The sequence below is a fragment of the Anomaloglossus baeobatrachus genome, chromosome 11 (genome assembly GCF_048569485.1).
Source record: "Anomaloglossus baeobatrachus isolate aAnoBae1 chromosome 11, aAnoBae1.hap1, whole genome shotgun sequence".
Classification (NCBI taxonomy): domain Eukaryota; kingdom Metazoa; phylum Chordata; class Amphibia; order Anura; family Aromobatidae; genus Anomaloglossus; species Anomaloglossus baeobatrachus.
In genome coordinates, this window is record NC_134363.1 from 8,917,698 (window position 1) to 8,989,366 (window position 71,669).

General features: G+C 49.7%; 2 protein-coding genes across 4 annotated transcripts in view; both read left to right on the forward strand.

The window, feature by feature from the left end:
• LOC142255949 (dispanin subfamily A member 2b-like) overlaps positions 1-17,191 on the forward strand; it is a 21,933-nt gene extending 4,742 nt beyond the window's left edge. The window contains exons 2-3 of one of the 2 annotated variants that reach the window (XM_075327410.1): positions 10,689-10,846; positions 16,704-17,191. In XM_075327410.1, coding sequence (XP_075183525.1) covers positions 10,745-10,846; positions 16,704-16,847 — 246 coding nt within the window. In that variant the 5' untranslated portion in view covers positions 10,689-10,744 and the 3' untranslated portion in view covers positions 16,848-17,191. The remainder of the gene's footprint in view (positions 1-10,688; positions 10,847-16,703) is intronic. The other variant, XR_012727458.1, reaches the window with a different exon arrangement.
• An 11,271-nt stretch (positions 17,192-28,462) lies between these two features.
• Positions 28,463-39,460, forward strand: LOC142255947 (dispanin subfamily A member 2b-like). Of its 2 annotated transcripts, none has more exons than XM_075327409.1 (3): positions 28,463-28,770; positions 33,446-33,769; positions 38,977-39,460. In XM_075327409.1, exons 2-3 carry the CDS (start codon positions 33,668-33,670, stop codon positions 39,118-39,120), a joined length of 246 nt encoding a protein of 81 aa, XP_075183524.1. In that variant the 5' UTR covers positions 28,463-28,770; positions 33,446-33,667; the 3' UTR covers positions 39,121-39,460. The 2 variants fall into 2 exon arrangements, with proteins under 2 accessions (XP_075183524.1, XP_075183523.1); XM_075327408.1 differs by having other exon boundaries at positions 33,612-33,769.
• Positions 39,461-71,669: the final 32,209 nt, after the last annotated feature.

The window sequence follows — 71,669 nt, forward strand, 5'->3', positions numbered from 1 at the left end:
CGTGTCTTTAGACTGTTCTGGGGCATGACTTTAGACTGTTCTGGGGCTTGTTTTTAGACTGTTCTGGGGTATATCTTTAGGTTGTCCTGGTTCATATCTTTTGGTTCCTCTCGGGCGTGTCTTTAGGATGTTCTGGGACGTGTCTTTGGGCTACTCTGGGGCGTGTCTTTAGGCAGTTCTGGGGCATGTCTTTAGGCTGCTCTGGGGCATGTCTTTAGGCTGTTCTGGGATGTCTTTGGACTACTCTGGGGCGTGTCTTTAGGCAGTTCTGGGGCGTGTCTTTGGGCTGTTCTGGGGCATATCTTTAGGCTGCTCTGGGGCATGTCTTTAGGCTGTTCTGGGACATGTCTTTGGACTTGTCTAGGCCATGTCTTTAGGCAGTTCTGGGGCATGTCTTTATGCAGTTCTGGGGCGTGTCTTTGGGCTGCTCTTGGGTATGTCTTTAGGTTTCTCTGGTGCATGTCTTTAGGCTGTTCTGGGATGTCTCTTTGGACTTGTCTGGGCCATGTCTTTAGGCTGTTCTAGGGCATCTATTTGAGCTGTTCTGGGGTGTGTCTTTATGTTACTTTGGGGAATGTCTTTAGGCTATTCTGGGTGTCCTTAGGTTGCTCTGAAGCATGTTTTTAGACTGCACTGGGACATAGATTTGGGTGGCTCTTGGGTATGTTTTTAGGTTGCTCTGGGGTGTGTCTTTAGACTGTTCTGGGCCTTTTCACTGGGTTCCTCTGGAGCATGTCTTTAGGTTTCTCTGGGGCGTATCTTTAGGTTGTTCTTGAACGTATCTTTGGGCTGTTCTGGGGTGTGTCTTTCGGCTGTTCTGGGGCATGTCTTTAGGTTGCTCTGGGGAGTGTCTTTAGGATGTTCTGGTGAGTGTCTTTAGATTGCTGTGGAAATATATAAATGCTTTAATGATGAAAAACAGAAAAATCCAAACCAGTACTTGTCCTAACCTTTCCACCAGAGATTGGGTCTTTCTCAAAGGATTTTTATCTGCATATATTAAAATATATAATTTGTGTAAAAAATTAAACAAAGTCCATGTGTACAAAACTCGGTGCCAAAGCGATACATAATGTGTGTATACATTAAATGAAATCAAATAGATACATAAAAGCAATAAAGCGTCTCAAATGTTTCCACTGGAAATACAGAAACAATGAACAACAAAAAGGAGGAATCAAGATATTCAGCGAGAATATAATGGCAATACAAAAGAAAAAAGGGAAAAACATTAGGTACAGACCTAGTGAAAAAAAACAGAGGTTTTAGAAAAACACGGATAATGGTATCGGGTTGTACACGCCTATACATGTGACACACAATGGATATTAGTGCATAGGTTTAGGAGGCCGGGGTACTGAATGTATACTATATACGGGTCCCGTGCCTTAAATGTAAGTGTGAATGATATAAACCAAATAAATTAATAGGATGTGGAACGTATGAGGTGTGGATGACACGCCAGCAATTGTGCAGACAGTCTCTATCTCGCGCATGCGCTGTAGTTACATAGCGCCAGGGTAAAATGTATGGTCTGTGCTATGGTGTAGTGGATCTGCGCATGCGCGGTGTGATTTTATTGCTAAATGCGGTGTCCCTGCGCTCTAACAACAACAGGAGGTGATTACCAGTGCAGGAGGCGAGCAGGATGTGGAGGGTTTTGAGGGGAAATTTTAACCCCGCACATTACAGTTATTCACCAAAAAAACCTTCCTCTATTAAAGTCAATGGAGCTGGGAGCCACAGTGCAGCCAGAGCTTCAGAAGAATCTTGGCATGTTATAATGCAGCCAGGGAAAGAGACAGAGACAGACAGGGAAAAAGACAGAAAGACACACATATATATATATTTATATATATATATATATATATATACACACAAAGTGACAGACAGGGAAAGAGACAGACGGAAAGAGACAGACAGACACAGATAGATTCGGACAAAGAGACAGACAGACGAAGAGACAGACAGGGAAAGAGACAGACAGGGAAAGACAAGGAAAGAGACAGAGACAGACAGGGAAAGAGTCAGACAGACAAAGAGACAGACAGGGAAAGAGACAGACAGGGAAAGAGACAGACAGGGAAAGAGACAGACAGGGAAGGAGACAGACAGACACAGATAGATTCGGACAAAGAGACAGACAGACGAAGAGACAGACAGGGAAAGAGACAGAGAGGGAAAGACAAGGAAAGAGACAGAGACAGACAGGGAAAGAGTCAGACAGACAAAGAGACAGACAGGGAAAGAGACAGACAGGGAAAGAGACAGACAGGGAAAGAGACAGACAGAAAAAGAGACAGACAGAGAAACATACAGGGAAAGAGACAGACAGACAGAGAGACAGACAGGGAAGGAGACAGACGGGAAAGAGACAGACAGAGAGACAGACAGGGAAAGAGACAGACAGATAAAGAGACAGACAGGGAAAGAGACAGACAGATAAAGAGACAGACAGGGAAAGAGACAGACAGGGAAAGAGACAGACAGGGAAAGAGACTGACAGGGAAAGAGACAGACAGGGAAAGAGACAGACAAAGAAACAGACAGAGAGAAAGAGACAGACAGAGAGAGAGAAACAGAGGCAACGCCGGATACTATAGCTAGTATCTATAAATAATAGTTATATAAAATAAAATAAAGATATATGGGAGCAAACAAGCAACATCTACACCCCACGGAAATACAAGTCTTAAAAAAGGGACTTTCTTTTTGCCGCACCCCCAGGTTCAACGCCTTTAAGGTACCTTTTAACAGACCAGGTAAACTACCTAAGGACATTTCATCTCCACCCATAGTTGATAAATTTACATTAAAGTCTCTTGACCTTAGGATCCTTAGTTCATTTAATCCTCTGAGGATTATACATAAATATGTACAGAAACCACCTGGCAGACCGATTGCTGCGTTCATTGAATCTCTTTTGTCACCATTTCCATTACATTAGAAGGAATGCTTACCCCTCTTATCCTCAGATACCTACTTAAAGGATACAAATGACTTTTTGACACCTTTGAGATCGTTATCACACATTACTCTAGGGAGTTTTTTGGTTACATTGTATGTTAACACTAGAAGTCCCAGAGAGGGGTCATTTGACATTTCTACCATTGAAACCCTATGGAGCTCGAAATTCCTAGGACTTCTAGTGTTAATAGCCTCTATACCATCATAGATCATCAATGGGGTGTAGACTGTCCAATGGTTTTTGGACAAGAATGGTCAGTTTAATGAGAATCAAAAAAACCTTTTGTACTGACCTCTTACCAATAGTATTAGAAAAAAAAATCTTTTGGAGGATCAGTTTTTTTATACAATAAAAGGGTACAGCTATGGGTTCAAATGTGGCCCCACTAGGGATGAGCGAGTAGTGAAATACTCGGACTCTCTACACTTGTAACGAGTAGGTCCTATAATACTCGAGTACTTGTTACGAGTAGCGAGTCCAATGCCAGTCAATGGTAAATGTGAGTAATTGTCTGCTGAACCCTACAAAGCAGTCTGGTGGCTGAGAAAAAGGCTGAAATGGATGCGTGATTGTTTAAAAGCTGGGCCGTAAAAAGCTACCGGCTTTTTTAAGCAATCAGCTGATGCACGCTCCCCTCCCAGGTCCTTTGCTCCCTGGTGCTGCGCACCCCGCTGCCCTGTGCTTCACTCCCCGCTCCCTGGTGCTTCGCTCCCTGCTGCCCTGTGCTTCGCTCCCCTCTCCCTGGTGCTGCGCTTCCCACCCAGTCCTAACTTAGGATCGGGCGGGGAGGCGGCCGGGGAGCAAAGCACTGGGCAGTGGGGAGCGAAGCACAAAGCAGCGGGGAGTGCAGCACCAGGGAGAGAAGGACCCGGGTGGGAGTGTGCATCAGCTGATTGCTGAAAAAAGTCGGCGTTTTTTTCTCATCGACTTGTATTAGCGATGGATTATGATGGAGGGCCTCACATATCATCCGTCGTTTCACAGATCCATCGAAAATTGTTTGTCTGGGGGACGGAGACAACGGACAAAATAACGTCTTTTGTCTATAGCGAAAAAACAGACAGCGATGGATTTGTTGCCGTCCATCGTTTGGTTGAATGGAAACCTATGGGTGCAGGATCCATTGTTCTCCATCAAATGACGGAACCCGGCGATGGATTCCGTTTTTTTAACTGAGCATGCTCCAATTTTGTATCAAATTAGCCAGCCCCCAATTAGGAAAGGTATATAAACCTACCAGATAGGGCTTCACTCATCAATGTTCCAGCAAGCAAGCTAGCCAGCGGGAGTCCAGCCAGCAAGAGTCCAGCAAGCGAGAGTCCAGCCAGCGAGAGTCCAGCCAGCGAGAGTCCAGCCAGCGAGAGTCCAGCCAGCGGGAGTCCAGCCAGTGGGAGTCCAGCCAGCGAGAGTCCAGCCAGCGAGAGTCCAGCCAGCGAGAGTCCAGCCAGCGGGAGTCCAGCCAGTGGGAGTCCAGCCAGCGAGAGTCCAGCCAGCGGGAGTCCAGCCAGCGAAAGTCCAGCCAGCGGGAGTCCAGCCAGCGAGAGTCCAGCCAGCGAGAGTCCAGCCAGCGGGAGTCCAGCCAGCGAGAGTCCAGCCAGCGAGAGTCCAGCCAGCAGGAGTCCAGCCAGCGGGAGTCAAGCCAGCGGGAGTCCAGCCAGCGAGAGTCCAGCCAGCGAGAGTCCAGCCAGCGGGAGTCCAGCCACCGAGAGTACAGCCACCGAGAGTACAGCCACCGGGAGTCCAGCCAGCAAGAGTCCAGCAAGCGAGAGTCCAGCCAGCGAGAGTCCAGCCAGCGGGAGTCCAGCCAGCGAGAGTCCAGCCAGCGGGAGTCCAGCCAGCGGGAGTCAAGCCAGCGGGAGTCCAGCCAGCGAGAGTCCAGCCAGCGAGAGTCCAGCCAGCGGGAGTCCAGCCACCGAGAGTACAGCCACCGAGAGTACAGCCACCGGGAGTCCAGCCAGCGGGAGTCCAGCCAGCGGGAGTCAAGCCAGCGGGAGTCCAGCCAGCGGGAGTCCAGCCAGCGGGAGTCAAGCCAGCGAGAGTCCAGCCAGCGAGAGTCCAGCCAGCGAGAGTCCAGCCAGCGGGAGTCCAGCCACCGAGAGTCCAGCCACCGAAAGTCCAGCCAGCGGGAGTCCAGCCAGCGGGAGTCCAGCCAGCGGGAGCCCAGCCAGTGAGAGTCCAGCCAGCGAGAGTCCAGCCAGCGGGAGTCCAGCCAGCGAGAGTCCAGCCAGCGAGAGTCCAGCCAGCGGGAGTCCAGCCAGCGAGAGTCCAGCCAGCGGGAGTCCAGCCAGCGAGAGTCCAGCCAGTGAGAGTCCAGCCAGCGAGAGTCCAGCAAGAGTCCAGCCAGCGGAAGTCCAGCCAGCGGGAGTGCAGCCAGCGGGAGTCCAGCCAGCGAGAGTCCAGCCAGCGGAAGTCCAGCCAGTGGGAGTCCAGCCAGCGAGAGTCCAGCCAGCGAGAGTCCAGCCAGCATGAGTCCAGCCAGCGAGAGTCCAGCCAGCGAGAGTCCAGCCAGCGGGAGTCCAGCCTGCGAGAGTCCAGCCAGCGAGAGTCCAGCCAGCGGAAGTCCAGCCAGCGGGAGTCCAGCCAGTGGGAGTCCAGCCAGTGAGAGTCCAGCCAGCGAGAGTCCAGCCAGCGAGAGTCCAGCCAGCGGGAGTCCAGCCAGCGAGAGTCCAGCCAGTGAGAGTCCAGCCAGCGAGAGTCCAGCCAGCGAGAGTCCAGCCAGCTGGAGTCCAGCCAGCGAGAGTCCAGCCAGCGGGAGTCCAGCCAGCGAGAGTCCAGCCAGTGAGAGTCCAGCCAGCGAGAGTCCAGCCAGCGGGAGTCCAGCCAGCGAGAGTCCAGCCAGCGGGAGTCCAGCCAGCGGGAGTCCAGCCAGCGGGAGTCCAGCCAGCGGGAGTCAAGCCAGCGGGAGTCCAGCCAGCGGGAGTCCAGCCAGTGAGAGTCCAGCCAGCGGAAGTCCAGCCAGCGGGAGTCAAGCCAGCGGGAGTCCAGCCAGCGGGAGTCCAGCCAGCGAGAGTCCAGCCAGCGGGAGTCCAGCCACCGAGAGTACAGCCACCGAAAGTCCAGCTAGGGGGAGTCCAGCCAGCAAGAGTCCAGCCAGTGGGAGTCCAGCCAGCATGAGTCCAGCCAGCGAGAGTCCAGCCAGCGGGAGTCCAGCCACCGAGAGTACAGCCACCGAAAGTCCAGCTAGGGGGAGTCCAGCCAGCGAGAGTCCAGCCAGCGAGAGTCCAGCCAGCAAGAGTCCAGCCAGCGGAAGTCCAGCCAGCGGGAGTCCAGCCAGCGGGAGTCCAGCCAGCGAGAGTCCAGCCAGCGAGAGTCCAGCCAGCGGGAGTCCAGCAAGCGGGAAGGATGGGGTGTAAAAACACTGTGTATATACAGTACAGACCAAAAGTTTGGACACACCTTCTCATTCAATGAGTTTTCTTTATTTTCATGACTCTGAAAATTGTAGATTCACATTGAAGGCATCAAAACTATGAATTATCACATGTGGAATGAAATACTTAAAAAAGTGTGAAACAACTGAAAATATGTCTTATATTCTAGGTTCTTCACAGTTGCCGCCTTTTGCTTTGATTACTGCTTTGCACACTCTTGGCATTCTCTTGATGAGCTTCAAGAGGTAGTCACCGGAAATGGTCTTCCAACAGTCTTGAAGGAGTTCCCAGAGATGCTTAGCACTTGTTGGCCCTTTTGCCTTCACTCTGTGGTCCAGCTCACCCCAAACCATCTCGATTGGGTTCAGGTCTGGTGACTGTGGAGGCCAGGTCATCTGGCGTATCCCCCATCACTCTCCTCCTTAGTCACATAGCCCTTACACAGCCTGGAGGTGTGTTTGGGGTCATTGTCCTGTTGAAAAATAAATGATTGTCCAACTAAACGTAAACCGGATGGAATAGCACGCCGCTGCAAGATGCTGTGGTAGCCATGCTGGTTCAGTATGCCTTCAATTTTGAATAAATCCCCAACAGTGTCACCAGCAAAGCCCCCCCCACACCATCACACCTCCTCCACCATGCTTCACGGTGGGAACCAGACATGTAGAGTCCATCCGTTCACCTTTTTTTACAAAGACACGGTGGTTGGATCCAAACATCTCAAATTTGGAGTCATCAGACCAAAGCACAGATTTCCACTGGTCTAATGTCCATTCCTTGTGTTCTTTAGCCCAAACAAGTCTCTTCTGCTTGTTGCCTGTTCTTAGCAGTGGTTTCCTAGCAGCTATTTTACCATGAAGGCTGCTGCACAAAGTCTCCTCTTAACAGTTGTTCTAGAGATGAGAATGTGTGTCCAAACTTTTGGTCTGCACTGTAGGTTTTAAGTAGCCAATAACATTTGGGAGCCTCCCATTGGACGTTTTTAAAAAATGGATCCGTCAAAAAACAGAAGAAATGGATCAAAAAACTAATGCAACATCCATTTTTTCGCCGGATCCGCTAGTCGGGGTGTGTCTTTAGGTTGTTCTGGAGCATGTCTTTTGGTTGCTCTGGGGAGTATCTTTTGGCTGCTCTTGGGTATGTCTTTAGGTTGCTCTGGGAGGTATCTTTGGGCTGCTCTGGGGCATGTCTTTGGGCTGTTCTGGGGTGTGTCTTTAAGTTGTTCTGGGGCATGTCTTTAGGTTGTTTTGGGGCGTGTCTTTAGGTTGCTCTGGGGCATGCCTTTAGATTGCTCTGGGGCATGTTTTTAGGTTGCTCTGGGGCATGCCTTTAGGTTGCTCTGGGGCATGCCTTTAGGTTGCTCTGGGGCATGGCTTTAGGTTGCTTTGGGGCATGTTTTTAGGTTGCTCTGGGGCATGTTTTTGGGCTGCTCTGGGGCATGCCTTTAGGTTGCTCTGGGGCATGTCTTTAGGTTGCTCTGGGGAGTGTCTTTAGGTTGCTCTGGGGCATGTCTTTAGGTTGCTCTGGGGAGTGTCTTTGAGCTGCTCTTGGACCTTTCTTTTGGGCTGTTCTGGGGCATGCCTTTAGGTTGCTCTGGGGCATGCCTTTAGGTTGCTCTGGGGCATGGCTTTAGGTTGCTTTGGGGCATGTTTTTAGGTTGCTCTGGGGCATGCTTTTAGGTTGCTCTGGGGAGTGTCTTTTGGCTGTTCTGGGGAGTGTCTTTTGGCTGTTCTGGGGAGTGTCTTTTGGCTGTTCTGGGGAGTGTCTTTAGACTGCTCTAGGGCATGTTTTTAGGTTACTCTGGGACATATGTTTAGGTTGCTCTGGGGCGTGTCTTTAGGTTGCTCTGGGGCATGGCTTTAGGTTGCTTTGGGGCATGTTTTTAGGTTGCTCTGGGCAGTGTCTTTTGGCTGTTCTGGGGAGTGTCTTTAGACTGCTCTAGGGCATGTTTTTAGGTTACTCTGGGACATATGTTTAGGTTGCTCTGGGGCGTGTCTTTAGGTTGCTCTGGGACATATGTTTAGGTTGCTCTGGGGCGTGTCTTTAGGTTGCTCTGGGGCGTGTCTTTGGGCTGTTCTAGGGAGTGTCTTTAGGATGCTCTAGGGCGTGTCTTTTGGCTAGTCGACACAATTACCCTGCGATTCATGCCTCCTTATTACAGCCCACTAAAACAACACTAAATAAAAAGGCCCTCACCTCTACAACCATATGATGAAATTGCAATATATAAAATGGAATAGTCAGGGGAGCAGCGAGACTAAACTAAAAACAAACACTGCCCCTTTTTTCTTGGTGGCAGGTTCTCTTTATGTACAACTATGAGGAGACGCTCTCGGTAATCGGCGACTGACACATCCGTCCCGTCTCCACTAACGTTTGGATGACTATAGAAGATCGCTGATGCACCAAGGCGTCCCCTGATTTAGGGATTGTGCTCATCTCACATGATCCCTGCGCTCTCAGATCCTGCCCCTATATCGAGCCGTAGACCGGTGATTGGGGCACTAGACAGTATTGGGGTCCGAGGTGGTGAGAAAACGACCAGTGCCAGGAAGGGTCCCATTTTGCCGTCAGTTTTATGTCCATTGTCGTAGGTGACGTTGATGCATTACAATGGACAGCGTTGTCCTCTTCGTCCTCGGTTGTTACTGGACTTTCAAACACCTTAACATCTTCTCAGGCGTCCCCCTTTTTGCTGATCTCTGGGTGTCGTCACGTCTTATTGAAGGGACCGATGTTACAATATTTCCTGTGTCTTTATTACAAGTGATTGGATATTTTGTAATTATTTTAACTGTTAATATTTTGCAACAAACCCTCGGTCTTACTCCTGACATTACCAAATCTCACCTTGACCGGAAGGAAATCGGTTTATAGACATCAGTGAGGGCTCATCTTACCCTCCGTATATTGGGACGCTCCATTCATACTGGAGGCAATTGCTTATATAGTAATTCCTTCAATTATTTTGGTCACTTTACTGATGCTAAATGTTGCAGATAAGGAAGAAAAAGGAAATCAAGTTTCCAGTGAAACAATCAGCAGCGTAAGAGGGCTGATTACAGCCTGAGTAGGAACAGTGGAGCATCGCACCAGGGACAGTGGAGTATTGGACCAGGGACAGTGGAGCATGGGACCAGTCACAGTGGAGCATGGGAATAGGCACAGTGGAGTATGGGACCAGGTACAGTGGAACATGGAACCAGGCACAGTGGAGCATTGGACCAGGGACAGTGGAGCATTCAACCAAGGACAGTAGAGCATGGGACCAGGGACAGTGGAGCATTGTACCAGGGACAGTGGAGCATTGTACCAGGCACAGTGGAGCTTGGGACCAGGTACAGTAGAGCATGGGACCAGGGACACTGCAGCATCGTCGAGGGATAGTGGAGCATTGGACCAGGGATAGTGGAGCATTGGACCAGGGACAGTGGAGCATTGAACCAAGCACAGTGGAGCATGGGACCAGGGACAGTGGAGAATTGGACCAGGGACAGTGGAGCATTGGACCAGGGATAGTGGAGAATTGGACCAGGGACAGTGGAGGATAAGACCAGGGACACTAGAGCATGGGACCAGGAACAGTGGAGCATGGGACCATTGACACTGGAGCATTGGACCAGAGACAGTGGGGCATTGAACCAAGGACACTGGAGCATCGGACCAGGGACAGTGGGGCATTGGACCAGGGACAGTGGAGTATCGGACCAGGTACGGTGGAGCGTGAGACCAGGGACAGTGGAGCATTGGACCAGGGACACTGGAGCATTGGACCAGGGACAGTGGAGCAGGGACACTGGAGCGTTGGACCAGGGACACTGGAGCGTTGGACCAGGGACAGTGGAGCATTTGACCAGGGCAGTGGAGCATTGGACCAGGGAAAGTGGAGCATCGGACCAGGGACAGTGGAGCATCGGACCAGGGACACTGGAGCATTGGACCAGGGACAGTGGGGCATTGGACCAGGGACAGTGGAGCATTGGACCAGGGACAGTGGAGCATCGGACCAGGACAGTGGAGCATTGGACCAGGGACAGTGGGGCATTGGACCAGGGACACTGGAGCATCAGACCAGGGACAGTGGGGCATTGGACCAGGGACAGTGGGGCATTGGACCAGGGACATTTAGAGAATTGCTGAACATTCGATTCCCTCACATACTAAGAGGAAGTGAATTTTTTCAGATATTTGCAGAGGACGTCACTAATTTGTCCTAAAACTTGTAACTTTGGAGAAGTAACATCAGCGTGGTGTCCAAAAGATGCACAGTATGACTCTGCCCTCATGTCACAGACTCCGCCCTCATGTCACAGACTCCGCCCTTGTGGTTAAAATCTTCTCACCTCAAGGTCTGGGCATCACTGCACGGCTGGAGAGATTGCGGTGACAGCTCCTTGTGACAACCATGGCAAGCAGCGGACAGAAGGATTACCTGGGGTGGTCCATCTTCAGCACGCTGTGCTGCTGTCTCCCCATCGGGGTGGCCGCCCTCATCTTTTCAATAAAGGTAAGAGGGATCCAGCATTTGTGTTTTGTGCAGTTTATTTTTTGTTGCATTTTTTAAAATTTGCAGCAGGTCAGCGCAGATTTCACACTTTGCAATCTGAAGTCTGAAATCTGCAGCAAAAATCAGCAGCAAAATCAGCAACAAAATCTGCAGCAAAATCTGCAGCAAAATCTGCAGCAAAATCAGCAGCAAAATCTGCAGCAAAATCTGCAGCAAAATCAGCAGCAAAATCTGCAGCAAAATCAGCAGCCAAATCTGCAGTCAAATCTGCACAACGTCCCTTGGAGGGACCGGAACCTGCGACACTTCAGTATTCAGCTGCCAGGATACTAGAACACCAATTAGCATAACAATTGCGCCATTTCAAAAAGGTACAAATTATGAATTAGCCAAAAATATCTGAATAATGAAAAACTTGTAGAGCCAGAGCGAAACATGGCAAAATTAAAAAATGGCAGAAAGATATTATTAATTTGGCACAAAATATAAATGCAGAAAATACGTACTGAAACAATATCCATTCACGAAAACCAGACTCCTCCATCATACACAGATAGAGAAGTGTGATTCCTCACTGAACAGAACACGTATCCTCCAGAATCCAGAGGTGCCAGCATTTCATTGCTCCATGCAACACTCGGCATTGTGCTTGGTGATGTATGGCTCGGCATTGTGCTTGGTGATGTACGGCTCAGCATTGTGCTTGGTGATGTATGGCTCGGCATTGTGCTTGGTGATGTACGGCTCGGCATTGTGCTTGGTGATGTACGGCTCAGCATTGTGCTTGGTGGTGTATGGCTCGGCATTGTGCTTAGTGATGTACGGCTCAGCATTGTGCTTGGTGATGTACGGCTCGGCATTGTGCTTGGTGATGTATGGCTCGGCGTTGTGCTTGGTGATGTACGGCTCGGCATTGTGCTTGGTGATGTACGGCTCGGCATTGTGCTTGGTGATGTACGGCTCAGCATTGTGCTTGGTGGTGTATGGCTCGGCATTGTGCTTAGTGATGTACGGCTCAGCATTGTGCTTGGTGATGTACGGCTCGGCATTGTGCTTGGTGATGTATGGCTCGGCGTTGTGCTTGGTGATGTATGGCTCGGCATTGTGCTTGGTGATGTACGGCTCAGCATTGTGCTTGGTGATGTACGGCTCGGCATTGTGCTTGGTGATGTACGGCTCGGCATTGTGCTTGGCGATGTATGGCTCAGCATTGTGCTTGGTGATGTACGGCTCGGCATTGTGCTTGGTGATGTATGGCTCGGCATTGTGCTTGGTGATGTACGGCTCGGCATTGTGCTTGGTGATGTATGGCTCAGCATTGTGCTTGGTGATGTACGGCTCAGCATTGTGCTTGGTGATGTACGGCTCGGCATTGTGCTTGGTGATGTACGGCTCAGCATTGTGCTTGGTGATGTATAGCTCGGCATTGTGCTTGGTGATGTATGTCTCAGCATTGTGCTTGGTGATGTACGGCTCGGCATTGTGCTTGGTGATGTACGGCTCGGCATTGTGCTTGGTGATGTATGGCTCAGCATTGTGCTTGGTGATGTACGGCTCGGCATTGTGCTTGGTGATGTATGGCTCGGCATTGTGCTTGGTGATGTACGGCTCGGCATTGTGCTTGGTGATGTATGGCTCAGCATTGTGCTTGGTGATGTACGGCTCAGCATTGTGCTTGGTGATGTATGGCTCAGCATTGTGCTTGGTGATGTATGGCTCGGCATTGTGCTTGGTGATGTACGGCTCAGCATTGCGCTTGGTGATGTACGGCTCAGCATTGTGCTTGGTGATGTACGGCTCAGCATTGTGCTTGGTGATGTATGGCTCAGCATTGTGGTTGGTGATGTATGGCTCAGCATTGTGTTTGGTGATGTACGGCTCAGCATTGTGCTTGGTGATGTACGGCTCAGCATTGTGCTTGGTGATGTACGGCTTGGCATTGTGCTTGGTGATGTACGGCTCGGCATTGTGCTTGGTGATGTACGGCTCAGCATTGTGCTTGGTGATGTATGGCTCGGCATTGTGCTTGGTGATGTATGGCTCGGCATTGTGCTTGGTGATGTACGGCTCGGCATTGTGCTTGGTGATGTACGGCTCAGCATTGTGCTTGGTGATGTACGGCTCGGCATTGTGCTTGGTGATGTATGGCTCAGCATTGTGCTTGGTGATGTACGGCTCAGCATTGTGCTTGGTGATGTACAGCTCAGCATTGTGCTTGGTGATGTACGGCTCAGCATTGTGCTTGGTGATGTATGGCTCAGCATTGTGCTTGGTGATGTACGGCTCAGCATTGTGCTTGGTGATGTATGGCTTGGCATTGTGCTTGGTGATGTACAGCTCAGCATTGTGCTTGGTGATGTGCGGCTCGGCATTGTGCTTGGTGATGTACGGCTCGGCATTGTGCTTGGTGATGTATGGCTCGGCATTGTGCTTGGTGATGTACGGCTCGGCATTGTGCTTGGTGATGTATGGCTCGGCATTGTGCTTGGTGATGTACGGCTCGGCATTGTGCTTGGTGATGTACGGCTCGGCATTGTGCTTGGTGATGTATGGCTCGGCATTGTGCTTGGTGATGTACGGCTCAGCATTGTGCTTGGTGATGTACGGCTCGGCATTGTGCTTGGTGATGTATGGCTCGGCATTGTGCTTGGTGATGTACGGCTCGGCATTGTGCTTGGTGATGTATGGCTCAGCATTGTGCTTGGTGATGTACGGCTCGGCATTGTGCTTGGTGATGTACGGCTCGGCATTGTGCTTGGTGATGTACGGCTCGGCATTGTGCTTGGTGATGTACGGCTCGGCATTGTGCTTGGTGATGTACGGCTCGGCATTGTGCTTGGTGATGTACGGCTCAGCATTGTGCTTGGTGATGTACGGCTAGGCATTGTGCTTGGTGATGTATGGCTCGGCATTGTGCTTGGTGATGTACGGCTCGGCATTGTGTTTGGTGATGTATGGCTCGGCATTGTGCTTGGTGATGTATGGCTCGGCATTGTGCTTGGTGATGTACGGCTCGGCATTGTGCTTGGTGATGTACGGCTCGGCATTGTGCTTGGTGATGTACGGCTCGGCATTGTGCTTGGTGATGTACGGCTCGGCATTGTGCTTGGTGATGTACGGCTCAGCATTGTGCTTGGTGATGTACGGCTAGGCATTGTGCTTGGTGATGTATGGCTCGGCATTGTGCTTGGTGATGTACGGCTCGGCATTGTGTTTGGTGATGTATGGCTCGGCATTGTGCTTGGTGATGTATGGCTCGGCATTGTGCTTGGTGATGTATGGCTCAGCATTGTGCTTGGTGATGTATGGCTCGGCATTGTGCTTGGTGATGTATGGCTCAGCATTGTGCTTGGTGATGTACGGCTCAGCATTGTGCTTGGTGATGTATGGCTCGGCATTGTGCTTGGTGATGTATGGCTCAGCATTGTGCATGGTGGTGTACGGCTCTGCATTGTGCTTGGTGATGTACGGCTCGGCATTGTGCTTGGTGATGTATGGCTCGGCATTGTGCTTGGTGATGTATGGCTCGGCATTGTGCTTGGTGATGTACGGCTCGGCATTGTGCTTGGTGATGTATGGCTCAGCATTGAGCATTGTTCAGATAATTCTGAAATGATAAATAATTGCAGTGATTGTATCTGTATCAGCAGGACGTCCCTGGTATATGCGGTGCTTATAGACAGTCCTCAGTATATCCGGTGCCTGTAGACGATCTCCTGTATATCTGGTCCCTGTAGACGGTCCCTGGTATATGCGGTGCCTGTAGACGGTCCCCTGTATATCCGGTCCCTGTAGACGGTTCCTGGTATATCCGGTCCCTGTAGACGGTCCCTGGTATATGCGGTCCCTGTAGACAGTCCCCTGTATATCCAGTCCCTGTAGACAATCTCCTGTATATCCAGTGCCTGTAGACGATCTCCTGTATATCTGGTCCCTGTAAACGATCGCCTGTATATCCGGTGCCTGTAGACGGTCCCTGGTATATCCGTTCCCTGTAGACAGTCCCTGGTATATCGGGTCCCTGTAGATGGTTCCCGGTATATCCAGTCCCTGTAGACGGTCCCCAGTATATCCGGTCCCTGTAGACAGTCCCCAGTATATCCGGTCCCTGTAGATGGTCCCCAGTATATCCAGTCACTGTAGACGGTCCCCTGTATATCCGATCCCTGTAGATGGTCCCCTGTATATCCGGTCCCTGTAGACGGTTCCCTGTATATCCGGTCCCTGTAGACGGTCCCCTGTATATCCGGTCCCTGTAGACGGTCTCCGGTATATCTGGTCCCTGTAGACGGTCCCCGATATATCAGGTCCCTGTAGACGGTTCCCGGTATATCAGGTCCCTGTAGACGGTCCCTGGTATATCCGGTCCCTGTAGACAATCTCCTGTATATCTGGTCCCTCTAGACAATGTCCTGTATATCTGGTCCCTGTAGATGATCTCCTTTATATCTGGTCCCTGTAAGCGATCTCCTGTATGTCCGGAGCCTGTAGACGGTCCCTGGTATATCCGGTCCCTAGAGATGGTCCCCTGTATATCCGGTCCTTGTAGATGGTCCCCAGTATATCCCGTCTCTGTAGACGGTCCCCGGTATATCCGGTCCCTGTAGATGGTTCCCGGTATATCCTGTCCCTGTAGATGGTCCCCAGTATATCCGGTACCTGTAGACGGTCCCCGGTATATCCGGTCCCTGTAGACGGTCCCCAGTATATCTGGTCTCTGTAGATGGTCCCCGGTATATCCGGTCCCTGTAGATGGTCCCCAGTATATCCAGTCCCTGTAGATGGTCCCCTGTATATCCGGTCCCTGTAGACGGTCTCTGGTATATCCAGTCCCAGTAGACGGTCCCCTGTATATCCGGTCCTGTAGACGGTCCCCGGTATATCCTGTCCCTGTAGACGGTCCCTGGTATATCCAGTCCCAGTAGACGGTCCCCTGTATATCCGGTCCTGTAGACGGTCCCTGGTATATCCTGTCCCTGTAGACGGTCCCTGGTATATCCAGTCCCAGTAGACGATCCCCGGTATATCCGGTCCCTGTAGACGGTCCCCAGTATATCTGGTCTCTGTAGATGGTCCCCGGTATATCCGGTCCCTGTAGATGGTCCCCAGTATATCCAGTCCCTGTAGACGGTCCCCTGTATATCCGGTCCTGTAGACGGTCCCCGGTATATCCTGTCCCTGTAGACGGTCCCTGGTATATCCAGTCCCAGTAGACGGTCCCCTGTATATCCGGTCCTGTAGACGGTCCCTGGTATATCCTGTCCCTGTAGACGGTCCCTGGTATATCCAGTCCCAGTAGACGATCCCCGGTATATCCGGTCCCTGTAGACGGTCCCCAGTATATCTGGTCTCTGTAGATGGTCCCCGGTATATCCGGTCCCTGTAGATGGTCCCCAGTATATCCAGTCCCTGTAGACGGTCCCTGGTATATCCAGTCCCAGTAGACGATCCCCGGTATATCCGGTCCCTGTAGACGGTCCCCAGTATATCTGGTCTCTGTAGATGGTCCCCGGTATATCCGGTCCCTGTAGATGGTCCCCAGTATATCCAGTCCCTGTAGACGGTCCCCTGTATATCCGGTCCTGTAGACGGTCCCCGGTATATCCTGTCCCTGTAGACGGTCCCTGGTATATCCAGTCCCAGTAGACGGTCCCCTGTATATCCGGTCCTGTAGACGGTCCCCGGTATATCCTGTCCCTGTAGACGGTCCCCGGTATATCCGGTCCCTATAGACGGTCCCCGGTATATCCGGTCCCTGTAGACGATCCCTGGTATATCCGGTCCCTGTAGACGATCCCTTGTATATCCGGTCCCTATAGACGGTCCCACACTGACACAATCTGCTCTTCTCTTTCAGGCGCGGGATGCAGCCAATCAGAATGACTCAATGACGGCAGCGAAACACTCCAAGATGGCCTTCAACCTGAACATCGCCGCCCTGGTGTTGGGAATCATCTTCATCATCATCGTCATAGTGGTGACCAACGTGAACCGCCCCTGAGCCCAGAACCGTACACAGCCACGGTGGCGCGGACGCCGGGGTTCTCACACGTGGTGTCCAATAAAACCGGTGTTTGTACAGTCCCAGTGTCACCCGGTGCCGTGACTTCTTGGTGATGATTTCCCCAGGATAAGAGACAGGAGGGACATACAGTGGGTACGGAAAGTATTCACACCCCTGTACATTTTTCCCTCTTTGTGTCATTGCAGCCATTTGGTACATTTTTTTCTCATTAATGTACACTCTGCGCCCCATCCCCCACCCCCCATCCTCCATCCCCCATCCTCCACCCCCCATCCCCCATACTCCATCCCCCATCCTCCATCTGGACAGAAAAATACAGAAATGTAGAAATTTTTGCAAATTTATTAAACAAGAAAAACTGAATTATCCCATGGTCATAAGTATTCAGCCCCTTTGCTCAGTATATCCCATGGTCCTAAGTATTCAGCCCCTTTGTTCAGTATATCACATGGTCATAAGTATTCAGCCCCTTTGTTGAGTATATCACATGGTCATAAGTATTCAGCCCCTTTGCTCAGTATATCACATGGTCATAAGTATTCAGCCCCTTTGCTCAGTATATCCCATGGTCCTAAGTATTCAGCCCCTTTGTTCAGTATATCACATGGTCATAAGTATTCAGCCCCTTTGGTCAGTATATCACATGGTCATAAGTATTCAGCCCCTTTGTTCAGTATATCACATAAGTATTCAGCCCCTTTGCTCAGTAAATCACATGGTCATAAGTATTCAGCCCCTTTGCTCAGTATATCACATAAGTATTCAGCCCCTTTGCTAGTATAACACATGGTGATAAGTATTCAGCCCCTTTGCTCAGTATTGAGTAGAGGCCCCCTCCCTTTTGAGCTAGTACAGCCATGAGTCTTCTTGAGATCCTGGATTTGGGGATCCTCGGCCATTCTTCTTGCAGATCCTCTCCAGTCCCGTCAGGTTGGATGGTGAACGTTGGTGGACGCCATTTTCAGGTCTCTCCAGAGATGCTCCATTGGGTTTAGGTCAGGGCTCTGGCTGGGCCAGTCAGGAATGGTCACAGAGTTGTTCTGAAGCCGCTCCTCTGTTATTTTAGCTGTGTGCTTAGGGTCATTGTCTTGTTGGAAGGTGAACCTTCGGCCAAGTCTGAGGTCCAGAGCATCTGGAAGAGGTTTTCTTCCAGGATCTCTGTAGTTGGCCACATTCTTCTTTCCTTCAATTGCAGCCAGTCGTCCTGTCCCTGCCCCCATAGCATGATGCTGCCTCCACCATGTCTCACTGTGGGGATGGTATTGGGCAGGTGATGAGCAGTGCCTGGTTTTCTCCACACATACCGCTTAGAACATTTTGGTGATACTTCTATCTTCGTCTCATCAGACCAGATAATCTTATTTCTCATAGTCTGGGAGTCCTTCATGTGTTTTTTTTGTAAATTCTCTGCGGCTTTCATATGTCTTGCCCTGAGGAGAGGCTTCCGTCAGCCACTCTGCCATAAAGGCCCGACTGGTGGAGGCTGCAGTGATAGGTGACTTTGTGGAGCTTTCTCCCATCTCCCTACTAGAGATGAGCGAGGTTCGAGGTTCGCCAATTTCATGTTTGAGTGATTTTGGGGGGTGTTCGAGTCGTTCGACGAACTCAAATGATTTACTAAAAGCTCGACAGTTCGAGTTACATTCGAGAATGGTTCGATCACCAAAAGCGTGGCTTTTCACAGTAAGGCTATGTGCGCACGTTGCGTATCTACATGCGTCCTGCGTCCCCAGCACAATCCCGCTCCCTTTCATACTCACCGATCACGGGCGCCTCGCTGCACGGCTGTCACAAATCTGCGGCGTGTTTTCCTCTTTTGAAAATGGCTGCCGCTTCATTATTCAATCAGTTATTCCCTGCTTTCCCCGCCCACTGGCACCCATGATTGGTTGCAGTCAGACACGTCCCCACGCTGAGTGACAGCTGGCTCACTGCAACCAATCACAGCCGCCGGTGGGCGGGTCTATATCGTGCAGTAAAATAAATAAATAAATAATAAAAAAAAAAAGTAAAAAAAAATGCAGTGCCCCCCATATTTGATACCAGCCAGGATAAAGCCACACGGCTGGAGGCTGGTATTGTCAGGACGGGGAGCCCTACATCATGGGGAGCCCCCCAGCCTAACAATATCAGCCAACAGCCTCCCAGAATTGCCGCATCCATTAGATGCGACAGTCGCGGAGGACTCTACCCAGCTCATCCCGAATTGCCCTGGTGCGGTGGCAATCGGGGTAATAATGAGTTAATCATGGAAGGTGTCTCCCCGAGACACCTTCCATGATTAAACTGTAAGTGAAAGTAAAGAAACACACACTGCGAAAAATCCTTTATTTGGAATAAAAGACAAGAAAACACCTCATTCACCATTTTATTAAAATCCCCAAATACCCCCCCAGGTCCGACGTAATCCACACGACACTGTCAGCTCTGCTACATGAAAATGACAGGGAGCACCGTAGAACATGATCGCTCTGTGTCCTCTCCACGCAGCACCTGAAGTGAGCCGCGCTGTCACCGGAGACTTCACTCTGCAATGCAGACGTCAAGATAACCAAATCTGCCAATGTTTATCATTGGAGGCAGTGGCTCAATGGTTAGAGCTCTCGCCTCAGAAGTGTGAGTTCACGAGTTCTAGCCCCGGCCGCCCCGATAAAGAATTTAATTTATTTTTAAATTATTATTATTTATTTATAATTATAATTTAATTTAATTATGCACTGAGGGGAGGAGCCTGACATCTGCTGTAAACCGCGGGACACACCTCTAAAATAGGAGCAGTTCATGGAATGAGGCTGCATTGCTCTCTCCTCTCTCTATTCTCTCTCTCTCTCTCTTCTTCTCTCTTTTTTTCTCTCTCTCTTTTTCTCAGTCTCTCTTTTTCTCCTTTTCCCTCTCTCCTCTTTCCTCTCTCCTCTCTCTCTTCTCTCTCTCCTCTCTCTCCTTCCTCTCTTCTCTCTCTCTCTCTCTCTTTTTCTCTCTCTCTCTTTTTCTCTCTTTTTCTCTCCTCTCTCTCCCTCTCTCTTTTTCTCTCTCTCCTCTCTCTTTTTCTCTTTTTCTCTCTCTCTTTCTCTCTCTCTTTCTCACTTTTTCTCTCTCCTCTCTCTTTTTCTCTCTTTCTCTCTTTCTCTCTCTCTCTTTCTCTCTCTCTCTTTTTCTCTCTCTTTTTCTCAGTCTCTCTTTTTCCCCTCTCTTCTCTCTCCTCTCTCTTCTCTCCCCTCTCTCTTCTCTCTCTCTCCTCTCTCTCTCTTCTCTCTCCTCTCTTTCTTCTCTCTCTCTCTATTCTCTCTCTCTTTTTCTCTCTCTTTTTCTCTCTCTTTCTCTCTCTCTTTCTCTCTCTTTCTTTCTCTCTCTCTTTTTCTCTCTCTCCTCTCTCTTTTGCTCTCTTTCTCTATCTCTCCTTTTCTCAGTCTCTCTTTTTCCTCTCTCTTTCTCCTCTCTTCTCTCTCCTCTCTCTCTTCTTTCTCTCTCTCCTCTCTCTCTCTCCCCTCTCTCTTCTCTCCTATTCTCTCTCTTCTCTCTCTCTCTCTCTCTCTCCCTCTCTCTTCTCTTTTCTCTCTCTTTTCTCACTCTTTTCTCTCTCTCTTTTCTCTCTCTTCTTTCTCTCTCTCTCTCTTTCAGACCTGGCGATGATCAGCTGATGTGGTCACCTGACGGAATCAGCTGACACTATAAGTCGAGCGGTGAGGCCGGGTTTTTACCGCCCGGCTGGCTAAACTATCAGCTGATGCTGTCGGACAGGAGTCTGCACTGAAGTGTGTAGTTTTTTTTTTTTGCACTGATGCATCAGCTGATTGTATAAAAGCCGTGTATACAATCAGCTGCTGTGTCATGTGATTCAGGCCCTTGAACCTGACACATCATCTGATCACTTTGCCTTCCAGCAAACCGATCAGATGATATTGGATCCGGATTGGACAGCGCGGGACCCTTGACCCAGGATTACTGCGGAGGGGGATTCTTTATTTCAATAAAGATGAAGCCACTAATTGTGTTGTGTTTTATTTCTAATAAAAATATTTTTCTGTGTGTTGTGTTTTTTTTATCTGTACTAGAAATTCATGGTGGACATATCTAATATTGGCGTTACACCATGAATTTCGGGCTTAGGGCCAGTTGATAATATATAGCTAGCCCTAACCCCATTATTACCCAGCGATCCACCCGTCACCAGTGCAGCTGGTAGAGTTGGATACAGCGCCAGAAAATGGCGCTTCTATGAAAGCGCCATTTTCTGGGGCGGCTGCAGACTGCAATTTGCAGCAGGGTGCCCAGAAAGCTTGGGCATCCTAAGCTGCGGATTCCAATCCCCAGCTGCCTAGTTGTACCTGGCTGGACACAAAAATTGGGCAAAGCCCACGTAATTTTTTTTTTAATAATTTCATGAAATTCATGAAATAATTTAAAAAAAGGGCTTCCTGCATACAGTCCTGGATGGAGTATGCTGAGCCTTGTAGCTCTGCAGCTACTGTCTGTCTGTATGGAGGAGAGCAGACAGCAGCTGCAGAATTTCAAGGCTCAGCATGCTCCATTCACTAGTGTATGCAGGAGAGCAGACAGCAGCTGCAGAACTACAAGGCTCAGCATACTCCATCCAGGACTGTATGCAGGAGTTTTTTGCCCACCAAAAAAATGACGTGGGCTTTGACATATTTTTGTATGCTAACCAGGTACAGTAGGCAGGTACGGCTGCCCCCAACCCCCAGCTGCCTATTTGTACCCGGCTGGGAACTAAAAAAATAGGGAAACCCTTTTTTTAATTATTTCATGAATTTCATGAAATAATTAAAAAAAAAATCGACATGAGCTTCGCCCCATTTTTGTGTCCAGCCAGATACAACTAGGCAGCTGGGGATTGGAATCCGTAGCACAGGTTGGCCCGAGGTTTCTGGGCCCCTCTTCTGCGAATTGAAACCGTAGCCGCCCCAGGAAATGGCGCTTTCATAGAAGCACCATCATCTGGCGCTGTATCTAACTCTTCCAGCAGCCCTGAAATACTAGCTTTGTTTTACTAGCTAGTATTAAGCCAGAGATTCTTAATGTCAGGCACGTTTGACCCGGCCATTAAGAATCTCCAATAAAGGGTTAAAAAAAAAAAACGCCACACAGAGAAAAAATACTTTAACAGAAATAAATACACAGACACATTAGAGACTCCATGTTTATTACTCCCTCTCATCCCTCCACGATCCATGGTCTTCTGTCTTTCTCCTTCAACCCATGCAGCTCTGCTACATCACTGCTGCATGGGGGAAGACGCTGCTGCTCCTGTGCAGTCTATTCACTCAGTGAGTGAGCAGAAGCTGCGTGCTGTAAGCGGTGACATCACCGCTGACAGGCGGGTTGCTATAGCAATGGTGATCTCCGTTATTCACTGGCTGTGGGATCCAGTCCTTGCATGTGGCTGACTCAGTAAAGAGCGCACACATGCATGAACGGGGAGCCGACCATGTGCCAGAGCATTTCATCGGTACATGGAGATGCTGGAACGATCACCGCGTACCGGAGAGATGCACTGGCAGGACCTAGAATGATGTCTAGCCATGTGACCAGTCTGTAGCCAATGAGATAATAGACACGTGACTGGTCACATGCTATTTTGACGTCACGGAAGGTCTTATCATCAGTGCTGGTTACCGGGAGGACGCAGCGATTATCGGAAGGAAAAGCGGCGGGAGACAGAGTGCAGGACGCATCGCGGGGACCAGTAAGTGTTATGGCAATGTTTATTAACTGTATGTGTACATGTATAATGTGTTTTTATGTGTTTGTGTTTGCCTGCCATTGGTTTCAATGGGGTTCAAGAGGTTCGTCGAACGTTCGTCGAGCCAGCCCTCCGTTCGACGAACCGAACCGAACTCGAGCCTTAAGAGGTTCGCTCATCTCTACTCCCTACTGCATCTCTGGAGCTCAGCCACAGTGATCTTGGGGCTCTTCTTTACCTCTTTCACCAAGGCTCTTCTCCCACGATTGCTCAGTTTGGCTGCACAGCCAGGTCTAGGAAGAGTTCTGGTGGTCCCAAACCTATTCCATTTAAGGATTATGGAGGCCACTGTGCTCTGAGGAACCTTGAGTACTGCAGAAATTCTTTAGTAACCTTGGCCAGATCTGTGCCTTGCCACAATTCTGTCTCTGAGCTCCTTGGGCAGTTTCTTTGACCTCATGATTCTCATTTGGTGTGACATGCAGTGTGAGCTGTCAGGTCTTATATAGACAGGTGTGCGCCTTTCCAAATCACGTCCTATCAGTTTAATTACACACAGCTGCACTCCAATGAAGGAGGAGAACCATCCACGGCATATGACTTACATATGGGTGTCTGAGAAAAGGCTCTGAATACTTATGACCATGTGTTATACTGTGTAATACTATTGTATGTTTGAGGATTTCGATAGCGTTAGGGCAATGACAGCCAGAGACGAGTTTGTGGTACAAGATGTTTTTATGATATGTAACCACGGTAGATACACAACGGAAATACACAGTATAACAAACACAAACAAATACCTTTCTGAAACGGAGCGAAGGGGATTCCCGGGGCCACGCACCGGACTCCCCCAGGGAGACCACCAGAGCGAACCCCTATACAGGGACTGTCCGGCAATCAACCCCGGAAGGCCTAAATGCGGTGCAGCCGGGACACAAGGGGCAAGCGGTAAAGTCCAGAAGTGTCCGTACGGAATGAAAGTCCAGAATGGTTATGAACCGGAAGAAACCGGGCAGACGTGCTGACAAAAGACGGCAGACGGAGTCCGGGCACAGTTTGCAGAAACCGGGTATGGTCCAGAGTCGGTCGGTAGATTTCCAGGAGGATCCAAGGTAATCAAGTAGCAGCAGCAGCAAAGCAGGAGCACACAGCAAGCAGTATACTCAGGCACTGGACTAAGCTTAGAGGCGGCCTTTTAAGCAGCTGGACAGGAAGTAGGGCAACAGAACACAAAACTCCATGTTAACCGAGGGCAAGCTTTTTCAAAAGAGGACTGGAAAACCCGGAAACCTGACATTACTCCCCCCCCCAGAAACGGCCTCAGGACGGGTCAGGGCCCGGCTTGTCCGGGTACCGTCGATGAAACTGAGCGAGCTTCCGTGGTGCTCGAATGTTACCCACCGGTTCCCAGGAATCGTCCTCGGGGGCGTACCCCTGCCAACGTACCAGATACTGAAGCCGACGACGATGAAGCCGGGAGTCAATAATGTCCTCAACCACAAACTGCTCCTCGCCGTCGACCATCACAGGCGGAGGAGGAGGCACGACACGACCATGAAACGTATTGGGAGAGACGGATTTGAGGAGAGAAACATGAAAGACCGGGTGTACCTTTAGATGGTGCGGTAACCGCAGCCGACAGGCCACAGGGCTCACGATCCCGGTGATCTTGAACGGACCGATGAATTTTTGTCCCAGTTTCTGCGAAGGAACACCCAATCTCAGGTTCTTGGTGGACAACCATACAGAGTCCCCTACCTTATACATGGGTGCCGGTCTCCGGTGAGCGTCTGCCGACCTCTTGTAATGCTCCTGAGCTGTAGCCACAGTGTCCTTCAGAACCTCCAGATTTTGTCGTAGCTCTGTTAATCTGTCCTCCACCGCAGGCACTGAGACCGCAACCGGTGACCTAGGCAAAATAGTCGGATGGTAACCCAAGTTAGCAAAGAAGGGCGTTACCTTAGTGGAGCTGCTCTGAGTGTTGTTATACGAGAACTCCGCCAACGGAAGCATCTTCAACCAATCGTCCTGCAGATGGCTGACATAACAGCGAAGGTATTGTTCCAGTGTTTGATTGGTCCGTTCGGTTTGCCCATTTGTCTGAGGATGGTATGCAGAAGACAAACAGACATCAATCTGGAGTGCCGTACAAAACCCCTTCCAGAACCTAGACGTGAACTGCACGCCCCGGTCAGAGATGATCTCGTCTGGTACCCCATGCAATCGGAATACGTTCTGGATAACCAGATCCACTGTCTCTGCGGCTGAGGGAAGACCGGCACACGGAATAAAGTGAGCAGCTTTAGTCAACCGATCCACCACCACTAAAATGGTATTGTGACCGTCTGAGACGGGCAACTCCACAATAAAATCCATTGAGATAGACCCCCAAGGGCGAGATGGCACGGGTAACGGTTGGAGGAGTCCTGTAGGAGCCACACGAGGGACCTTGCACCGGGCACAAACCACACATGAGTGGACATAGTCCTTTACGTCCTTTAAACAGGTAGGCCACCAGAAAAAACGGTTCAGAAATTCCTGCGTCTTCTGTACCCCCCTATGACCAGCCAACACGGAGTCATGGACCAACTTGAGAACTCGAAGTCTTACGGCCTCCGGGACATAAATGCGTCGCTCTCTCAACCACACACCATTCCGAAGAACAAGAGTTACATCATTCGGGGGAGCAGCAAGAAATACGTCACCATCATAGGCCAGCTTGATGTCCTTCCACAAGTCCTGGTCCTGGATTACTCCAACGAAATTGGCATCCGATAACACGGTCTGAGACGGGGTTCCAGGCACGGAGTCCACGGCGTGGATTCGGGACAAGGCATCGGCTTTCCCATTACGTGAACCTGGACGGTATGCAACGACAAAATTGAACTGGTTAAGGAATAGGCTCCAACGGGCTTGCCGTGGAGACAGGCACCTGGCAGACTTAAGAAATTCCAGATTACGATGATCTGTGAGTACTATCACTTGCTGCGCGGCTCCCTGTAAGTGGTGTCTCCATTCCTTGAAAGCGGAAATAATCGCTAACAATTCTTTGTCCGCAATGTCATAGTTCCTTTCTGCAGGGGACAACCGGCGGGAAAAGAAAGCACACAGATGTAAGAGACTCTTGTCCCCAGTCCTTTGAGAAAGGATGGCCCCTAATGCGTAGTCGGAAGCGTCGACTTCCACGATAAAGGGAAGTGCGGGATTCAGATGTACCAATATAGGCGCTGAGGTAAAACAAACCTTGAGACGATGGAAGGCTTCCTGGGCCTGGGCGGACCACACAAACTTCTGTCCTTTCTTGGTTAACAGAGTGATGGGACGAACGATCTCTGAAAAATTACGGATAAAACGTCGGTAAAAGTTGGCAAAACCGACAAAGCGTTGTACCTCTTTGATGTTTCCCGGTTCCGGCCAGTCTAGAATTGCTTGTATCTTGCCAGACTCCATGTTCAGTCCCTGAGGAGAGATGACATAACCTAAGAATTGTATCTGTGAGCAATGGAATTCGCATTTCTCCAGTTTGATGTACAGGTGGTTTTCCCTCAGCCGGGTAAGTACGGTCTTGACGTGCTCCTGGTGTTCCTGTAGGGAATCAGAAAAGATTAGGATATCGTCCAGATAAATCACCATGAATTGGTCCATGATATCCCTAAAAATATCGTTAACTAGATGTTGGAAAGCCGCGGGAGCGTTACAAAGTCCAAAAGGCATCACTAGGTACTCAAAATGTCCATACCGACATCGGAACGCGGTCTTCCACTCGTCTCCGGGACGTATGCGGAGTAGATTGTATGCCCCACGGAGGTCCAATTTGGTGAAGATTTTTGCCTGTTGGACCCTCTCCAATAGCTCAGGAATCAATGGTAACGGATACCGGTTCCGGATGGTTATCTTATTCAGTTCCCGGTAGTCAATACAGGGTCTTAGAGTCCCCTCTTTCTTTTTCACAAAAAAGATGGGTGCCCCTGCTGGTGAGGTAGACGGACGAATAAATCCCTTAGCTAGACTTTCATCAATGTAGTTTTTTAGTGCTTCTAGCTCAGGTGCCGCCAACGGGTAGACATGACCAAACGGGATCTCCGCCCCTGGGAGTAAGTCTATGGGGCAATCATACGGTCTATGCGGGGGAAGCCGATCGGCTTTTCTTTTGTCGCATATGTCCGCAAAGTCGTTATACACCGGGGGTAGAACAGGTACCTGTACAGTGCCCTCCGCATTCGGTGTTACTGGAACCGGAACAGTTGGACTAATGGTCGGAATACTCTGCGGTGGGAAGGATATTTCCTTAGTTTCCCAATCGATGACCGGATTTGTAGACCGTAGCCACGGAATACCTAAAATAATCGGAAAATGAGGAGAAGAAATTAGCATGAAAACAAGGGTCTCCTGCTGACCTGGCTTCATCACGCATTCTAGGGGTACTGTTTCCCGATCAACTGGTCCAGAGATTAACGGAGATCCGTCTACCGTCTCCATGGTAACCGGTGAGGCTCTTTGCTGAGTCCGGATACCGTGTTTCCTGGCAAAAGAGGAGTCCATGAAATTTCCCCCTGCCCCAGAATCTATCATTGCAGAGGTAGGTATTAGCTGTCCCTCCCACCGGATCTGAATGGGGAGCGAGCAATGGGTATGTTTCCCTTCCGAGTCCTTCGGTGAGGTTGACATTACAGTCAAGGGAAATACCGCATCCAAGTGTCCACTTGCCTCAGAGATATCGGACTCTGCGTCCGTGTTGTCACACTCTGCCATGGCTGCCAATACCTTATTTGGGCGATTCGGACGTTTCGGGCAGTCGATCAAAAAATGGTCCGATTGACCGCAATAGAAACACAAACGCTCACGGAGCCGGTGTTCGCGACGTTCATTGGTCTCTCGCTTTTGCAGAGAGTCCACTTGCATAGGAACGTCCTCGGCCTCCCGTGGCGTCCTGAGAGCGGGTTCTCTGGAAGGAAATGCAAAGTTGTTTACACGGTTTACAGCTGCCCATTTTTCCTGTCTACGTTCGGTCAAGCGGGTATCAATACGCACACAGTGCTGGAGAAACTGTTCAAACTCCCCTGGAGATTCGGAGCGAGCTAACTCGTCTTTGATGGTACCGGACAAACCCTTTCTGAAAACAGACAATAATGCATTGTTTCCCCAGTCGGTGTCTACCACTAACCTCTTAAATTCAGTGGCGTATTCAACGACAGAACGCTTTCCCTGACGTAAGGAAAGGAGAGCCGATTCAGCGGTAGCACGGCGATTCGGATCATCAAACATCTGCGCCATTGCGGTCAGAAAATCATCTAGGTGATTTAAACGGATGTCCCGGTTCTCTATCATAGGATTAGCCCAAGCCAGTGCTCGTGAGGTTAATAACATAATTATACATAACACTTTGGACCGGTCAGAACGGTAATAATCGGCATGTACATCAAAAAACAGTATACATTGGTTCACAAATCCACGAAACTGACTACGGTCACCATTGAAACGGAATGGGGGTAACCTAGGCATACCGGCAGCTGATACGGACGTAGTGGGGCCGGCTTCCTGAGCCTCCACTCTGACTTGCAAGTCCTGTATAGCCGGACCCAGTACCTGGTGATCATGACCCAGCTGTGCCTCCACATCTCTAAGTTTAGTCTGCACCGCCTCCATCTCCTGCTGTAAGGAGTTAATCATGGAGAAAAGCTGATCTACTCGTGTCTCCGTCATTGCCCCAGCGAAATCCTCTTATGGCCTGAGTATAATGTAATACTATTGTATGTTCTGAGGATTTCGATAGCGTTAGGGCAATGACAGCCAGAGACGAGTTTGTGGTACAAGATGTTTATGATATGTAACCATGGTAGATAACAACGGAACAAACACAGCAGTACAAACACACAAAATACCTTCCCGAAACGGAGCGGAGGGAATTCCCGGGGCCACGCACCGGACTCCCCCAGGGAGACCACCAGAGCGAACCCCTATACAGGGACTGTCCGGCAATCAACCCCGGAAGGCCTAAATGCGCCGCAGCCGGGACACAAGGGGCAAGCGGTAAAGTCCAGAAGTGTCCGTACGGGATGAAAGTCCAGAGTGGTTACAAACCGGAAGGAACCGGGCAGACGTGCTGACCAAAGACGGCAGACGGAGTCTGGGCACAGCTTGAAGAAACCGGGTGTGGTCCAGAGTCGGTCGGTAGATCTTCAGGAGGATCCAAAGGTAATCAAGTAGCAGCAGCAGTAAAGCAGGAGCACACAGCAAGCAGTATACTCAGGCACTGGACTAGGCTTAGAGGCGGCCTTTTAAGCAGCTGGACAGGAAGTAGGGAACAGAACATAAAACTCCATGTTAACCGAGGGCAAGCTCTTTCAAAAGAGGACTGGAAAACCCGGAAACCTGACACTCTGGGGCATGGCTTTAGGTTGCTTTGGGGCATGTTTTTAGGTTGCTCTGGGGCATGTTTTTAGGTTGCTCTGGGGCATGCCTTTAGGTTGCTCTGGGGCATGGCTTTAGGTTGCTTTGGGGCATGTTTTTAGGTTGCTCTGGGGCATGTTTTTAGGTTGCTCTGGGGAGTGTCTTTTGGCTGTTCTGGGGAGTGTCTTTAGACTGCTCTAGGGCATGTTTTTAGGTTACTCTGGGACATATGTTTACGTTGTTCTGGGGCGTGTCTTTAGGTTGCTCTGGGGCGTGTCTTTGGGCTGTTCTAGGGAGTGTCTTTAGGTTGCTCTGGGGCGTGTCTTTGGGCTGTTCTAGGGAGTGTCTTTAGGATGCTCTAGGGCGTGTCTTTTGGCTAGTTGACACAATTACCCTGCGATTCATGCCTCCTTATTACAGCCCACTAAAACAACACTAAATAAAAAGGCCCTCACCTCTACAACCATATGATGAAATTGCAATATATAAAATGGAATAGTCAGGGGAGCAGCGAGACTAAACTAAAAACAAACACTGCCCCTTTTTTCTTGGTGGCAGGTTCTCTTTATGTACAACTATGAGGAGACGCTCTCGGTAATCGGCGACTGACACATCCGTCCCGTCTCCACTAACGTTTGGATGACTATAGAAGATCGCTGATGCACCAAGGCGTCCCCTGATTTAGGGATTGTGCTCATCTCACATGATCCCTGCGCTCTCAGATCCTGCCCCTATATCGAGCCGTAGACCGGTGATTGGGGAACTAGATAGTATTGGGGTCCGAGGTGGTGAGAAAACGACCAGTGCCAGGAAGGGTCCCATTTTGCCGTCAGTCTTATGTCCATTGTCGTAGGTGACGTTGATGCATTACAATGGACAGGGTTGTCCTCTTCGTCCTCGGTTGTTACTGGACTTTCAAACACCTTAACATCTTCTCAGGCGTCCCCCTTTTTGGTGATCTCTGGGTGTCGTCACGTCTTATTGAAGGGACCGATGTCACAATATTTCCTGTGTCTTTATTACAAGTGATTGGATATTTTGTAATTATTTTAACTGTTAATATTTTGCAACAAACCCTCGGTCTTACTCCTGACATTACCAAATCTCACCTTGACCGGAAGGAAATCGGTTTATAGACATTAGTGAGGGCTCATCTTACCCTCCGTTTATTGGGACGCTGCATTCATACTGGAGGCAATTGCTTATATAGTAATTCCTTCAATTATTTTGGTCACTTTACTGATGCTAAATGTTGCAGAAAAGGAAGAAAAAGGAAATCAAGTTTCCAGTGAAACAATCAGCAGAGTATGAGGGCTGATTACAGGAGCCTGAGCTGGGACAGTGGAGCATTGGAGGAGCATTGGACCAGGGACAGTGGATCATCGCACCAGGGACAGTGGAGCATTGGACCAGGGACAGTGGAGCATGAGACCAGGCATAGTGGAGCATGGGACCAGACACAGTGGAGTATGGGACCAGGGACAGTGGATCATCGCACCAGGGACAGTGGAGCATTGGACCAGGGACAGTGGAACATTGGACCAGGGACAGTGGATCATTGCACCAGAGACAGTGGAGCATTGGAGCAGAGACAGTGGAGCATTGGACCAGAGACAGTGGAGCATTGGACCAGAGACAGTGGAGCATTGGACCAGAGACAGTGGAGCATTGGACCAGGGACAGTGGATCATCGCCCCAGAGACAGTGGAGCATTGGTGCAGAGACAGTGGAGCATTGGACCAGAGACAGTGGAGCATTGGACCAGGCACAGTGGAGCATGGGACCAGGCACAGTGGAGCATGGGACCAGGCACAGTGGAGCATTGGACCAGGGACAGTGGAGCATTGGACCAGGGACAGTGGAGAATTTGACCAGGGACAGTGAAGCATTCGACCAAGGACAGTAGAGCATGGGACCAGGGACACTGGAGCATCGGACGAGGGATAGTGGAGCATTGGACCAGGGATAGTGAACCATTGGACCAGGGAGAGTGGAGCATGAGACCAGGGAAACTGGAGCATTGGACCAGGGACAGTGGAGAATTGGACCAGGGACACTGGAGCATTGGACCAGGGAAACTGGAGCATTGGACCAGGGATAGTGGAGAATTGGACCAGGGACAGTGGAGCATAAGACCAGGGACACTGGAGCATGGGACCAGGGACAGTGAGCATACGACCAGAAACAGTGGAGCATGGGACCATTGACAGTGGAGCATTGGACCAGAGACAGTGGAGCATTGGACCAGAGACAGTGGAGCATTGGACCAGAGACAGTGGAGCATTGGACCAGGGACAGTGGATCATCGCCCCAGAGACAGTGGAGCATTGGTGCAGAGACAATGGAGCATTGGACCAGAGACAGTGGAGCATTGGACCAGGCACAGTGGAGCATGGGACCAGGCACAGTGGAGCATGGGACCAGGCACAGTGGAGCATTGGACCAGGGACAGTGGAGCATTGGACCAGGGACAGTGGAGAATTTGACCAGGGACAGTGAAGCATTCGACCAAGGACAGTAGAGCATGGGACCAGGGACACTGGAGCATCGGACGAGGGATAGTGGAGCATTGGACCAGGGATAGTGAACCATTGGACCAGGGAGAGTGGAGCATGAGACCAGGGAAACTGGAGCATTGGACCAGGGACAGTGGAGAATTGGACCAGGGACACTGGAGCATTGGACCAGGGAAACTGGAGCATTGGACCAGGGATAGTGGAGAATTGGACCAGGGACAGTGGAGCATAAGACCAGGGACACTGGAGCATGGGACCAGGGACAGTGAGCATACGACCAGAAACGGTGGAGCATGGGACCATTGACAGTGGAGCATTGGACCAGAGACAGTGGAGCATTGGACCAGGGATACTGGAGCATCGGACCAGGGACAGTGGGGCATTGGACTAGGGACAGCGGAGCATTGGACCAGGGACAGTGGAGAATTTGACCAGGGACAGTGAAGCATTCGACCAAGGACAGTAGAGCATGGGACCAGGGACACTGGAGCATCGGACGAGGGATAGTGGAGCATTGGACCAGGGATAGTGAACCATTGGACCAGGGAGAGTGGAGCATGAGACCAGGGAAACTGGAGCATTGGACCAAGGACAGTGGGGCATTGGACCAGGGACACTGGAGCATTGGACCAGGGACAGTGGGGCATTGCACCAGGGACACTGGAGCATCGGACCAGGGATAGTGGAGCATTGGACCAGGGAGAGGGGAGCATTGAACAGGGACAGTGGAGCATTGAACCAAGCACAGTGGAGCATTGGACCAGGGACAGTGGAGAATACGACCAGGAACAGTGGAGCATGGGACCATTGACACTGGAGCATTGGACCAGAGACAGTGGAGCATCGGACCAGGGACAGTGGGGCATTGGATGAGGGACACTGGAGCATTGGACCAGGGACAGTGAAGCATCGGACCAGGTACGGTGGAGCATCAGACCAGGGACAGTGGAGCATTGGACCAGGGACACTGGAGCATTGGACCAAGGACAGTGGGGCATTGGACCAGGGACACTGGAGCATTGGACCAGGGACAGTGGGGCATTGCACCAGGGACACTGGAGCATCGGACCAGGGACACTGGAGCATTGGACCAGAGACAGTGGAGCATAGGACCAGGGACACTGGAGCATCGGACCAGGGACACTGGAGCATCAGACCAGGGACAGTGGGGCATTGGACCAGGGACAGTGGAGCATTGGACCAGGGACAGTGGAGCATCGGACCAGGACAGTGGAGCATCGGACCAGTGACAGTGGAGAATTGGACCAGAGACAGTGGGGCATTGCACCAGGGACACTGGAGCATCGGACCAGGGACACGAGCATTGGACCAGAGACAGTGGAGCATTGGACCAGGGACACGAGCATCAGACCAGGGACAGTGGCGCATCGGACCAGTGACAGTGGAGCATTGGACCAGAGACAGTGGGGCATTGCACCAGGGACAGTGGAGCATTGGACCAGTGACAGTGGAGCATTGGACCAGAGACAGTGGGGCATTGCACCAGAGACAGTGGGGCATTGCACCAGGGACACTGGAGCATCGGACCAGGGACACGAGCATTGGACCAGAGACAGTGGAGCATTGGACCAGAGACAGTGGAGCATTGGACCAGGGACACTGGAGCATCGGACCAGGGACACGAGCATCAGACCAGGAACAGTGGAGCATCAGACCAGGGATAGTGGAGCATTGGACCAGGGACAGTGGAGCATTGGACCAGGGACAGTGGAGCATTGGACCAGGAACAGTGGAGCATTGGACCAGGGATAGTGGAGCATTGGACCAGGGACAGTGGCGCATCGGACCAGGAACAGTGGAGCATCAGACCAGGGACAGTGGAGCATTGGACCAGGGACAGTGGAGCATTGGACCAGGGACAGTGGAGCATTGGACCAGGGACATTTAGGGAATTTCTGCACATTTGATTCCCTCACATACTAAGAGGAAGTGAATTTTTTCAGATATTTGCAGAGGACGTCACTAATTGTCCTAAAAGTTGTAACTTTGGAGAAGTAACATCAGCGTGGTGTCCAAAAGATGCACATTATGACTCCGCCCTCATGTCACAGACTCCGCCCTCATGTCACAAACTCCGCCCCCTTGAAGTAAAAATCTTCTCACCTGAAGGTCTGGGCATCACTGCACGGCTGGAGAGATTGCGGTGACAGCTCCTTGTGACAACCATGGCAAGCAGCGGACAGAAGGATTACCTGGGGTGGTCCATCTTCAGCACGCTGTGCTGCTGTCTCCCCATCGGGGTGGCCGCACTCATCTTTTCAATAAAGGTAAGAGGGAGGCTGCATTTGTGTTTTGTGCAGAATCTGCATAAAAAAAGTTTATTTTTTGTTGCATTTTTTAAAATTTGCAGCACGTCAGCGCAGATTTCACACTTTGCAATCTGAAGGCTGAAATCTGCAGCAAAAATCAGCAGCAAAATCTACAGCAAAATATGCAGCAAAATCAGCAGCAAAATCAGCAGCCAAATCTGCACAACGTCCCTTGGAGGGACCTGAACCTGCGACACTTCAGTATTCAGCTGCCAGGATACTAGAACACCAATTAGCAAAGATTTTGCACCTTTTCAAAAAGTTACAAATTAAGAATTAGCCAAAAATATCTGAATAATGAAAAACTTGTAGAGCCAGAGCGAAACATGGCAGAATGAAAAAATGGCAGAAAGATATTAGGAATTTGCCACAAAATAAAAATGCAGAAAATCCAAACACGTACTAAAAAAATATCCATTCACGAAAACCAGACTCCTCCATCAGACACAGATAGAGAAGTGCAATTCTTCATTGCGCAGAACACGTCTCCTCCAGATTCCAGGGGTGCCAGCATTTCATTGCTCCATGCAACACTCAGCATTGTGCTTGGTGATGTACGGCTCGGCATTGTGCTTGGTGATGTACGGCTCGGCTTGGTGATGTACGGCTCAGCATTGTGCTTGGTGATGTACGGCTCGGCATTGTGCTTGGTGATGTATGGCTCAGCATTGTGCTTGGTGATGTACGGCTCGGCATTGTGCTTGGTGATGTATGGCTCAGCATTGTGCTTGGTGATGTACGGCTCGGCATTGTGCTTGGTGATGTACGGCTCGGCATTGTGCTTGGTGATGTACGGCTCGGCATTGTGCTTGGTCATGTATGGCTCAGCATTGTGCTTGGTGATGTACGGCTCAGCATTGTGCTTGATGATGTACGGCTCGGCATTGTGCTTGGTGATGTACGGCTCGGCATTGTGCTTGGTCATGTATGGCTCAGCATTGTGCTTGGTGATGTACGGCTCAGCATTGTGCTTGGTGATGTACGGCTCGGCATTGTGCTTGGTGATGTATGGCTCAGCATTGTGCTTGGTGATGTATGGCTCAGCATTGTGCTTGGTGATGTATGGCTCGGCATTGTGCTTGGTGATGTATGGCTCGGCATTGTGCTTGGTGATGTGTGGCTCAGCATTGCGCTTGGTGATGTATGGCTCGGCATTGTGCTTGGTGATGTACGGCTCAGCATTGCGCTTGGTGATGTACGGCTCAGCATTGCGCTTGGTGATGTATGGCTCAGCATTGTGCTTGGTGATGTATGGCTCAGCATTGCGCTTGGTGATGTACGGCTCAGCATTGCGCTTGGTGATGTATGGCTCAGCATTGCGCTTGGTGATGTATGGCTCGGCATTGTGCTTGGTGATGTACGGCTCAGCATTGCGCTTGGTGATGTACGGCTCAGCATTGTGCTTGGTGATGTACGGCTCGGCATTGTGCTTGGTGATGTATGGCTCGGCATTGTGCTTGGTGATGTATGGCTCAGCATTGTGCTTGGTGATGTACGGCTCAGCATTGTGCTTGGTGATGTATGGCTCAGCATTGTGCTTGGTGATGTATGGCTCGGCATTGTGCTTGGTGATGTATGGCTCGGCATTGTGCTTGGTGATGTATGGCTCGGCATTGTGCTTGGTGATGTACGGCTCAGCATTGTGCTTGGTGATGTACGGCTCGGCATTGTGCTTGGTGATGTACGGCTCGGCATTGTGCTTGGTGATGTATGGCTCAGCATTGTGCTTGGTGATGTACGGCTCAGCATTGTGCTTGGTGATGTACGGCTCGGCATTGTGCTTGGTGATGTATGGCTCAGCATTGTGCTTGGTGATGTATGGCTCGGCATTGTGCTTGGTGATGTATGGCTCGGCATTGTGCTTGGTGATGTATGACTCGGCATTGTGCTTGGTGATGTACGGCTCGGCATTGTGCTTGGTGATGTACGGCTCAGCATTGTGCTTGGGGATGTACGGCTCGGCATTGTGCTTGGTGATGTACGGCTCGGCATTGTGCTTGGTGATGTACGGCTCAGCATTGTGCTTGGTGATGTACGGCTCGGCATTGTTCTTGGTGATGTACGGCTCAGCATTGTGCTTGGTGATGTATGGCTCAGCATTGTGCTTGGTGATGTACGGCTCAGCATTGTGCTTGGTGATGTACGGCTTGGCATTGTGCTTGGTGATGTACGGCTCGGCATTGTGCTTGGTGATGTACGGCTCGGCATTGTACTTGGTGATGTACGGCTCAGCATTGTGCTTGGTGATGTACGGCTCGGCATTGTGCTTGGTGATGTATGGCTCGGCATTGTGCTTGGTGATGTATGGCTCAGCATTGTGCTTGGTGATGTACGGCTCAGCATTGTGCTTGGTGATGTGTGGCTCGGCATTGTGCTTGGTGATGTACGGCTCGGCATTGTGCTTGGTGATGTATGGCTCAGCATTGTGCTTGGTGATGTACGGCTCGGCATTGTGCTTGGTGATGTACGGCTCGGCATTGTGCTTGGTGATGTATGGCTCAGCATTGTGCTTGGTGGTGTATGGCTCGGCATTGTGCTTGGTGATGTACGGCTCAGCATTGTGCTTGGTGATGTACGGCTCAGCATTGTGCTTGGTGATGTACAGTTCGGCATTGTGCTTGGTGATGTACGGCTCAGCATTGTGCTTGGTGATGTACGGCTCAGCATTGTGCTTGGTGATGTATGGCTCAGCATTGTGCTTGGTGATGTACGGCTCAGTATTGTGTTTGGTGATGTACGGCTCAGCATTGTGCTTGGGGATGTACGGCTCGGCATTGTGCTTGGTGATGTATGGCTCGGCATTGTGCTTGGTGATGTACGGCTCGGCATTGTGCTTGGTGATGTACGGCTCAGCATTGTGCTTGGTGATGTACGGCTCAGCATTGTGCTTGGTGATGTACGACTCAGCATTGTGCTTGGTGATGTACGGCTCAGCATTGTGCTTGGTGATGTACGGCTCGGCATTGTGCTTGGTGATGTACGGCTCAGCATTGTGCTTGGTGATGTACGGCTCGGCATTGTGCTTGGTGATGTACGGCTCAGCATTGTGCTTGGTGATGTACGGGTCAGCATTGTGCTTGGTGATGTACGGCTCGGCATTGTGCTTGGTGATGTACGGCTCGGCATTGTGCTTGGTGATGTACGGCTCGGCATTGTGCTTGGTGATGTACGGCTCGGCATTGTGCTTGGTGATGTACGGCTCGGCATTGTGTTTGGTGATGTATGGCTCAGCATTGAGCATTGTTCAGATAATTCTGAAATGATAAATAATTGCAGTGATTGTATCTGTATCAGCAGGACGTCCCTGGTATATGCAGTGCTTATAGACAGTCCTCAGTATATCCGGTGCCTGTAGACGATCTCCTGTATATCTGGTCCCTGTAGACGATCTCCTGTATATCCGGTGCCTGTAGACGGTCCCTGGTATATCCGGTCCCTGTAGACGGTCCCTGGTATATGCGGTGCCTGTAGACGGTCCCCTGTATATCCAGTGCCTGTAGACGATCTCCTGCATATCTGGTCCCTGTAGACGATCTCCTGTATATCTGGTCCCTGTAGGCGGTCCCTGGTACATCTGGTCCTGTAGACGATCTCCTGTATATCCGGTCCCTGTAGACAATCTCCTGTATATCTGGTCCCTGTAAACGATCTCCTGTATATCCGGTCCCTGTAGACGGTCCCCGGAATATCCGGTCCCTGTAGACAGTCCCCAGTATATCCGGTCTCTGTAGATGGTCCCCGGTATATCCGGTCCCTGTAGATGGTTCCCGGTATATCCGGTCCCTGTAGATGGTCCCCAGTATATCCGGTCCCTGTAGACGGTCCCCTGTATATCCGATCCCTGTAGATGGTCCCCTCTATATCCGGTCCCTGTAGACGGTTCCCTGTATATCCGGTCCCTGTAGACGGTCCCCTGTATATCCGGTCCCTGTAGAGGGTCTCCGGTATATATCCGGTCCCTGTAGACAGTCCCCGGTATATCAGGTCCCTGTAGACGGTTCCCGGTATATCAGGTCCCTGTAGACGGTCTCCGGTATATCCGGTCCCTGTAGACGATCCCTGGTATATTCGGTCCCTGTAGACGGTTCCCGGTATATCCGGTCCCTGTAGACGGTCCCCAGTATATCCGGTCCCTGTAGACGGTCTCCGGTATATCCGGTCCTTGTAGACGGTCCCCGGTATATCCGGTCTCTGTAGACGGTCCCCGGTATATCCGGTCCCTGTAGATGGTTCCCGGTATATCCAGTCCCTGTAGACGGTCCCCGGTATATCCGGTCCCTGTAGACGGTCCCCAGTATATCTGGTCTCTGTAGATGGTCCCCGGTATATCCGGTCCCTGTAGATGGTCCCCAGTATATCCGGTCCCTGTAGATGGTTCCCTGTATATCCGGTCCCTGTAGACGGTCCCCTGTATATCCGGTTCCTGTAGACGGTCTCCGGTATATATCCGGTCCCTGTAGACAGTCCCCGGTATATCAGGTCCCTGTAGACGGTTCCCGGTATATCCGATCCCTTTAGATGGTTCCCTGTATATCCGGTCCCTGTAGACGGTTCCCTGTATATCCGGTCCCTGTAGACGGTCCCCGGTAAATCCGGTCCCTGTAGACGGTCCCCAGTATATCCGGTCTCTGTAGATGGTCCCCGGTATATCCGGTCCCTGTAGATGATTCCCGGTATATCCAGTCCCTGTAGACGGTCCCCAGTATATCCGGTCCCTGTAGACGTTCTCCGGTATATCCGGTCCCTGTAGACGATCCCCGGTATATCCGGTCCCTGTAGACGGTTCCCGGTATATCCGGTGCCTGTAGACGGTCCCCTGTATATCCAGTCCCTGTCGACAATCTCCTGTATATCCGGTCCCTGTAGACAGTCCCCGGTATATCCGGTCCCTGTAGATGGTCCCCTGTATATACGGTCCCTGTAGACGGTCCCCAGTATATCTAGTCCCTGTAGACGGTCCCCAGTATATCTAGTCCCTGTAGACAGTCCCCTGTATATCTAGTCCCTGTAGACAGTCCCCTGTATATCTAGTTCCTGTAGACGGTCCCTAGTATATCCGGTCCCTGTAGACGGTCCCCTGTATATCTAGTCCCTGTAGACGGTCCCTAGTATATCCGGTCCCTGTAGACGGTCCCGCACTGACACAATATGCTCTTCTCTTTCAGGCGCGGGATGCAGCCAATCAGAATGACTCAACGACGGCAGCGAAACACTCCAAGATGGCCTTCAACCTGAACATCGCCGCCCTGGTGTTGGGAATCATCTTCATCATGATCGTCATAGTGGTGACCAACGTGAACCGCCCCTGAGCCCAGAACCGTACACAGCGACGGTGGCGCGGACCCCGGGGTTCTCACATGTGGTGTCCAATAAAACCAGTGTCACCCGATTCCTTGACTTCTTGGTGATGATTTCCCCAGGATAAGAGCCAGGAGGGACATACAGTGGGTATGGAAAGTATTCACACCCCTGTACATTTTTCCCTTTTTGTGTCATTGCAGCCATTTGGTACATTTTTTTCTCATTAATGTACACTCTGCGCCCCACCCCCATCCCCCATCCCCCACCCCCCCACCCCCCATCTGGACAGAAAAATACAGAAATGTAGAAATTTTTGCAAATTTATTAAACAAGAAAAACTGAATTATCACATGGTCATAAGTATTCAGCCCCTTTGTTCAGTATATCACATGGTCATAAGTATTCAGCCCCTTCGTTCAGTATATCACATGGTCATAAGTATTCAGCCCCTTTGCTCAGTATTTCACATGCTCATAAGTATTCAGCCCCTTTGTTCAGTATATCACATGGTCATAAGTATTCAGCCCCTTTGTTCAGTATATCCCATGGTCATAAGTATTTAGCCCCTTTGTTCAGTATATCCCATGGTCATAAGTATTCAGCCCCTTTGCTCAGTATATCACATGGTCATAAGTATTCAATCCCTTTGCTCAGTATATCACATGGTGATAAGTATTCAGCCCCTTTGCTCAGTATTGGGTAGAGGCGCCCTCCCTTTTGAGCTAGTACAGCCATGAGTCTTCTTGGGATCCTGGATTTGGGGATCGTCGGCCATTCTTCCTTGCAGATCCTCTCCAGTGTCGTCAGGTTGGATGGTGAACGTTGGTGGACGCCATTTTCAGGTCTCTCCAGAGATGCTCAGTTGGGTTTAGGTCAGGGCTCTGGCTGGGCCGGTCAGGAATGGTCACAGAGTTGCTCTGAAGCCGCTCCTTTGTTATTTTAGCTGTGTGCTTAGGGTCATTGTCTTGTTGGAAGGTGAACCTTCAACCAAGTCTGAGGTCCAGAGCATCTGGAAGACGTTTTCTTCCAGGATATCTCTGTAGTTGGCCGCATTCATCTTTCCTTCAATTGTAACCAGTCCTGTCCCTGCCCCCATAGCATGATGCTGCCACCACCATGTTTCACTGTGGGGATTGTATTGGGCAGGTGATGAGCAGTGCCTGGTTTTCTCCACACATACCGCTTAGAATTATCACCAGTATGTTCTATCTTCGTCTCATCAGACCAGAGAATCTTATTTCTCATAGTCTGGGATCCTTCATGTTTTTTGTAAACTCTATGCAGCTTTCATATATCTTGCACTGAGGAGAGGCTTCCGTCGGCCACTCTGCCATAAAGGCCGGACTGGTGGAGGCTGCAGTGATAGTGACTTTGTGGAGCTTTCTCCCATCTCCCTAATAGAGATGAGCGATGTCCGAGGTTCAAGGTTCGCCAATTTCGTGTTTGAGTGATTTTGGGGGGTGTTCGAGTCGTTCAACGAACTCGAACAATTTACTAAAAGTTCGGCAGTTCGAGTTACGTTCGAGAACGGTTCGATCACCAAAAGCGTGGCTTTTCACAGTAAGGCTATGTGCACACGTTGCGTACCTGCGTCCCCAGCACAATCCCTCTCTCTTTCCTACTCACCGATCACGGGCGCGGCGCTGCACGGCTGTCACAAATCTGCGGTGTCCTTTCCTCTTTTGAATATGGCTGCCGCTTCATTATTCAATCAGGTATTCCGTGCCTTCCCCGCCCACCGGCGCTTATGATTGGTTGCAGTCAGACACGTCCCCACGCTGAGTGACAGCTGGCTCACTGCAACCAATCACAGCCGCCGGTGGGTCTATATCGTGCAGTAAAATAAATAAATAAATAATAATAAAAAAAAAAAAATGCGGTTTCCCCCATATTTGATACCAACCAGGATAAAGCCGCACGGCTGGAGGCTGGTATTGTCAGGATGGGGAGCCCCACGTAATGGGGAACCCCCCAGCCTAACAATATCAGCCAACAGCCGCCCAGAATTGCCGCATCCATTAGATGAGGCAGTCCCGGGACTCTACCCAGCCCATCCCGAATTGCCCTGGTGCGGTGGCAATCGGGGTAATAATGAGTTAATCATGCCAGGTGTCTCCCCGAGATACCTTCCATGATTAAACTGTAAGTGAAAGTAAAGAAACACACACAGCGAAAAATCCTTTATTTGGAATAAAAGACAAGAAAACACCTCATTCACCATTTTATTAAAATCCCCAAATACCCCCTAGGTCCGAAGTAATCCACACGACACTGTCAGCTCTGCTACATGAAGATGCAGGAGCACCGTAGAACATGATCGCTCTGTGTCCTCTCCACGCAGCACCTGAAGTGAACCGCGCTGTCACCAGAGACTTCAGTCTGCAATGCAGACGTCAAGATTACCAAATCTGCCAATGTTTATCATTGGAGGCAGTGGCTCAATGGGTAGAGCTCTTGCCTCAGAAGCATTAGTTCACGAGTTCTAGCCCCGGCCGTCCTGGTAAAGAATTTAATTTATTATTATTTATTTATTTATAATTATAATTTAATTTAATTATGCATTGAGGGGAGGAGCCTGACATCTGCTGTGAGCCGCGGGACACACCTCTAAAATAGGAGCAGTTCATGGAATGAGGCTGCATTGCTCTCTCCTCTTTCTTTTCTCTCTCTCACTTTTTCTCTCTTTTTTTCTCTCTCTCTTTTTCTCAGTCTCTCTTTTTCTTTTTCTCTCTCTCTCTCCTCTTTCCTCTCTGCTCTCTCTCTTCTCTCTCTCCTCTCTCTCGTTTCTCTCTTCTCTCTCTCTTTCTCTCTTTTTCTCTCTCCTCTCTCTTTTTCTCTCTCTCCACTCTCTTTTTCTCTTTCTCTCTCTCTCTCTTCTCTCTCTCTTTCTCTTTTTCTCTCTCCTCTCTCTTTTTATCTCTCTCTCTCTCTCTTTTTCTCTCTTTCTCTCTCTCTCTTTTTCTCTCTTTTTCTCTCTCTCTTTTTCTCAGTCTCTCTTTTTCCCTCTCTCTCTTCTCTCTCCCTCCTCTCTCTTCTCTCACCTCTCTCTTCTCTCTCTCCTCTCTCTCTCTCTTCTCTCTCCTCTCTCTCTATTCTCTCTCTCCCTCTCTCTCTTTTTCTCTCTCTTTTTCTCTTTTTCTCTCTCTCTCTTTCTCTCTCTCTTTCTCTCTCTTCTTTCTCTCTTTTTCTCTTTTTTTCTCTCTCTCCTCTCTCTTTTCCTCTCTTTCTCTCTCTCTCTCTTTTTCTCAGTCTCTCTTTTTCTCTTTTTCCTCTCTCTCTCTCCTCTCTCTTCTCGTCTCTCTCTTCTCTCTCTCTTTTCTCTCTCCTGTCTCTCCTCTCTCTCTCTTCTTTCTCTCTCTCCTCTCTCTCTTCTCTCCTCTTCTCTCCTCTTCTCTCTCTCTCTCCCTCTCTCTCTTCTCTCTCTTTTCTCTCTCTTTTCTCACTCTTTTCTCTGTCTTTTCTCTCTCTTTTCTCTCTTTTCTCTCTCTTCTCTCTCTCTTCTTTCTCTCTCTCTCTCTTTCAGACCTGGCGATGATCAGCTGATGTGGTCACCTGACAGAATCAGCTGACACTATAAGTTGAGCAGTGAGACCGGCTTTTTACCGCCCGGCCGGCTAAACTATCAGCTGATGCTGTCGGACAGGAGTCTGCACTAAAGTGTTTAGTTTTGTTTTTTTTTGCACTGATGCATCAGCTGATTGTATAAAAGCCGTTTATACAATCAGCTGCTGTGTCATGTGATTCAGGCCCTTGAACCTGAAACATCATCTGATCACTTTGCCTTCCAGCAAACCGATCAGATGATATTGGATCCGGATTGGACAGCGCGGGACCCTTGACCCAGGATTACTGTGGAGGGGGATTCTTTATTTCAATAAAGATTAAGCCACTAATTGTGTTGTGTTTTATTTCTAATAAAAATATTTTTCTGTGTGTTGTGTTTTTTTTATCTGTACTAGAAAATCATGGTGGCCATATCTAATATTGGCGTTACACCATGAATTTCGGGCTTAGGGCCAGTTGATAATATACAGCTAGCCCTAACCCCATTATTACCCAGCGAGCCACCCGTCACCAGTGCAGCTGGAAGAGTTGGATACAGCGCCAGAAAATGGCGCTTCTATGAAAGCGCCATTTTCTGGGGCGGCTGCAGACTGCAATTTGCAGCAGGGTGCCCAGAAAGCTTGGGCACCCTAAGCTGCGGATTCCAATCCCCAGCTGCCTAGTTGTACCTGGCTGGACACAAAAATTGGGCGAAGCCCACGTCATTTTTTTTTTAATTATTTCATGAAATTCATGAAATAATTAAAAAAAAAAAGGGCTTCCCTATATTTTTGGTTCCCAGTCGGGTACAAATAGGCAGCTGGGGGTTGGGGGCAGCCCGTAGCTGCCTGCTGTACCTGGCTAGCATACAAAAACATGGTGAAGCCCACGTAATTTTTTGGGGGGGGGCAAAAAACTCCTGCATACAGTCCTGGATGGAGTATGCTGAGCCTTGTAGTTCTGCAGCTACTGTCTGTCTGTATGGAGGAGAGCACACAGCAGCTGCAGAACTACAAGGCTCAGCATGCTCCATTCACTAGTGTATGCAGGCGAGCACACAGCAGCTGCAGAACTACAAGGCTCAGCATACTCAATCCAGGACTGTATGCAGGAGTTTTTTGCCCACCAAAAAAATGACGTGGGCTTCGCCATATTTTTGTATGCTAGCCAGGTACAGTAGGCAGGTACGGCTGCCCCCAACCCCCAGCTGCCTATTTGTACCCAGCTGTGAACTAAAAAAATAGGGAATCCCTTTTTTTAATTATTTCATGAATTTCATGAAATAATTAAAAAAAAAATCGACATGAGCTTCGCCCCATTTTTGTGTCCAGCCAGGTACAACTAGGCAGCTGGGGATTGGAATCCGTAGTACAGGTTGGCCCGAGGTTTCTGGGCGCCTCTGCTGTGAATTGCAGTCCGCAGCCGCCCTAGAAAATGGCGCTTTCATAGAAGCGCCATCATCTGGCGCTGTATCCAACTCTTCCAGCAGCCCAGAAGCCCGGTCCCTTGCTGGGTAATAATGAGTTAATACTAGCTTTGTTTTACTAGCTAGTATTAAGCCAGAGATTCCTAATATCAGGCCAAGTTTGACCCGGCCATTAAGAATCTCCAATAAAGGGTAAAAAGAAAGATGCCACACAGAGAAAAAATACTTTAATAAAATTAAATACACAGACACACTTAGAGACTCCATGTTTATTACTCCCTGTCAGCCCTCCACAATCCATGGTCTTCTGTCTTCTTTCTCCTTCAACCCATGCAGCTCTGCTACATCAGACAGCGCTGCATGGGAGGAAGACGCTGCTGCTCCCCGTGCAGTCTAATCACTCAGTGAGTGAGCAGAAGCTGCGTGCTGTGAGCGCTGACGTCACCGCTGACAGGCGGGTTGCTATAGCAACGGTGATCTCCGTTATTCACCGGCTGTGGCATCCAGTCCTTGCATGTGGCTGACTCTGTAAAGAGCGCCCACATGCATGAACGGGGAAGCCGACCATGTGCCAGAGCATTTCGTCGGTACACGGAGATGCTGGAACGATCACCGCGTACCGGAGAGATGCACTGACAGGACCTAGCATGACGTCTAGCCATGTGACCAGTCTGTAGCCAATGAGATAATAGACACGTGACTGGTCACATGCTATTTTACGTCACGATAGGTCCTGTCATCAGTGCTGGTTACCGGGAGGACGCAGCGATTATCGGAAGGAAAAGCGGCGGGAAACAGAGTGCAGGACGCATCGCGGGGACCTGCAAGTGTTACGGCAATGTTTATTAACTGTATGTGTACATGTATAAGGTGTTTTATGTGTTTGTGTATGCCTGCCATTGTTTTCAACGGGGTTCGAGAGGTTCGTCGAACGGTTCGTTGAACGTTCGCCAAACCAGCCCTCCGTTCGACGAACCGAACTGAACTCGAGCCTTAAGAGGTTCGCTCATCTCTACTCCCTACTGCATCTCTGGAGCTCAGCCACAGTGATCTTAGGGTTCTTCTTTACCTCTCTCACCAAGGCTCTTCTCCCACGATTGCTCAGTTTGGCTGGACGGCCGGGTCTAGGAAGAGTTCTACTGGTCCCAAACTTCTTCCATTCAAGGATTATGGAGGCCACTGTGCTCTGAGGAACCTTGAGTACTGTAGAAATTCTTTTGTAACCTTGGCCAGATCTGTGCCTTGCCGCAATTCTGTCTCTGAGCTCCTTGGGCAGTTCCTTTGACCTCATGATTCTCATTTGGTGTGACCTGCAGTGTGAGCTGTGAGGCCTTATATAGACAGGTGTGCGCCTTTCCAAATCACGTCCTATCAGTTTATTACACACAGCTGGACTCCAATGAAGGAGTAGAATCATCCACGGCATGTGGCTTACATATGGGTGTCTGAGCAAAGGGGCTCAATACTTATGATGTGATATTTCAGGTTTCCTTGTTTAATAAATTTGCAAAAATTTCTATATTTCTGGTTTTTTTCTGTCATGATGGGGGATGGGGAGCAGTCAGTGGCAGCCGGGGAGCAGTCAGTGGCCAGGGAGCAGTCAGTGGCAGCCGGGGAGCAGTCAGTGGCAGCTGGGGAGCAGTGGGTGGCAGCCGGGGAGCAGTCAGTGGCCAGGGAGCAGTCAGTGGCAGCCGGGGAGCAGTCAGTGGCAGCCGGGGAGCAGTGGGTGGCAGCCACCACAATATGCTGCAAACTCCAAGTCAGGACAGAGATGAGGTCTGGCAATGTGCACTACAAGACTCAGCATGCCCGGACCTGTGGTTTACAACAAGTATGGTGCTCCGCCGACAGCAGGACAAGTGCAGCTCCGGCTGATACATGGATCTGTCAGTTTCCAGCTGATGATAATGGACTCACCAGCACCACGTCTGCTCCACATTGCACCCTCCTGGATGCGGATACAGAAGATGATGCGTCCCCTAATAATACTTTCAATGCAATTCACACAAATCACCTAAAATGCAAGCGCCACGTTACAGGTAGGATAACAAAGAGAAGAGGGGTCAGCATCACACAGGATCTTGGGCAAAACCGCCAATCTCACTATCACCCCCAGCATCATCCCCACCACCATCACCACCATCACCACCACCATCCCCACCACCTCCACCACCATTACCCCCACCATCGCCCCCATCATCACCACCACCATCACCATCACCACCATCACCATCACCACCACCATTACCCCCACCATCACCATCACCACCACCATTACCCCCACCACCACCATCATCCCCACCAGCACCACCATCACCACCACCATCACCATCACCACCACCATTACCCCCACCACCACCATCATCCCCACCAGCACCACCATCACCTCCGCCACCATCACCCCCACCACCATCACCACCACCGCCACCATCACCACCCCCATCACCACCACCACCCCTATCACCCCCACCATCACCACCATCATCACCACCATCACCACCACCACCACCCCCACCACCATTACCCCCGCACCACCACCCCTACCATCACCCCCACCATCACATCACCACCATCACCACCACCCCCACCACCATCACCCCCACCATCACCACCATCACCACCACCATCACCACCACCCCCACCATCACCCCCACCATCACATCACCACCACCACCACCACCATCACCCCCACCACCACCATCACCATCACCCCCACCACCATCACCCCCACCACCACCATCACCCCCACCACCATCACCCCCACCACCACCACCACCACCACCACCATCACCACCATCCCTTCCATCACCCTCACCGTGACCATCACCCTCGTGTCATCATTTTGCTGATATACAGCTGGACATCTCCTGCCTGTCCATCATGTTCCATCCTGTGCTGCTGCTGCCACTGCCACTTAGGATGAGGAGGAGGAAGGAGCTCAGGCAGACACAGACACAGTTCTGCGAGTTCTTCTGAAACAACAGTTCCAGTTCTTTACAAACACCCAAACCATCAATGTTTACCCGTGAAACAATAATTTTGGAATGAGTGATCAGTCGTGAAGAAGAAAGAAGCGGATTTCTCTAATAATACATTACAAAGGTTCTTATTGTCATGTCTGCCAATGATTTATATACAAAAAACAAACAAAAAATAGAATGGTTACTCTTTAGCCAAGAAATTAAATTGTAATCGCTGCCAAAATATCATGTTTTTTCACTGCTAATAAAAAGCTAAAAGAAAATATTAAAAAAATAACAAAAAAACCTAAAAACCTGGTGGGTGTATATATATATAACGAGGCTGGAGGATAATCACTCACAGCTTTGGGATGAGAAGAGTCCAAAAAGCATCTCGATTAAGCAAGGCGCCAACTACCCCATATAGAGGGGAATTAACCCTTTCAATGGCATAAAAAGTCTCACCAGAAAGATCTCCAAAATTTACCTTGTCAAAACTGGCAACACTGGAAGGGTTAACGGCCTGAGAATGTATAGAATCTTTAAGATGCTCTCGCCGTCTTATCTCACAGCCTATGTAAGACAAGTCACACAGAGTACAATGGACTCCTCAATATACTTTCTCTGTTTTTTTCTGGGTTGCACTGACAGGCTCGGGCCTTGACTAGCTGAGTGATGATTAGCCTGTTGGGAGACGTATGACAGTTACTTTTTAAGATGGTGGAATTTATCTCCCCATGCCGACTATAGCTTTTTGCTAAACCGGTTTGTGTGCTGTTGTGTTCCAGTAACTTGTGATTTACCGCCTGTTGCTTGGTGTGCTGTTCATTACCTCCTGTCATCTAATTGTTTCCTCCCTGCTCTTTGTTTTCCTCCTTATCACTTGTCTGATTATTCTGTGTGAGCACGCTGTGTGATAGAGTTTTGGTTTCCTCTTTTCCTGTCCCAATTGTTATGATCTGGTAACCATGGACGATCACAAAAAATCACATTAATCAGGAAAAAAACAAAACCACAAGAGTAGTTGGAAACTAAGCTGACCGCAATCCCCTATCTATCGGACAACACTAGAAGTAGCAGTGGTATATTCCTAACACACCTTGACACCTCGTCACTGCCGGAGAATCTTGCTACACCTCAAAGATAGAAATGAGGAATCCTAACTTGCCTCGGAGCAGTCCCCAAAGAAATGGCAAGCCTCTAACATGTAAACGATGGTGATGTAAGAAAACACAATACACAGATAGAAAATATAGATTAGCAAAGGTGAGGCCCGACTTACTAGATACAACAGGACAGGAAAGATAACTGATTGCGGCCAGCAAAAAACCCTGCAAAAAATACCACACGGTCTCTCCCCCACTATATCAGGTACTCTTGTGCCAAACACTTTAAACAGAACTGGAGATATAATGAGAAGAAACAAAATCACAGAACAAACAATATATATTGTTTGTTCTGTGATTTTGTTTCTTCTTATTATATCTCCAGTATATTCTAAAGTGCAAATAATCCAAACATGAACAGGGAGCAAGCTCCCGTTCTTGCTGTAGAAACTGCCCTGCTCACAGAAGCAGAAAGACAGATTCTCACATACAAGAAATCAAACACAGAACCAATTGGAACATGCAAAAACACCCTTAAGTGCAATTTCAGCAATTATGCACAAAAACAGTAAACTTATCTGGAGTAGATTCAGGCACAGAATAAATGGGAGAAACTGAAGGGAGAACTCCCAGCCATCTTCAGAAGCAGGCAGGAAACATTTATCACCAGCGGTCGCCAGGCAGAAAATGCTCTTTTAAATACACTAGGTTGATCTGCAATAGGACTTCCTGGATTCCTAATTAATTCCATCACCTATTTGAGTCACAGATTCAAACTCAACTTCATTACCATTCCTGGCCACAAGAGGGAGCTATAAACCAGCACCCTCTCGGATGACATTCATAACACCCAACCACACCCTGGGGTAAGGAGGGAGAGCGTACTAGATCAGGGCTGATCAGGAGCAGGGTGAAGCTGGCGGCTCAGATATCTTCACCATCAGAGGTAACTGAGAGAAGGGATAGCCAGGGCCCCCCTAGTCTGAGAACCAGTCTAGGAGCCGCGTTCCCACTCTCCCCCATTCACAATGACATTTATCTTCTACTAGAGAATCTCGAGCATATCGCGATTGCTCTATATATAAATTGCCAAATGGTGCAGCTCCTACAAGTCCTGATTACCTCTCCTGCAGGAATTCCCATCAATGTACTTGTTAGGTGACATAATGTGGCATTTAAAATAGTATTGCCAAGAATAAGCTTGCGGAAAGTGCAGAATTAACCTGCTCCTCAGGGAGCAATTGCAAGAACGAAATTGTACCTGCATCATATTTGCACGTAAACCTCAAATTCCAGGAATTGCTACATCCATGAAGTGTGGAATGGTCTGAACGTCAACAGATAATAATTATATCATCGATGTAGCGGCCGTACCAAATCACATTTTGGAAAAAAAAAAGGATTGTCAAAAAAAAAAGAAATAGAAAATACCTAAAGAGTAGAGGACGTGTTTGGTGTCACGAGTATAACCGGGACACAGAGGAATTAGTGGCTGCGGTAAAGAATCAACCCATTGCCAAGGCTTTCACTGTAAGAGCCGATTCCATCACAATGGGTCTATTAGACAGCAGAAATCTGATCTTGTGTAACTTAAGGCGAGAAAGAAAGGAACAATAGGGTTTTGTACACACAGGCATGCCTATTCTTTTTTTTTCTTGGTGGACCAGTTACTATTTTTCAACCTATGTAATTATGTATCGACGAGCTCCTCCCAAGGAAGCAAAATTGGAATTCAGAGAAAAACGTCTTCTCCTACTTCCTAAATTATGGCACGTTACTTCTCCTATTGTGCAACCACAGGTCAAGTGGCAAATTACCAAGTCCAATAAAAATACCGGTGACCTTGCTATTGAGAACCACTGGCCCCATAGTTTAGACACCAAAACATTCCCAAGAAGAGTGAAAACGTCAGGAAAGAAGAAGTGAATATGGGGAAGTGAACGCAAGCTGTTCCTCAAGGCGTTAGATGAACTTTTCTTATTTCTACCTTCTGAAAACAACAATAGTAAAATACCATGATGTCTGGCACACAGCCACATCCCCCAGTGCCAGAGGTAGCAAAAAAAAACCAAAACACCTTGACCTCCACCATTTGTGCCTGTAGGTGCTGTGTTCTTTACTTTATAGCCACATTCTGTATTCGGTAAACCGTAGAATGATGCACTTTACCAAAAAGCTCTATCTTGGTCTCATCTGTCCACAAGACACTTTCCCAGAAGGATTTTGGTTACTCAAGTACATTTTGGCTTTTTGCTGTCTCTGTGTCAGCAGTTTGGTCCTCTGGGGTCTCCTCCGTAGCATTTTTCTGTCTCTGTGTCAGCAGTGGGGTCCTCCGGAGTCTCCTCTGTAGCGTTTTTCTGTCTCTGTGTCAGCAGTGGGGTCATCTGGGGTCTCCTATATAGCATTTTTCTTTCTCTGTGTCAGCAGTGGGGTCCTCCTGGGTCTCCTCCAAAGCATTTCATTTCATTCAGATGTGGACAGTTAGTATGCGCTGACACTATTGCCCCCTGAGCCTGCAGGACGGCTTGAATTTCTTTAGACCTTGATTAGGGCATCTTATCCACCATCCAGACTATCATGTGTTACATCCTTTCATCAGTTTTTCTCTGTCATTCATGTCAAGGGAGATTAGCTACAGCGCCATCGGTTGTAAATTTGTTGATTATGTTACACATTGTGAACAAAAGAATATCAAGATCTCTGGAGATGGACTTGTAATCTTAAGATTGTTGATATTTTTCAACAGTTTTGGTTTTCGAGTCCTGAGACAATTCCCTTGTCCCCTTTCTGTTCTCCATGTTTAGTGGGGCACACACAGACACAAAATGCAAAGATTGAGGCAACTTCTCCCCTTTTTACAAAACATGAGAAATTGTAATAATTTTCTTTTGAGTGGGGAGGAAGGGGGAGAGGTGCTGAGTGAGGTGCGGAACAATGTGCAGGGAGAGGTGCAGAGTGAGCTGCGGGGAGAGGTGAAGAGTGAGGTGCGGAACAATGTGCGGGGAGAGGTGCAGAGTGAGCTGCGGGGAGAGGTGCAGAGTGAGGTGCGGGACAATGTGCGGGGAGAGGTGCAGAGTGAGGTGCGGGACAATGTGCGGGGAGAGGTGCAGAGTGAGGTGCGGGACAATGTGCGGGGAGAGGTGCAGAGTGAGGTGCGGAACAATGTGCGGGGAGAGGTGCAGAGTGAGGTGCGGGACAATGTGCGGGGAGAGGTGAAGAGTGAGGTGCGGGACAATGTGCGGGAAGAGGTGCAGAGTGAGCTGCGGGGAGAGGTGAAGAGTGAGGTGCGGGACAATGTGCGGGAAGAGGTGCAGAGTGAGCTGCGGGGAGAGGTGAAGAGTGAGGTGCGGGACAATGTGCGGGGAGAGGTGCAGAGTGAGGTGCGGGACAATGTGCGGGGAGAGGTGCAGAGTGAGGTGCGGAACAATGTGCGGGGAGAGATGCAGAGTGAGCTGCGGGGAGAGGTGCAGAGTGAGGTGCGGGACAAGGTGCGGGGAGAGGTGCAGAGTGAGCTGCAGGGAGAGGTGCAGAGTGAGGTGCGGGACAATGTGCGGGGAGAGGTGCAGAGTGAGGTGCGGGACAATGTGCGGGGAGAGGTGCAGAGTGAGGTGCGGAACAATGTGCGGGGAGAGGTGCAGAGTGAGCTGCGGGGAGAGGTGCAGAGTGAGGTGCGGGACGAGGTGCGGGGAGAGGTGCAGAGTGAGCTGCGGGGAGAGGTGCAGAGTGAGGTGCGGGACAATGTGCGGGGAGAGGTGCAGAGTGAGCTGCGGGGAGAGGTGCAGAGTGAGGTGCGGGACGAGGTGCGGGGAGAGGTGCAGAGTGAGGTTCGGGACGAGGTGCGGAGAGAGGTGCAGAGTAAGGTGCAGGGAGAGGTGCAGAGTGAGGTGCTGGATAAGGTGCGGGGAGAGGTGCAGAGTGAGGTTCGGGACGAGGTGCAGGGAGAGGTGCAGAGTGAGGTGCTGGACAAGGTGTGGGGAGAGGTGCAGAGTGAGGTGCTGGACAAGGTGCGGGGAGAGGTGCAGAGTGAGGTGCTGGACAAGGTGTGGGGAGAGGTGCAGAGTGAGGTGCTGGACAAGGTGCGGGGAGAGGTGCAGAGTGAGGAGCAGGAGAAGGTGCGGGGAGAGGTGCAGAGTGAGGTGCTGGACAAGGTGTGGGGAGAGGTGCAGAGTGAGGTGCGGGACAAGGTGCGGGGAGAGGTGCAGAGTGAGGTGCGGGACAAGGTGCGGGGAGATGTGCAGAGTGAGGAGCAGGAGAAGGTGCAGGGAGAGGTGCAGGTAGAAGTGCAGGGCGAGGTGCGGGGAAAGGTGGGGGGAGAGGTGCGGGGCAAGGTGTGGGGACAGGTGAGGGGAGCTGCAAGGAGAGGTAATGGGAGAGATGCGGAGAGAGCTGCGGGGAGAGGTGCGGGGAGAGGTGAGGGGAAAGGTGTATTGAGAAATGCGGGGAGAGGTGCAGGGACAAGTGCGGGTAGAGTTGTATGGAGAGGTGCGAGGAGAGGTGCGGGATAGGTGCAGGGAAAGGTGTGGAGAGACGTGTTGAGAGAGGTGAGGGGAGAGGTGCGGGGAGGGGCGTGGGGAGAGGTGCGAGGCGAGGTGAGGGGAGAAGTGTGGGGAGAGGTGCGAGGCGAGGTGAGGGGAGAAGTGTGGGGAGAGGTGCGGGGTTAGGTGCAAGAAGAGGTGTGGGAAGAGGTGAGGGGAGAGGTGCGATGAAAGATGCGAGGAGAGGTGCAATGAGAGGTGCGGAGGGGTGTTGGGAAAGGTGCGGGGAGAGGTGCGGGAAGAGGTGAGGGGGGAGGTGCGAGGAGAGGTACGGGGAGAGGGGTGGGGGGAGGTAGGTGAAGAGGACAGGGGAGAGGTGTGGGGAAAGGTGCGGGGAGAGGTGTGGGGACAGTTGAGGGGAGCTGTAAGGAGAGGTAATGGGAGAGATGAGGAGAGAGTTGCGGGGAGAGGTGCGGGGAGAGGTGAGGGGAAAGGTGTATTGAGAAATGCGGGGAGAGGTTCAGGGACAAGTGCGGGTAGAGTTGTATGGAGAGGTGCGAGGAGAGGTGCGGAGGGGTGTTGGGAAAGGTGCGGGGAGAGGTGCGGGAAGAGGTGAGGGGGGAGGTGCGAGGAGAGGTACGGGGAGAGGTGCGGGTAGAGGTACGGGACGAGTTTCAGGGTGAGGTGCGGGGAGGGGGGCAGGGAGATGTGCGGGGTGACGAGTGAGGCGAGGTGCGGGAAGAGGTGCGGAGAGAGGTGCGGGGAGAGGTGGGGAAGGGGTGCGGTGCAAGGTTTTATTTTCTGGACTTGGCTTCACATTCCTCATAAATGGCGCCCAAAGTTTGATGAATAAAATGTCTTCATCTGGACAAAAAAAACAAAATGCACAGATTTTGTCCCTTGGATCAGTGTAAGGAGCTCCAATGTTTGCAGCATTCACCAGAGTAGAGGGGTTTGCTGGAGTCCCGCTGCCACCGTGCACCCAATCCACTTCCAAGGCTGATGCATTGTTTCTAAACTACTGATACATTGTAACAAATAGAGGAGAAAAGAGATTGGGGCGAAGCTCAGCTCATGATTGGGGCTTCAACCACACAGAGTTATCCAAACTCCATTGCCCGGCTGTTATTGGAGCTTCAGGACCCCACTTTGCCCTCTTTGAAACCAAAGGCAGAAATTCTAAATAAAAAAAAACAATCTTAACCTTTTTCCTTCCTCCACCAAATCTACAGCCACAATACCCAATTGTGTAGCCTTTTAGTCTCATTACAATCTTTAGCCTATGAGTCTCCTTACACTCCTTAGCCTATTAGTCTCCTTACACTCCATAGTCTATGAGTCTCCTTACACTCCTTAGCCTATTAGTCTCCTTACACTCCTTAGCCTATTAGTCTCCTTACACTCCTTAGCCTATTAGTCTCCTTACAGTCCTTACTCTATGAGTCTCCTTACACTCCTTAGCCTATTAGTCTTCTTACACTCCTTAGCCTTTTAGTCTCCTTACAATCTTTAGCTTATTAGTCTCCTTACACTCCTTAGCCTTTTAGTCTCCTTACACTGTTAAGCCTATTAGTCTCCTTACACTTCTTTGCTTTTTAGTCTCCTTACACTCCTTAGCCTATTAGTCTCCTAGCACTCATTTGCCTATTAGTCTCCTTACACTCCTTAGCCTATTAGTCTCCTTACACTCCTTACTCTATGAGTCTCCTTGCACTCCTTAGCCTACTAGTCTTCTTACACTCCTTAGCCTTTCAGTCTCCTTACAATCTTTAGCTTATTAGACTCCTTACACTCCTTCGTCTATGAGTCTCCTTACACTCCTTAGCCTATTAGTCTCCTTACATTCTTTAGCCTATTAAGTCTCCTTACACTTCTTAGCTTTTTAGTCTCCTTACACTCCTTAGCCTATTAGTCTCCTTACACTCCTTATCTTATTAGTCTCCTTACACTCCTTAGCGTATTAGTCTCCTTACACTCCTTAGCCTATTAGTCTCCTTACACTCCTTAGCCTATTAGTCTCCTTACTGTTATGAACAGGCGCCGCCATAGCCGCAAGCAGCCTGCTGCGGTTCCTGTTGCGCCCAGGCGCCGGCTGCCGTTCTTGGCCGTGCCTCGGGTCGTCCAGTTGGCTGCTCCTTCCACCACGTCTAAGTGTGGAGAGGCGGCTAGTACGCATGCGTGCGCCGATTTACCCCAGCCAGAGTCTAAGCCCGGTGTTTTGCCTAGTGAGCATGCTCAGCCTGATTGTGTTATGTCTGAGACTAAGTCCTCAGTTCAGGCTACTGAGCATGCTCCCACAATTAAACCTAACAGCCTCTTTGCACAGGTACTTGGACTTCGTGCTGTGTCTAAGATCTGGGATGTGCCTACTGAGCATGCTCAGGCAGATAGTCTGCTTTCTGAGCCTGTTGCTCAGGCTACTGAGCATGCTCAGGCACTTAGTGCATCAGAGGCTAGGTCCGGTAAGGACCTCACTGAGCATGTCCGTGAGGTGGCAGGCCCTGATAGGGCAGAGGGTGTCAGGTGTTCTGATGATGTGGCAACTCCGGACTGGCTCGCAGAGGCCCGCCCCTATGATCTGGCACCTCACCATTGGTCGTCAGAAGATGACTGGTGAAGTGTTTGGGGCGTGGCTGCCATGAGGTCATCAATGACGTGGCGGTTCCGGATAGGTCGCATGTGACGTCACTGATGACATGGCACTCTGCTATTGGACCTTGGTGGTTCCACCCTGGGTTTGGGGCGGACCCAGGTTATAAAAGGGGCTGGAGACAACATGGAGGTGCGCAGTCTTCGTTTAGAGTTCTTGGTGGCATAAGCCTTGTTGGAAGCGGTAGGTAGGACTAGGCGAACGGTGCCTGTCACGCCAAGATTCGTGGCTCAGCACATGAGGGTCAGGCGCCGGGCTTCCTTGCTACCGTTCCTGTTGTGCTAGAGCAGTCCAGTGGCGTTAACTGGGCTGCGGCTGCTGCGTCACCTGTTTAGTTGTGCCTCTTACGCACACGGATAGAATACCTGTTGCATCACCTGTCAGAGAGTGCCCTCTACGCACACGGACAGTGTACCTGCTGCGCCACCTGTCCGGTTGTGCCCTCTACGTGCACGGACAGCGCACCCCAGAACCCCTGTGAAGTTAACAGGGTGTTCCTGGATTGGGTGTGTGAACCCTATTATCCTCCTCGGCTTCCCAGTCAAATGCTACTGGTGTGACTACCTGGTCTGACGTGTCCTTTACACACGTGGCCAGTCGAGTGGTGGCCAGAAACGCTAATCGGAGGACCGCTCGGCCTGACGTGTCTTACACACGTGTCCGACAGGGCGCTGTCGCAGCGGTCTTCTCGGTCAACGCTAACTGGTTACCATCCGGCCTGACGTGTTGTTACACACGTGGTCGGAGTATCGTCCGCTCCACCGAAACGCTAACTGGGTTGACGTCCGGTCTGACGTGTCCCTACACATGTGACCGGTTCCTTGAGTTATCTCAGAGCCATCCAGCTCTATAGTCTCCGCCTAACCCACAGGGTGCCAGCAGCTTCATTACCATCTGGAGCACGGTGGGCTCCGACTGGCGATTGGGATATATACCCCTGGTCCTAATCTGCCGGTCCCCCGTAACACTTATGGGGAGATAAGGTATGCACACCAGTGACTATGTAAGGGGAATACATGAAATAGCAGAAACTGCTGTGTGAATACTGACTTGAAAAATCCAATAGCTATTTGTAAGAATGAAATGTGAAAAATGGAACCTGCATTACTGCCATGAATATATGAATAAAGAGAAATTTAGCTACTGAATTGATCAATGCAGAAGAGCCCCAACACTACGCCAAAGTATTTCTCTACGTTGGGGTCCCTAGCTTGTGTGTGTCCTCTCATGCAGTTAATGTTCATGGCAGTAATGCAGATTCCATTTTTCACATATTCACTCTTGCATATAGCTATTGGATTTTTCATGTCAGTATTCACACAGCAGTTTCTGCTATTCCATGTATTCCCCTTACATAGTCACTGGTGTGCATACCTTATCTCCCCATAGTGATGTTTTTTTAGGTTTTTGCACCCAGTTCGGACTTAGAATGGAGTTCCAAACGTTATTCCTTATTTTTTCCCCCGTAACACTTAGGCGGGCTTTGCACACTACGACATCGCAGGTGCGATGTCGGTGGGGTCAAATTGAAAGTGACGCACATCCGGCATCGCATGCGACATCGTAGTGTGTAAAGCCTTTTTGATACGATTAACGAGCGCAAAAGCGTCGTAATCGTATCATCGGTGCAGCGTCGGCGTAATCCATAATTACGCTGACGCGACGGTCCGATGTTGTTCCTCGCTCCTGTGGCAGCGCAGATCGCTGTGTATGAAGCCGCAGGAGTGAGGAACATCTCTTACCGGCGTCACCGCGGCTTCCGTAGAATTTGCGGAAGGAAGGAGGTGGGCGGGATGTTTACATCCCACTCATCTCCGCCCCTCCGCACCGATTGGCCACCTGCCGTGTGACGTCACAGTAACGCCGCACGACCCGCCCCCTTAACAAGGAGGCGGGTCGCCGGCCAGACCGACGGTCGCAGGACAGGTGAGTCCATGTGAAGCTGCCGTAGCGATAATGTTCGCTACGGCAGTTATCACAAGGAAATCGCAGCTGCGACGGGGGCGGGGACTATCGCACTCGGCATCGCAGCATCGGCTTGCGATGTTGCAGCGTGCAAAGTGCCCCTAACACTCTTTAGCCTATTAGTCTCCTTACACTCCTTAGCCTATTAGTCTCCTTACACTCCTTAGCCTATTAGTCTCCTTACACTCCTTAGCCTATTAGTCTCCTTACACTCCTTAGCCTATTAGTCTCCTTACACTCCTTAGCCTATTAGTCTCCTTACACTCCTTAGCCTATTAGTCTCCTTACACTCCTTAGCCTATTAGTCTCCTTACACTCCTTAGCCTATTAGTCTCCTTACACTCCTTAGCCTATTAGTCTCCTTATACTCCTTAGCCTATTAGTCCTAATAGTCTCCTTAAGCTGGGTTTACACACTGCAACATCGCAAAGGACATCGCTGTAACGTCACCGGTTTGGCGACCTCCCTAAGTCTCTGCTAAGTCTCTGGTGAGCGTTCAAACAGGCAAACCTGGCCAACAACTCAACAGCGATCCGGACCTGCAGAGCGACCTGGCTGGTTGTTGGGGACGTTGATAAGCAGCCTTTTGAAAGGGAAGTTGCTAACAAAGTCGCTGCAAAGTCTACACACACTGAAACTTCATGCTGCACAGCGGGAAACAAAGGACCTAGGAATGGTCCTGAACGATTTGTAACCGATTACAACTTCACAGCAGGGGCCAGGTCGCTGATAGGTTTCACACACTGCAACATCGCAAACAACATCGCTATTGCGTCACAAAACCGGTGACGTTACAGCGATGTCGTTTGAGATGTTGCAGTGTGTAAACCCAGCTTTACACTCCTTAGCCCATTAGTCTCCTTACACTCCTTATCCTATTAGTCTCCTTACACTCCTTAGCCCATTAGTCTCCTTACACTCCTTATCCTATTAGTCTCCTTACACTCCTTATCCTATTAGTCTCCTTACACTCCTTAGCCTATTAGTCTCCTTACACTCTTTAGCCTATTAGTCTCCTTACACTCCTTAGCCTATTAGTCTCCTTACACTCCTTATCCTATTAGTCTCCTTATACTCCTTAGCCTATTAGTCCTAATAGTCTCCTTACACTCCTTAGCCTATTAGTCTCCTTACACTTCTTAGCCTATTAGTCTCCTTACACTCCTTATCCTATTAGTCTCCTTATACTCCTTAGCCTATTAGTCCTAATAGTCTCCTTACACTCTTTAGCCTATTAGTCTCCTTACACTCCTTAGCCTATTAGTCTCCTTACACTCCTTATCCTATTAGTCTCCTTATACTCCTTAGCCTATTAGTCCTAATAGTCTCCTTACAGTCCTTAGCCTATTAGTGTCCTTACACTTCTTAGCCTATTAGTCTCCTTACACTGTCATGTTAGGCAGGTTAACATTACCCCTTAGGTGACGGTCATGATGAGCGGATTTTACCCCCTTTTTTCACATTGTGGTTCAGTTTCAGACTCTTTTTTCCCCATTGCTTTCTATGGGTCCCCATAAGCCTCCCAATGTCCGGTACCATTGGACACGTCTCTGAGCTTCCTCTCAGAATTCGCCGCCGTCTCCTTTATTGATACGTGCACATCTCTGTGTTACAATAACGAGAAGAATGTCACATTTTATAACAATTAGTAAGATGTTATAAATTTGGCGCCGCTCGTCTCTGCTGCATGAGATCATGATGTCCCCCGGTGCCAAAGAACGGCGCTGTTTATAGACATTTATAGAGCTCCGCTTCGTAATATCACCTAGGGTCATGGACAGTGACACCCATCGTGTGCTGCGGAGCCAAGAGAGGCGGCTGCCATCCCCCGCACGGCACAGAGAAGGTGAGGCCGACGGGCACAGCTGCCACGCTATAGCTGCACTCTGAGGACAATGCGCTATAATCTCGCGATACCAGCGGCACTCGTCAATGGCGCACGCCACACACTATCTAGAATCCCACCAAACCGGCCACGATGACCACAGACGTTATCATTGATGGCACCGATGCCGGGTCCGAACCACTGCCCCGTTGTGTCCAAGGGACCTGGTGATTGTCCAATACTGCACCTTTTTACCCCCGTCCGAAAAACTATTTTGAGACGTCCGTTAATTTTTTGAGGTTGAAGAAACTTAAATTATTTTTATTGTTTTCCAGTTTCCAATGAAAGCAGCTGATGTCTTATATCAGGAGAATGCACTATAGACGCGGATCACGTATGATCATGATGATTGTTTTCTAATGTGTCCGTAAATAATATTGTCTGTGTGATTGTGATTTTTTGATAAAATGTCCAGAAAAAAGAAATAATCAAGTTGACAAAAATGTATATATTCTAGATCTGAGCCTCAGAGGATCGTCTGCCTGCGAAACACTGATTAAAAAGCAAATGAGGGAGGTGTCGTCAGCACCAGAGAGAAGCAGGGCGACATACACAATCAGGATGATGGAGAAGGTATCAAACATCAGAAGATTAGATACACCGCTCAGCAGACAGTATCACACAGGAGAGGATTAGATACACAGCTCAGCAGACAGTATGACACAGGATAGGATTAGATACACTGCTCAGCAGACAGTATCACACAGGAGAGGATTAGATACACAGCTCAGCAGACAGTATCACACAGGAGAGGATTAGATACACAGCTCAGCAGACAGTATCACACAGGATAGGATTAGATACACTGCTCAGCAGACAGTATCACACAGGAGAGGATTAGATACACAGCTCAGCAGACAGTATCACACAGGAGAGGATTAAATACACGGCTCAGCAGACAGTATCACACAGGATAGGATTAGATACACAGATCAGCAGACAGTATCACACAGGAGATGATTAGATACACAGCTCAGCAGACAGTATCACACAGGAGAGGATTAGATACACAGATCAGCAGACAGTATCACACAGGAGATGATTAGATACACAGCTCAGCAGACAGTATCACACAGGAGAGGATTAGATACACAGCTCAGCAGACAGTATCACACAGGAGAGGATTAGATACACAGCTCAGCAGACAGTATCACACAGGAGAGGATTAGATACACAGCTCAGCAGACAGTATCACACAGGAGAGGATTAAATACACAGCTCAGCAGACAGTATCACACAGGATAGGATTAGATGCACAGCTCAGCAGACAGTATCACACAGGAGAGGATTAGATACACAGCTCAGCAGACAGTATCACACAGGAGAGGATTAGATACACAGCTCAGCAGACAGTATCACACAGGATAGGATTAGATACACAGCTCAGCAGACAGTATCACACAGGATAGGATTGGATACAGCTCAGCAGACAGTATCACACAGGAGAGGATTAGATACACAGCTCAGCAAACAGTATCACACAGGAGAGGATTAGATACACAGCTCAGCAGACAGTATCACACAGGAGAGGATTAGATACACAGCTCAGCAGACAGTATCACACAGGAGAGGATTAGATACACAGCTCACCAGACAGTATCACACAGGAGAGGATTAGATACACAGCTCAGCAGACAGTATCACACAGGAGAGGATTAGATACACGGCTCAGCAGACAGTATCACACAGGAGAGGATTAGATACACAGCTCAGCAGACAGTATCACACAGGAGAGGATTAGATACACGGCTCAGCAGACAGTATCACACAGGAGAGGATTAGATACACAGCTCAGCAGACAGTATCACACAGGAGAGGATTAGATACACAGCTCAGCAGATAGTATCACACAGGAGAGGATTAGATACACAGCTCAGCAGACAGTATCACACAGGAGAGGATTAGATACACAGCTCAGCAGACAGTATCACACAGGAGAGGATTAGATACACAGCTCAGCAGACAGTATCACACAGGAGAGGATTAGATACACAGCTCAGCAGACAGTATCACACAGGAGAGGATTAGATACACGGCTCAGCAGACAGTATCACACAGGAGAGGATTAGATACACAGCTCAGCAGACAGTATCACACAGGAGAGGATTAGATAAACGGCTCAGCAGACAGTATCACACAGGAGAGGATTAGATACACAGCTCAGCAGACAGTATCACACAGGAGAGGATTAGATACACAGCTCAGCAGATAGTATCACACAGGAGAGGATTAGATACACAGCTCAGCAGACAGTATCACACAGGAGAGGATTAGATACACAGCTCAGCAGACAGTATCACACAGGAAAGGATTAGATACACGGCTCAGCAGACAGTATCACACAGGAGAGGATTAGATACACAGCTCAGCAGACAGTATCACACAGGATAGGATTAGATACACAGCTCAGCAGACAGTATCACACAGGAGAGGATTAGATACACGGCTCAGCAGACAGTATCACACAGGAGAGGATTAGATACACAGCTCAGCAGACAGTATCACACAGGATAGGATTAGATACACGGCTCAGCAGACAGTATCACACAGGATAGGATTAGATACACAGCTCAGCAGACAGTATCACACAGGATAGGATTAGATACACAGCTCAGCAGACAGTATCACACAGGATAGGATTAGATACACAGCTCAGCAGACAGTATCACACAGGAGAGGATTAGATACACAGCTCAGCAGACAGTATCACACAGGATAGGATTAGATACAGTATTGCATACTGTAGGTTTGGCTTTCCTGGTTTGGTGCAGACGTTCTCCTGTAGCCACATTGTATCACTGACATTTCCTGGGTTCTAGTGGAAACATTCTAGGAATGCCGTGTTATCAGAATGTGGCCATTAGTGTTTTCTGACAATATCGCTCCCTCCATAACCCACCGGGGATACAGACAATTTTTGCTTTTACGTTTTCCTTTTCCCTCACATTTTTTGAGAGCCCGACATCTTTTTACTTTTCTAATTCCCCCCACTCCTCATCCGTCCTCGCTGCGTCTTCATATTGCCGCTGTTTGCACAGAAATCCCCGGGAGAGTTTTGCACCAGCGCATGGAAGGTAACAACGACTTGATGTCACGGCCGCACCGCGACCTCCACTGCGCGAGAGCGGAACCGGTCTGTGCAAAATGTCCGAGAATAAGCGGTGGCGAGAGGAAAATGTGGCGAGCGCTGGACGTGACACTGAGCGGCGGAGAGAAGAGAAGTGTGAACAGTAAGAAAGATTATATTGTTTCATTAATAAACATTTCCATGGCCCTCCAAGAAAAATGGCGGCCAGTGTCATACACCAAAGATCACGGGTCCGGTCTCCAAGATGTTTGGAACAACCTCCTGCCAAGGTCCTCCATAAACTGTGCACAAGTGACAAGAAGAAGTAATGGAGGCGACGGGCGGTCACTGAGGACGGAGGCGACGGGTGGTCACTGAGGACGGAGGAGACGGGCGGTCACTGAGGACGGAGGAGACGGGTGGTCACTGAGGACGGAGGCGACGGGTGGTCACTGAGGACGGAGGAGACGGGCGGTCACTGAGGACGGAGGAGACGGGTGGTCACTGAGGACGGAGGAGACGGGCGGTCACTGAATATTGAGGACGGAGGAGACGGGCGGTCACTGAATACTGAGGACGGAGGAGACGGGTGGTCACTGAATACTGAGGATGGAGGAGACGGGCGGTCACTGAATACTGAGGATGGAGGAGACGGGCGGTCACTGAATACTGAGGACGGAGGAGACGAGCGGTCACTGAATACTGAGGATGGAGGAGACGGGCGGTCACTGAATACTGAGGACGGAGGACACGGGCGATCACTGAATACTGAGGATGGGTGAGACGGGCAGTCACTGAATAATGAGGATGGAGGAAACGGGCGGTCACTGAGGACGGAGGCGACGGGTGGTCACTGAGGACGGAGGCGACGGGTGGTCACTGAGGACGGAGGAGACGGGCGGTCACTGAATACCGGGGACGGATGAGACGGGCGGTCACTGAATACTGAGGACGGGGGAGACGGGCGGTCACTGAATACTGAGGACGGAGGAGACGGGCGGTCAGTGAATACTGAGGATGGAGGAGACGGGTGGTCACTGAATACTGAGGACGAAGGAGACGGGCGGTCACTGGATAATGAGGATGGAGGAGACGGGCGGTCACTGTATACTGAGGATGGAGGAAACGGGCGGTCACTGAATACTGAGGATGGAGGAGATGGGCGGTCACTGAATACTAAGGATGGAGGAAACGGGCGGTCACTAAATACTGAGGACGAAGGAGACGGGCGGTCACTGAATACTAAGGATGGAGGAAACGGGCGGTCACTGAATACTGAGGATGGAGGAGATGGGCGGTCACTGAATACTGAGGATGGAGGAGATGGGCGGTCACTGAATACTGAGGATGGAGGAGATGGGCGGTCACTGAATACTGAGGATGGAGGAGATGGGCGGTCACTGAATACTGAGGATGGAGGAGACGGGCGGTCACTGAATACTGAGGATGGAGGAGACGGGTGGTCACTGAATACTGAGGACGGAGGAGACGGGCAGTCACTGAATACTGAGGACGGAGGAGACGGGCGGTCAATGAATACTGAGGATGGAGGAGACGGGCGGTCACTGAATACTGAGGATGGAGGAGACAGGCGGTCACCAAATAGACTGAGCAGGGTCTTATAGGGTCGCTCTACGGCTTCCCAACAGTGAATGGGGGCGCCAAAAACAGTTGGGGCGTCATACCCTCTATTGATAGGTAGGGATTCTAGGGCCAATTAGGCCTTGCGCGCATGCTGCATTTTTTACCGCATTATTGCACGTTTTTGGGTGCAGTTTTGGTCTCAAAACTGCATGCATTTCCTTTCCTAGCAAAGTCCATGAGATTTTATTTTTGCTGTCCCGCACATTGCCGTTTTTTTTTGGCTGCGCTTTTGTGGTTACCGCTGCAGCATGTCAATTCTTTTTGCGTTTTTCATCCATTTAACGCATTGGATAAAAATGCAGCAAAAAAACGCATCACGCACAAAAATGCTCAAAAACGCATGCGTATTTTTTATGCTTTTTACTATTATGTCATCTGCATGTATCTAATAGAAGCGGCCAGTATTCTGTATACCACTAATGGTCTGTTATCTGCACATCGTGCTCTGCTATATTATCACTTATACGTGAGGGGTTTCCTGTACGCCTATCGCAGCGCTCTGCCCACTCCTGTTATTCACTTGTTTCTGTTATGGGCTCGATCTTTTAAATAATTCATTAAAAGTTATTGTTTAACAGAGACAGACAGACAGAGAGAGACAGACAGGAAAAGAGACAGACAGGGAAAGAGACAGACAGACAGGGAAAGAGACAGACCGACAGCGAAAAAGACAGACAGACAGGGAAAGAGACAGACAGGGAAAGAGACAGACAGGGATAGAGACAGACAGAGAAAGAGACAGGCAGACAGGGAAAGAGACAGACAGACAGGGAAAGAAACAGACAGACAAAGAAAAAGACAGACATTGAAAGAAACAGGAAAAGAGACAGACAGACAGGGAAAGATACAGACAGACAGGGAAAGAGACAGACAGGGAAAGAGACAGACAGGGAAAGAGACAGACAGTGAAAGAGACAGACAGAGAAAGAGACAGGGAAAGAAACAGACAGGGAAAGAGACAGACAGGGAAAGAAACAGACAGGGAAAGAGACAGACAGAGAGAGACAGACAGGAAAAGAGACAGACAGGGAAAGAGACAGACAGACAGGGAAAGAGACAGACAGACAGCGAAAAAGACAGACAGACAGGGAAAGAGACAGACAGGGAAAGAGACAGACAGGGATAGAGACAGACAGAGAAAGAGACAGGCAGACAGGGAAAGAGACAGACAGACAGGGAAAGAAACAGACAGACAAAGAAAAAGACAGACATTGAAAGAAACAGGAAAAGAGACAGACAGACAGGGAAAGATACAGACAGACAGGGAAAGAGACAGACAGGGAAAGAGACAGACAGGGAAAGAGACAGACAGGGAAAGAGACAGACAGAGAAAGAGACAGGGAAAGAAACAGACAGGGAAAGAGACAGACAGGGAAAGAAACAGACAGGGAAAGAGACAGACAGGGAAAGAGACAGACAGAGAAAGAGACAGACAGGGAAAGAGACAGGGAAAGAAACAGACAGGGAAAGAGACAGACAGGGAAAGAAACAGACAGGGAAAGAGACAGACAGGGAAAGGGACAGACAGGGAAAGAAACCTACAGGGAAAGAGACAGAGAGACAGAGACCAACAGATAGAGTGAGACAGAGAGAGACAGACTGAAGCAGACAGGGAAAGAGAAAGGAAAAGAGAGAGACAGGGAGAGAGACAGACAAAGAGAGACAGGGAATGAGGCAGACAGGAAAAGAGACATATGCTGAAAGAGGCAGACAGGGAAAGAGGCAGACAGGGAAAGAGACAGACAGGGAAAGACAGACAGACAGGGAAAGAGACAGACAGATAGGGAAACAGACAGACAGGGAAAGAGACAGACAGGGAAAGAGACAGACAGATAGGGAAAGAGACAGAGAGACAGGGAAAGAGACAGACAGGGAAAGAGGCAGAGAGAGAGATAGACCGAGACAAACAGAGACAAACAGACAGAGATAGAGAAATAGACGGACAGGCAAGGAGACAGGCAGACACACAGAGATGGACAGAGAGATAGAGAAAGACAGACAGAGAGACTGATACAGAGCCAGACAGACAGGGAGATAGACAGACAGACACACAGACAAAGTCAGACACACAGAGACAGACAGACAGAGATACACACAGTCAGGCACACAGATAGAGAGACAGACAGAGACAGATAGGGTAAGAGACAGAGACAGACAGCCAGAAAGACAAGAGATACAGAGACAGGCAGAGAGACAACGAGAAAGACAGGGAAAGAGACAGACATAGAGATACAGAGAGAGAGAAAGAGAGAGACAGGGAAAGCGACAAATAAACAGAGACAGACAGAGACTGGGAGAGCAACGCTGGGTACTACAGCTAGTTTTGTATATAGTGATATGCAGGGTCCTGGTATAACCTGGATATTTCTGTGCTTATTCGCAGACACATTCCCCTCAATCCCTGACCGTACCTGTTGATATAGTGATATGCAGCCTCCTGGTGTAACCTGGGCATATTCTGTATATAGTAATATGCAGACTCCTGGTATAACCTGGGCATATTCTGTATATAGTGATATGCAGCCTCCTGGCATAACCTGGGCATATTCTGTATATAGTAATATGCAGCCTCCTGGTATAACCTGTGCATATTCTGTATATAGTAATATGCAGCCTCCTGGCATAACCTGGGCATATTCTGTATATAGTAATATGCAGCCTCCTGGTATAACCTGGGCATATTCTGTATATAGTAATATGCAGCCTCCTGGTATAACCTGGGCATATTCTGTATATAGTGATATGCAGCCTCCTGGTATAACCTGGGTATATTCTGTATGTAGTGATATGCAGCCTCCTGGTATAACCTGGGTATATTCTGTAGATAGTGATATGCAGCCTCCTGGTATAACCTGGGCATCTCCTGTATATAGTGATATGCAGCCTCCTGATATAACCTGGGTATATTCTGTAGATAGTGATATGCAGCCTCCTGGTATAACCTGGGCATATTCTGTATATAGTGATATGCAGCCTCCTGGTATAACCTGGGCATATTCTGTATATAGTGATATGCAGCCTCCTGGTATAACCTGGGTATATTCTGTATATAGTGATATGCAGCCTCCTTGTATAACCTGGGTATGTTCTGTATATAGTGATATGCAGCCTCCTGGTATAACCTGGGCATATTCTGTATATAGTGATATGCAGCCTCCTGGTATAACCTGAGCATCTCCTGTATATAGTGATATGCAGCCTCCTGGTATAACCTGGGCATATTCTGTATATAGTGATATGCAGCCTCCTGGTATAACCTGGGCATCTCCTGTATATAGTGATATGCAGCCTCCTGGTATAACCTGGGCATATTCTGTATATAGTGATATGCAGCTTCCTGGTATTACCTGGGCATATTCTGTATATAGTGATATGCAGCCTCCTGGTATAACCTGGGCATCTCCTGTATATAGTGATATGCAGCCTCCTGGTATAACCTGGGCATCTCCTGTATATAGTGATATGCAGCCTCCTGGTATTACCTGGGCATATTCTGTATATAGTGATATGTAGCCTCCTGGTATAACCTGGGCATATTCTGTATATAGTGATATGCAGCCTCCTGGTATAACCTGGGCATCTCCTGTATATAGTGATATGCAGCCTCCTGGTATAACCTGGGCATATTCTGTATATAGTGATATGCAGCCTCCTGGTATAACCTGGGCATCTCCTGTATATAGTCATATGCAGCCTCCTGGTATAACCTGGGCATCTTCTGTATATAGTGATATGCAGCCTCCTGGTATAACCTGGGCATCTCCTGTATATAGTGATATGCAGCCTCCTGGTATAACCTGTGCATATTCTGTATATAGTGATATGCAGCCTCCTGGTATAACCTGTGCATATTCTGTATATAGTGATATGCAGCCTCCTGGTATAACCTGTGCATATTCTGTATATAGTGATATGCAGCCTCCTGGTATAACCTGGGCATCTCCTGTATATAGTGATATGCAGCCTCCTGGTATAACCTGGGTATATTCTGTAGATAGTGATATGCAGCCTCCTGGTATAACCTGGGCATCTCCTGTATATAGTGATATGCAGCCTCCTGGTATTACCTGGGCATATTCTGTATATAGTGATATGCAGCCTCCTGGTATAACCTGGGCATCTCCTGTATATAGTGATATGCAGCCTCCTGGTATTACCTGGGCATATTCTGTATATAGTGATATGCAGCCTCCTGGTATAACCTGGGCATATTCTGTATATAGTGATATTCAGCCTCCTGGTATAACCTGGGTATGTTCTGTATATAGTGATATGCAGCCTCCTGGTATAACCTGGGCATATTCTGTATATAGTGATATGCAGCCTCCTGGTATAACCTGGGCATCTCCTGTATATAGTGATATGCAGCCTTCTGGTATTACCTGGGCATATTCTGTATATAGTGATATGCAGCCTCCTGGTATAACCTGGGTATATTCTGTAGATAGTGATATGCAGCCTCCTGGTATAACCTGGGTATATTCTGTAGATAGTGATATGCAGCCTCCTGGTATAACCTGGGCATCTCCTGTATATAGTGATATGCAGCCTCCTGGTATAACCTGGGCATATTCTGTATATAGTGATATGCAGCCTCCTGGTGTAACCTGGGCATATTCTGTAGATAGTGATATGCAGCCTCCTGGTATAACCTGGGTATATTCTGTAGATAGTGATATGCAGCCTCCTGGTATAACCTGGGTATATTCTGTAGATAGTGATATGCAGCCTCCTGGTATAACCTGGGTATATTCTGTAGATAGTGATATGCAGCCTCCTGGTATAACCTGGGTATATTCTGTAGATAGTGATATGCAGCCTCCTGGTATAACCTGGGTATCTCCTGTATATAGTGATATGCAGCCTCCTGGTATAACCTGGGCATATTCTGTATATAGTGATATGCAGCCTCCTGGTATAACCTGGGTATGTTCTGTATATAGTGATATGCAGCCTCCTGGTATAACCTGGGTATGTTCTGTATATAGTGATATGCAGCCTCCTGGTATAACCTGGGCATCTCCTGTATATAGTGATATGCAGCCTCCTGGTATAACCTGGGCATCTCCTGTATATAGTGATATGCAGCCTCCTGGTATAACCTGGGTATCTCCTGTATATAGTGATATGCAGCCTCCTGGTATAACCTGGGCATCTCCTGTATTATATAGCACAGACGATATTGTGTGTGCTGTTTATTCGTGGTCTCTGGTCTCAGACTTCATTGTGTCGGGGAGTTTCTGGTCACACTATTTTCCTGGCATTTGTACATGAGGTGCCGGGACTTGTCCTCAGGAATCCGGGACTCGCTGTATTATACACATTGTGGAATCTTCTTTTCCCTGGAATTGCCTTTGTTGAAACTTTTCGGGCGCAGCTGGAGTCAATCCAGAGGTGGTGTTACCGGGTCCTGGGCTCGGTGCCACAGTGCGCAGCAGCCTCTGAGCCAGCAATCAGCCTGTCAGCGCAGATTTACGGCCTTATTAGTCCCGGCTTATTGTCCTCAGTCCCATCCTGTGCGTGTCATCATCTCATGCGGAAGATTCCCATAAAAACGTGTGCACTGGAAACATGGAGCGAGCAACAGACACCCGAGACGTCAGAGAAAGCCGGGGCCCACCCCAAATTATCAGAGAGGGGAGAGAAGAAAGAGAGAGGGAAGGAGGAAAAAGAGGAGTGGAGGGAGGGAAGGAGGAAAAAGAGGAGTGGAGGGAGGGAAGGAGGAAAAAGAGGAGTGGAGAGAGGGAAAGAGGAAAAAGAGGAGTGGAGAGAGGGAAGGAGGAAAAAGAGGAGTGGAGAGAGGGAAGGAGGAAAAAGAGGAGTGGAGGGAGGGAAAGAGGAAAAAGAGGAGTGGAGAGAGGGAGGGAGGAAAAAGAGGAGTGGAGGGAGGGAAAGAGGAAAAAGAGGAGTGGAGAGAGGGAGGGAGGAAAAAGAGGAGTGGAGGGAGGGAAGGAGGAAAAAGAGGAGTGGAGGGAGGGAAGGAGGAAAAAGAGGAGTGGAGGGAGGGAAGGAGGAAAAAGAGGAGTGGAGGGAGGGAAGGAGGAAAAAGAGGAGTGGAGAGAGGGAAGGAGGAAAAAGAGGAGTGGAGAGAGGGAAGGAGGAAAAAGAGGAGTGGAGGGAGGGAAGGAGGAAAAAGAGGAGTGGAGAGAGGGAAGGAGGAAAAAGAGGAGTGGAGGGAGGGAAAGAGGAAAAAGAGGAGTGGAGGGAGGGAAGGAGGAAAAAGAGGAGTGGAGGGAGGGAAAGAGAAAAAAGAGGAGTGGAGAGAGGGAAAGAGGAAAAAGAGGAGTGGAGAGAGGGAAAGAGGAGTGGAGAGAGGGAAGGAGGAAAAAGAGGAGTTGGGAGAGGGAAGGAGGAAAAAGAGGAGTGGAGAGAGGGAAAGAGGAAAAAGAGGAGTGGAGAGAGGGAAGGAGGAAAAAGAGGAGTGGAGAGAGGGAAAGAGGAAAAAGAGGAGTGGAGGGAGGGAAGGAGGAAAAAGAGGAGTGGAGAGAGGGAAGGAGGAAAAAGAGGAGTGGAGAGAGGGAAAGAGGAGTGGAGAGAGGGAAGGAGGAAAAAGAGGAGTTGGGAGAGGGAAGGAGGAAAAAGAGGAGTGGAGAGAGGGAAAGAGGAAAAAGAGGAGTGGAGAGAGGGAAGGAGGAAAAAGAGGAGTGGAGAGAGGGAAGGAGGAAAAAGAGGAGTGGAGGGAGGGAAGGAGGAAAAAGAGGAGTGGAGGGAGGGAAGGAGGAAAAAGAGGAGTGGAGAGAGGGAAAGAGGAAAAAGAGGAGTGGAGAGAGGGAAAGAGGAGTGGAGAGAGGGAAGGAGGAAAAAGAGGAGTTGGGAGAGGGAAGGAGGAAAAAGAGGAGTGGAGAGAGGGAAAGAGGAAAAAGAGGAGTGGAGAGAGGGAAGGAGGAAAAAGAGGAGTGGAGAGAGGGAAAGAGGAAAAAGAGGAGTGGAGGGAGGGAAGGAGGAAAAAGAGGAGTGGAGGGAGGGGAAAGAGGAAAAAGAGGAGTGGAGAGAGGGAGAGAGGGAAAAGAGGAGTGGCGAGAGGGAAGGAGGAGAAGAAAGAGAGAGGGAAGGAGAAAAAGAGGAGTGGAGGGAGGGAGAGAGGGAAAAGAGGAGTGGAGAGAGGGAAGGAGGAGAAGAAAGAGAGAGGGAAGGAGGAAAAAGAGGAGTGGAGAGAGGGAAGGAGGAAAAAGAGGAGTGGAGAGAGGGAAGGAGGAGAAGAAAGAGAGAGGGAAGGAGGAAAAAGAGGAGTGGAGAGAGGGAAGGAGGAGAAGAAAGAGAGAGGGAAGGAGGAAAAAGAGGAGTGGAGAGAGGGAAGGAGGAAAAAGAGGAGTGGAGAGAGGAAGGAGGAGAAGAAAGAGAGAGGGAAGGAGGAAAAAGAGGAGTGGAGAGAGGAGAGAGGGAAAAGAGGAGTGGAGAGAGGGAAGGAGGAGAAGAAAGAGAGAGGGAAGGAGGAAAAAGAGGAGTGGAGAGAGGGAAGGAGGAAAAAGAGAAAGGGAAAGAGGAAAAAGAGGAGTGGAGAGAGGGAAAGAGGAAAAAGAGGAGTGGAGAGAGGGAAAGAGGAAAAAGAGGAGTGGAGAGAGGGAGGGAGGAAAAAGAAGAGTGGAGAGAGGGAAAGAGGAAAAAGAGGAGTGGAGAGAGGGAGGGAGGAGAAGAAAGAGAGAGGGAAGGAGGAAAAAGAGGAGTGGAGAGAGGGTGGGAGGAGAAGAAAGAGAGGGAAGGAGGAAAAAGAGGAGTGGAGAGAGGGAGGGAGAGGAAGAAAGAGAGAGGGAAGGAGGAAAAAAGAGGAGTGGAGAGAGGGAGGGAGGAGAAGAAAGAGAGAGGGAAGGAGGAAAAAGAGGAGTGGAGAGAGGGAGG

Coding starts and splice junctions, on each gene's coding strand:
- LOC142255947 (XM_075327409.1), top strand. CDS start 33,668: ATGGCAAGCAGCGGACAGAAGGATTACCTGGGGTGGTCCATCTTCAGC. Junction 33,770..38,976: donor CACTCATCTTTTCAATAAAG/GTAAGAGGGAGG, acceptor CTTCTCTTTCAG/GCGCGGGATGCAGCCAATCA.